At 41.2% G+C, this 61,422-nt stretch overlaps 1 protein-coding gene and 1 pseudogene across 1 annotated transcript; one reads left to right on the forward strand and one right to left on the reverse strand.

The window, feature by feature from the left end:
* Positions 1–21,513: 21,513 nt before the first annotated feature.
* On the forward strand, positions 21,514–60,513 carry LOC101842104 (annotated as a pseudogene).
* Positions 45,414–46,443, reverse strand: LOC121135156 (alpha-defensin 20-like). The gene is made up of 2 exons (XM_040733550.1): positions 46,221–46,443; positions 45,414–45,651 (listed from the first exon to the last, which is right to left on the reverse strand). The coding sequence occupies exons 1-2, from the start codon at positions 46,390–46,392 to the stop codon at positions 45,566–45,568; spliced, it is 258 nt and encodes an 85-aa protein (XP_040589484.1). The 5' UTR covers positions 46,393–46,443; the 3' UTR covers positions 45,414–45,565.
* Positions 60,514–61,422: the final 909 nt, after the last annotated feature.

Consider the following 61,422-nt stretch of genomic DNA (forward strand, 5'->3'; position numbering starts at 1 on the left):
GAATTTTTAATAACGGAGATGATCCTGAAGGACACTGACTGTGTCAATCCAGATGCACCAAGGGAAGGAAAACTCATTTTTACATATATAAGACAAATATTAGGATAACAGGGAGGAATAGACCCCCAAGAAATAATCCAATTGAGGGCTGAAATCAATAAAATAGAAACCAGGAGAATATTACAAAGAGTCAATGAAACAAAGAATAGGTTCTTTGAGAAAATCAACAAAATAGACAAACCTTTATCCAAACTAACCAGCAGGCAGAGAGAGAGAGAGAGAGAGAGAGAGAGAGAGAGAGAGAGAGAGAGAGAGAGAGAGAGAGAGAAAAGAAGAGAGGAAGAGAATGCTAATTAACAAAATCATAAATGAAAAGGGGGACATAGACATAACAAAAGACACTGAGAAAATCCAGAGATTTCAAGGCATACTTTGAAAATGTGTACTCCACAATTTTGATAATCTACAGGAAATGGATGATTTTTTGAATAGATATCACTTATCAAAATTAAATTAAGAACAGATAAGCAATTTAAATAGACCTATAACCCCTAATGAAATAGAAGCAGTCATCAAAATCTCCCAACCAAAAAAGGCCAGGGGCAGATGGCCTCAGTGCAGAATTCCACAAGAAATTAAAAAGGAGCTAATATCAGTACTCCTCAAATTGGTCCACACAATAGAAGCAGAAGGTTCATTGCCAAACTCTTTACGAGGCTAAAATTACCTTAGTACCCAAGTCACACAAAGACACAACTAAGAAAGAGAACTACAGATCAATTTCCCTCATGAACATTGATGAAAAAATAATCAACAAAAAGAATCGAGGAACACCTCAATAAAGTCATCCACCACAATCAAGCACATATATATGTTCAACTGTGTTCATAGCAGCATTGTTTGTAATAGCCAGAACCTGGAACCAACCTAGATGTCCTTCAACTGAAGAATGGATACAGAAAATGTGGTACATTTACACAATTGAGTACTACTCCGAGGGGGGGGGTAACCAATAGAATCTAGAAATTCACAGGCAAATAGATGGAACTAGAAGAAACCATCCTGAGTGAGGTAACCCAATCACAAAAAACCAAACATGGTATGCACTCACTCATGTATGGTTTTTAGGCATAGAGAAAAGGATTACCAGTCTACAATCCACACCATCAGAGGAGCTAGGAAACAAGGAGGACCCTAAGAGTAGAATGCATGGTCCTCCAAAGAAGGGGAGGGGGACAAGAACTCCTGTGCAAATTGGGAGCATGGGGGGAGAGGAGGGAGATGGGAAGGATAGAGGGGTAGTAGGGGGGAGGAGAACAGGAGGACTGAAACAGGGAAGGAATAGAGGAGGGTGGGAAGGGAGATGCCTTGATAGAGGGAGCCAGTAAGGGTTTGGAGAGGCACAGAGGAAATGGTAGGGTATCCACGGGGATCACCCCAACTAGGAATCTGGGCAGTGGTAGAGGGACTGCCTTTGATGGCCTTCCCCTAGAGTGAGATTGATGACTACCTTGGTCACCATTCCTAGAGTCTTGACCCAGTAGCTGGTCGATACAGAGACAGGCACCCACAGCTAAACACTAAGATACACTCACGGAGTCCAGTTGCAGAGAGGGAGGAGAGATACTGAAGAGACAGTTGACCTGACCTAATGAGAGCATGCAGACCCTAGTAGTAAAGTGGGGGAACCAGCATTGGAGCAAACCAAGCTCTCTGAATGTGGGTGCCACCTAGGAGGTCAAGGCAGTCTATGGAACCTCTAACAGTGGAGCCAGTGTTTATTCCTAGGTCACAAATGGACTTTGGGGCCCATTCCCTATGGAGGAATACTATTGTAGCCCAGATAAGAATGGAGGGTCTAGGCCCTCCCCCAAATGATGTGATAGACTTTGATGAGCCCTCGTGGAGGGTCTCACTATCTCTGAGGAATGGGTGGAGGGTCTGTGGAAAGCATGAGAGGATAAGAGGGCAAGGGAATGGGGGCATGGATTTGTAACTAAGAGCGTTTTTTTAAATAAAATAAAAAGTTAAGATAATGGAAAGTGAGAATAGAATACTTGGTATTGGAGACTGGCAAGGACAGAGATGCTGAGGAGACATTGATCAGTGGTTACAGAATTACATTTAGGAGCCAAGACTTCTGGTCTACTATTTATATGACTATAAACAATAACAGATTATGTATTTTGAAATACCAAGGACAGTAGAATTTTAATGTTTTACCATAAAAAATTATTAATGTTTGAAGTGACTTACATGCTAGTTCCCCAAATTAATCATTTCACAATGTGTATATACATGTGTCATCCTGCACAATGGTACAGGTTTTTATCATTACAATAGGTGAGTTTAAAAATAATGAACTCTTGCATATTTCAACCTTTTACCTTAAACTTCAAAAGTGGGAGGGAAGAATTCATGACAGTATTTCATTCTGCGTCAACAAATTGCAATAGGGAGAGGGTTTTGGAAGGAACTTCTGGAGACAAAGGTAAGAGAGGCTTTCAGCTCTGTGAGCTGGTGCAGAAGCCGTGGAGAAGGATAGTGGGGAGGTTGCTCAAAGTGATTGTGACATGTGGTTGCTGATTGACACTTAATGCAGTTATGCTAACTCTACCTGAAAACAGATGACCTACTTCCTTAGATAAGTCCATTTCAAAAAGATGACCCCATGTTTGATTAACCATTAAATTTATTTTCTTCAGGACACAGGTTAATTCCCTAAGGTGAAATGTCTTCTGGGACTTCGGTAACCGCATATTATGCTAGCAATATGCTAATGAGTATTCTGTGATACTTGAGGCTAAATGGGTTGTACTGGCTAGAGTTACAATTTCTCCACTAGTTCAGTTAATACAGTTGATGTCTCTTACTGCCCAACACAGATTGCTAGATCAACTGCAGTATGAGATGCTTCTAACATCATTTCTTCCTCAAAGGGTGATGTGGCACTCTATTTTCCCTATATGACTCCTTCCATATTGAATGCCCACAAGAACGTATCTTTGAACCCACATTATCTGTGCTACTGGAGTCTGCCATCTATGAGGTCACTACTTCTGCCTTTCTATCAAATATCACACATAACCCCCATGAGACACGTGCAATGATCTGAAGTCTGAGTCTTAGCACCATGTAGAAACACTGGAATCTCCAGGCTTAGGAAGACCTGTCTGCTGATATCTTTATTTTTCGTGGAATCACTTCCAGACTGCATTAGCCCAGCAAAGGTATAAGGTAAGTCACTCGAGTGGCACAGTACCATTTGTTATCTAGCATTTGCATATTCAGAGTGTGAGCAACAGTTAGTTTTCTGTGTAGAAAATACATCTTGTTCTGTGCAAGCATAGGTGCTGCAAATAATGTGCTCATGAGAGTGTGGGATGCCTTCATTTGCTTCATATCTATTCTGTCTCTGTACTAACTTTTTATAATATTGGCAGTTGTCTCTACGGAGCCATAAACAAACCTGGGGTTAGAAGGCAGAGGCTCAGTGAAGCATCAACAATTTTTAAGGAGACATTGGCTGTGTTAAAAGTTTAGATATTAGGACTGTATAAGCCTGAATCCAAAGTGGTAGTTTTTCTTGACATGTCGGCAATGCCTTTGAGAGGGAATTGAATCTCCATGGAGGCAGAGACACAAGGTAAGAGAGAAATGTAGCCAGATCATCAGCACTCTGTACTTTTTTACACTCTGTACCCTGGGATCAGCTTTAAAATTGGCAGTCTTTGGAGTCAGTATTTTTAAGTAAAGCATAAATATTCATTTATTTACAAAAGTGTCCTTGAAGATCCTGGTACTTGATATCCAGAGTCCTGACTGAGCCTTAGCAAATTATGAAAGTATGTAAACACATGGGGAGCCTATTGCAAGCATTTTATTGGAGATAAAGCAGAATTGCAAAAAAGTGATGATCAGAGACCTTTCTTTGGCCTCACCTCATGATCATCTTGTTTGTAAAAATAAGACAACCCTCCCTTTTTAGCTCAGTCTCAGTTCCAAATCCAAACATGGGAACAAAGGATAGTTGCAGCTTCAATAAAAATTCAGTTAATTTCTATTTAAACTGAGTCTATGGTCTCTTAGTGCTTTCTGAGTCTATGACCCTGCAGTCTCTGAAATAAGATCCTGATGCTTGAACCCAAGAGCCTTTACAAAGTCACAAACCAAATATCAATAGAATAGTAAGAAGTAAATATCAATGAAAAAGTTAGAATTTTCTAGAGGGGATTTAGAGATGAAAGTAAATGAAAACACTGTATAACAATTCCCTTATAATAACAAAGCAGATTAGGAAGATACAGTTTTTCTGCTTTCCTTACAATACATAGACCCTAGTTTCATTCTGTGACTCATACAGGTCTTTATTTTTCTGGGCACCATTTATGAAGCAGTATTCCTTCAATGAGTGATGGGTGGTGGTGTCACAGACCTTTAATCCCCACAATGTAGGGAGAAGCAGGTAGATCTGTGTTTGAGGCCAGCCCCAGGTCTACAAAACAAGTTCCAGGACCTCCTGGAATACACACACACACACACACACACACACACACACACACACACACACACACACACACACACAGAGAGAGAGAGAGAGAGAGAGAGAGAGAGAAACCTGTCGAGAAAACATTGCAATTGCAGCGTGAGACCTAAAATGTGTCTACTACACAACAGGGAAGTCACTTCTGAGCTGGTGGGTGTGTTATGCTGGTTATATCAGAGCAAGCAGCTTGATCAACTCTGCTGGTAGGAACTTAAATACAGAGGAGTTGTTGTTTGTTCTAAAATGTTAGAATTTGTCTTACTGCCTGGCATCTATGGCTAACTAGTATGGTTGCAAGGCTTACAGCTGTGTGCTACCACTTCCTGGACTTACTACTGTAGCTAAATTTGCACTCTGATCTTTAGACAAACGTTGTTAGATTGTAAACAAAATATCACGACAGTTTTGAATGCTGTGGTTTTTTTCATAGGTTGTGTGTGTGTGTGTGTGTGTGTGTGTGTGTGTGTGTGTGTTTGTATCACCCCATGCATATGAGGGTCTCATGCTTTTTCTTTTTTGATTCTTCAAATTATTCTTGCTTATTTGTTTGTTTTATTTGCCTGCTAACTTCCCAAAGAAAGAGAAGGCATATAATTGGAATGCTGGAGAAGATCCAGGAGGAGATTCAAGAGGGAACACAATGGTCAGAATATATTGTAGGAAAAGAACAATTTGAATAAAAACATCAGAAGCAAAGAGACAAATGTAGATGTTGTGTATACAAAGAACTGCAGAAGAAACAAGTACTGAAAGCTGTGGTCACCTTGGGGTGCTGCCCAGCTGTGAGCACCAGTGTGAATGTCTGTGAAGCACAGTGGAAAACCTGGCATCCTGCGGTCACAAATTGGTCAGGTCAGGAATAGAGGTAATAGTCCAGGATCAACTCTGGAACTTCAGCTAATGGCTTATGTGTTGGCTGAGGGTAGAAAGAAGGTTGTGGCACAAAAGGTCAGAGAAGAAGCAGGGATCGCCCTCAAAGTTGTCCTTGGTGTCGCCAACATCACTTTGCAGTCTCTGACTCATCAGGGCCATCTCCAGTCTCAAAGGGATAAACTAAACTTAAAGGCTTCACTTCTAAAATAAAGGGACCAGACCCTCACTCAGCCCCTGCTTTAGCATCCATGACAGGCTACAGAAAAGACACATAGGCCTCTGACACAAGGAAACTCCAGATCCTCTGGCTTCCCAGAGCCTAGGGCTAAAATTGAACACAAAGAAACTCCAGACTCCCCCCAACAAGCCTCCTAGATGCTTGGTTTCTGGGAACTGGTTGGTCACAAAAGAGACTCCAGAGGAGACCAAAACCTCCCCTGTAGTCTCCAAGATATAGTTCTGAAAACTACTGGTATTTATGTATAACAGGCCACCTGTAAATAACAAGACAATGCCATAGAAACCACAGGATGTTCCCTCTCAGTACTGACCAATGAAAATAATTGTTACATAGATATTTCATGCCAAAATATGACTTTGAGAAATGCTCCTAATTGTTCCCAAATGCCAACCAATCAGAAACCAACATGTACCTACTGATGTAATCCTGTTACTTTTGTCTATAAAACCTAGCAGTATACAGGGAACCTCACTCACTCTCTGGAGGCTGCTGTGTCAGCTTGTTAGATGGGGTCCCTGTTATGATTGGGATCACTCTTTCATATCTCCTCAATATTGTACTCAAAGTTCTTGCTAGAGCAGTAAGACAACAAAAGTAGATCAAGGCGATACAAATTGGAAAGGAAGAAGTCAAAACTTTCACTATTTGCTGATGATAAGGTAGACTACTTAAATAACCCGAAGAATTCTGTCAGAGAACTCCTACAGCTGATAAACACCTTTAGCAAAGTGGCAGGATACAAGATTAACTCAAAACAAATCAGTAGCCCTACTATATATAGACAATAAATGTACTGAGAAAGAAATCAGAGAAACATCACCTTTATAGTAGCCAGAAACAACATAAAATATCTTGGGGTAACTCTAAACAAACAGGTGAAAGTCCTGTATGACTAGAACCTTGAGTCATTAAAGAAAGAATTTAAAGAAGATACCAGAAAATGGAAAGATCTCCCAGGCTCTTGGATAGGCAGGATCAACAGAGTAAAAATGACAATCTTACCAAAGCAATCTACAGATTCAATGCAATCCCTATCAAAATCCTAGCACAATTCTTCAGAAACCTTGAAAGAACGATAATCAACTTTATATGCAAAAATGAAAGACCCAGGATAGCCAAAACTACCTTGTGCAATAAACGGATTTCTGGAGGCATCACCATCCCTGACTTCAAACTCTATTATACAGCTATATTCCTGAAAGCAGCTTGGTATTGCACAAAAATAGACAGGTACAGCAATGGAATTGAATTGAAGACCCTGATATTAACCCACACAGCTTTGAACATCTGATCTTTGCAAAGAAGCTAAAACTATACAATAGAAAAAGGAATGCATCTTCAACAAATGGTGCTGGCATAACTGGATGCTAGCATATAGAAGACTGCAGATAGATCCATATCTATCACCATGCACAAAACTTAAGTCCAAATGGAGCAAAGACCTCAACATAAATCTAGCCACATTAAACATCTTAGAAGAGAAAGGAAGTAACCTTGAACTAATTGGTACAGGAGTTTGCTTCCTGAACATAACACCAGTAACACAGACACTAAGATAGACTATTAATAAATGGAACCTCCTGAGTCTGAGAAGCTTCTCTAAGGCAAAGGGCACAGTCAAAACTACAATATGGCAGCCCACAGAATGAGAAAAGATATTCACCAGTCTCACATCTGACAGAGGGCTTATCTCCAAAATTTACAAAGCACTCAAGAAGCAAGTCTCCAAAACACCAAAGGATCTTATTAAAAACTGGGGTACAGAAATAAACAGAGAATTCTCAATGGAGGAGTCCAAGATGACTGAGAGACACTTAAGAAAGTGTTCAGCATCCTTACCTGTCAGGGAAATGCAAATCAAAACAACTTTGAGATACCATCTCACTCCTGTAGAATGGCTAAAATAAAAAACACCAATGATAGTTTAGGCTGGAGAGGATGTGGCTGGTGAGGATGTGGAGAGAGGGGAACACTCCTCCACTGATGGTGGGAGTGCCAACTTGTACAGCCACTTTGGAAATCAGTATGGAGATTCCTCAGGAAAATGGGAATCAGTCTGCTATAAGACCCAGCAATTCCACTCTTAAGCATATACCCAAAAGATGCACATTCATACAATAAGGACATCTGTTCCACTATGTTCATATCAGCATCATTTGTAATTGCTAGAACCTGAAAGCAACCCAGATGCTCCTTAACTGAAGAGTGGATAGAGAAATGTGGTACATTTACAAAAAACAAACAATGTAATGAGGATATTCAATGCTATAAGGAAAACAATATATTTATTTACCAGAGAGAGAGCAGCACAAGCTAGGAGTTAGAAGCGTGGCTGGCTTCCAAGAGGAAAAAGGGAGGTTCCATTTCCTTTTACTTCCTTTTATATCTACCTGTGTCAGTTTACATGTCCCGCCCTCATGGGCGAATAGCTTTGTGGGGTTCACTCCTACAATTCCCCTTTTAGTCTAAATAGAAGATTTAAATTTGATACAAACTCAAACATATACAACACATATACATAGAGGGTGATAATTGAGTTATAATCTATTTATCCTAAGCTAAACATTTCCATTCCACCTAAATTCTAAACTTATCTGAAAAGGATGCCTAAGTCTGAACACCTCCTTCCAATCCCAACCATAAAATAATTGCAAATTAACACTAACAGGTGTAAACTATCCTCTAATATCAATAGTAGGGAGAAGGGACATGGAATTCTCAAATTTACTTCCTGCTGAAGTGGGACGATGACAATCATGCGGACCCGTGGGAAGAAATTGTTAGTGTAACAAGAGTCTTAAGTAGGTCAATTAGTCTCTGGTTGGCAGGAGAGGCTTGACTGAAGTTCTGGATTAGAGTTCTAATTTTGATTGAAGCTCTTGTCTGAAGCTCTGATCAGATTGTAGAAGATTCACTGTATCAGTTCCTTGGTCTGGAGATGTGTCCAAGCTGGCTTTCAGGATGGTGCTTGTCAGGTGGGGTCGATGATGTGAGGCAGTTTAGATGTATCCAGTCGAATCAGGCAGAGTCGGGGAAGTGAATCCACATTCTCTTTCTGAAGTAGTTGAAGATTGCCGTCAAGAAATCCCTTTTCTCTGGAAAACTGAAATATTAATGTTAGCACAGAAAATGTTAACTTTTATTTGTATGAATACTGGGAAAGGTGACCCTAAAGAAGATAATACACATGAAGGAGATTAGAGTTTTAGAAAAGAATCAAGTATACACAGATGACAGTCCCTATTTTTTTCTGTCTTATATCAATGGCTCTTTGATATAATACAGAAAGTCTGAATTGCATTTTAACAATATGTTTGGGTTTAAAGCAGGAGAGCCAATCCAACTCCAAAGCCAGCATTAATTAGATGAATTGGGACTCAGGCATATTAAGAAGTGGAGGAAATAGAAATTGCAATAACAAAATAGAGAGATTTAGACATTGATAACACATCATATTATTGCATGTTTGGTGGTCCTCTGGGTAGCTATCCTTAATTCTTTAGGTATCCATATACCTAGTATTTTTTCACTGATAAGAACTAATTTTTCCTGTAAAGACACAAGCAGAACACTTCTCTTTCCTTTGATGAGTTTTCCTTACACATAGCAGACCTTGTAGATGAGCTGTCACCTTTCCTCCTCCTGAGACGTTTTCTGTTCTGATCGAATATTAATTAATTTAGATGGGACCCAAAGGTTTTCTTCTCCTGTGGAAACAAAAGCAAAGCCCCTTCCCCAATGTAACACATATCCTGGTTTCCAGACTGAGGTCATAACATCCTTAAAATACACTGGTTGGTTTAGTTCATAAGTCTTCTCTGTAGTCCAGTGTCTTTCTGCTGCAGTTTGTCCTTTTTCATCAGCATTAAGAAAATTTAACGTTAGTAAAGCATTATGTAACCTGTGTTTGGGGGTCTTTGTCGCCCCTGGCTGTTTATGAAGCATCTCTTTTAAGGTTCATTAGATCTTTCAATAACTGCTTGTAAGGTATACCAGTTACATGTTTTATATTATAATATTGGAAAAATTACTGGATACATATGCTGGAGTATTGTCAGTTTTTATTGTTTTAGGTATACCCATAACAGCCATCACCTCTAAAAGGTGTGTAATAACAGAATCAGCTTTTTCAGAGCTGAGGGCAGTAGCCCATTGGAAGCCTGAGAACGTGTCTATGGTATGGTGTACATATTTCAAACTGCCAAATTCTGGGAAGTGAAATACATCCATTTGCAAAAGTTCATTTCTGTGAATACCTTTAGGATTACAACCTGCTTGTAATGGAGTTTCATTGTAGAATGAGCAAGTAGGGCAATTTCTTACTATTTCTTTGGCTTGTTGCCAGGTGATAGAAAAATCCTTCTTTAAACCTTTGCTGTTAACATGGCATTTCTTATGAAATTCTGAAGCTTCCAACACATTACCTATTAAGAAATGATCAATTTCATCATTGCCTTGTGCCAGAGGACCTGGCAGACCTGTATGGTATCTGATGTGTGTTATATATATAGGATGGGTCCAGTTTCTAATGGTTTCCTGTAATTGTAAAAACAATGAGGTTAATTCTGTACTATCAGGAACAAATTCTAGGGTCTCAATGTGCAAGACAACTCTCTCTGCATACTGAGAATCTGTGACTATATTGAGAGGCTCTGTAAAGTCCTTAAGTACCATGAGAATGGTATATAATTCTGCCTTTTGTACAGAGTTGTAAGGGTATTGAACTACTTTACTTATATTTCTTGATTTATACCCTGCCTTACCTGATTTGTTTGCATCTGTGTAGAAGGTAAGAACTCCAAAAATAGGTGTTTGCCTCATGATATGCGGAAGAATCCAAATTGTTTTCTTTCTGAATTTGATTCTTTCTGTTTTGGGAAAGTTATTACTAGTAGTTCCCGAAAAGTCACTGCTATTTGCCAATACTCATTATCCTTCCATAAGAAGGAAATTTCATCATTTGTTAAAGGTACAATAATTTCAGCTGGGTCTTACCCAGTCAGTTGACGAAGCCTTAACTTACCTTTTAATATCAAATCGGAGATCTTTTCTATATATGTTTTCAATTTTTTATTCTGTTTATGTGGCAGAAATACCCATTCTAGTATGATGTCTTCCCTCTGCATTAATATTCCTGAGGGGTATTCTCTAGATGGTAAAATAACTAGAATACAGTCCAGATTTGGATCCACACGGTCCACATGTGCTTCTAATATTCTCTTTTCTACCCATTCTAATTCTTTTGCAGCCTCAGCTGAAAGTACTCGTGGGCTGTTTATGTCTTTATCTCCTTTTAAAGCCATTTTCAGGTGTTTTAAATCATGCCCTTCTACACCGATAATTGGCTGTAATTGAGAGATTTCTCCTAATAGTTTTTGAAGATCATTAAGAGTCCAGTAAGGATCTCTTCTGATCTGTACTTTCTGCGGTCTAATTTTCTGAGAGTCTATTTTATAACCTAAATAGTTAATAGAATCTCCTCTTTGTATTTTTCCTGGGGCAATTTGTAATCCCCAGTGAGGCAAAGTTTCCTTTACTGCTTCAAACACCTTTTCTAAAGTATCTTTATTTGAATCAGACAGTAATGTGTCATCCATATAATGATATATTAACGAATGTGGAATTTTTTTGTGAATTATTTCTAGAGGTTTATTCACAAAGTATTGACACAAAGTTGGGCTATTTAATATACTTTGAGGCAGTACTTTCCATTGGAATCTCTGTACCAGTTAGGAATCATTATAGGTAGGTACTGTGAAGGCAAACTTTTTCGTTTTCTTGTAACAGTATGGTGAAGAAGCAATCTTTTATGTCTATAACTATAATTAGCCAATCCTTAGGTATTAGAGAAGGTAACGGCATCCCAGGTTGTAGAGATCCCATAGGCTGAATTACCTTGTTGATAGCTCTAAGATCCGTAACCATTCTCCACTTACCAGATTTCTTCTTGACAACAAAAACAGGTGAATTCCATGCACTAGTTGATTCCTCAATATGTCCAGCATCTAGCTGTTCCTGAACTAACTTCTCCAAGGCCTCTAACTTCTCAGATGTCATAGGCCATTGACCTACCCAGACAGGTTCATCTGTTAGCCATTTTAAGGGCAGAGCTTTCAGTTGCTCTGTAGGTTTGACATTAGCATCCTGTTTTTGTACGGCCTGTATGTTTGGCATCTGCTTTCTGTAATGCCTTACAACATTTCTTCTACCATCTAGAGTTTGTCTATGATTCATATGTGATACAGGAGGAATGTTAATTTGGGTGTTCCATTGCTGTAATAAATCACGACCCCAAATATTCATAGCAATATCTGCAACATATGGTCTCAAACTTCCTCTCTGCCCTTCTGGTCCAATACATTCTATCCATCTAACACGTTGTTTCACATGAGATAAGGTCCCGATTCCAAGAAATTGAACATTTACATCTTTAGAGGGCCAACCTACCGGCCAAATTTTTTAGTTATTATTGTTGCATCTGATCCAGTGTCTAAAACCCCATAAAACACTTTGTTATTCATTTTTACAGCTAATTTGGGTCTATGATCTTGTACAGAAGTTTGCCAGAATATACATTTTGTTTTTCCTCCAGTATCAACTAGCTCCTCCTCAATAACTAATCTGTTATCCACAGTGCCATTAGTCTTTACAATAGGCTGTGAATTTTCTAATTGTCCTGAGAGAGGCTGTCCTCCACTGTTACTGGGAAAGATCGAATCACCTTTGATCTTGTGGCCTCTACAGGGAGGCCCCTGGTCATGTTTCCCAGCTGCAAAGGCTTACCTTGTCTGTCTGTGGTTGATCAACATTCTTTGGTCCAATGTCTTCCTTTCCCGCACCTCTGAGGCCTTCTGTGTGAAGTATTTCTGGTAGAAGCATTATTTCTTGTAATGCTTTGTCTACAATTCCTACTCAGACGTCCTGTTTTACCACAATTAAAACATCTAAGGTTTCGATGTCTTTTGAAACTTCTGAAGATTGCTTCCCCAACCCAATTTGATATCTCCTCTTGGGCAGGCCATTTTTCATCCTGATTCCTCCTAAATCCTTTAGAAATGGCTTCTCCTATCCAGGTTCCTGCCTCTGGATTGTCATACTCAACATTAGTTGTATATAAGACCCATTCCTCCAATTGTGCTGATCTTATCTTTAATGGCCACAGTATCTGTTTGTAATGTGGGTTTGCATTCTCATAAGCCAAAGATTCTGTAAGAAGTCGCCTAATATTAGGATCAGTTATTTGTAAATCTACTGCTCTGGATAATCTTTGTAAGAATTTAGAGATTCTTTCTCTCAGACCCTGTATCACTTTTGAATATGATTCAACTTTTTCTCCTGGTTCACGAACCTTATCCAAATCATTTACTGCTGCTGTTTTGCATAAATCAAATGTATGCTCATCATAACCAGCTTGGACTTGTAGGTCAGAAAATTACTTCTCCCCAATAATCTTACTTTCGGAAGCTTCAAAGCCATCCTTCAAACCTAGATGTTCAAGGGCCTTGGCTTCCTGTCTCCACAAAGCTTTCCACTGTATTTGGGAAGACTGGTCCAGCACTGCAGATATTAAATCATTCCAATCTGAGGGAGTTATCTTATTAGTAGTAGCTCATGTGTTTAGTAACTGTTTTACATAAGGGTTGTGGACCCCAAAAGACATTATCGCTTGCTTTATAGCTTTCATTTCTTTCATGGGAATAGGTTCCCATTTATGTGTAGTGGAACCAGTTTGGTTCCTCCGCGATGCTGGCCTTTCTACCATGGTTACTGGAAAGGCCACCTTAGGATGTCTAGTAGCCATATTTCGTTTATTTCCTGGTAGCCTAGCATCTGTTGACTCAACATCTGATGTTTCAGAGGATGTGTCTTCTAAAGATTGAAATTTTGCAACCATGTCATCCTTTAGGTCTTGGATTTCCTGCATTAAAAATTGTTCCAAGTCCTTGGACTGTTCATTGAGGTCTTGGATTTCCTGCATTAAAAATTGTTTTAAGTCTTTGGACTGTTCAGTTAAACGTGATTCCAAGCTTTTAATACCATCCTCCCTAAAAACTCCAAAGTCATCTATTTTTCCTTCCAGAAAACACATCCAGTCTGCTAGATAGTCATTATTGTCAGACATAGATTGAATTGACACTGCTAATTTTGAAAATTCCTCCTGGCTAGACTCCATCTTAATCATAAATGTAGTGGACATTGAAGTGAATGTGTTTCGAAGGTTATCCTGATCAAATTTAACTAAATCCCCTTGTTCCTGAAAATTTTTTTTGTTTTTATGAGACAAGGTTTCACTGTATTGTTTTTGAGGCTATCGGTCCAGCCTGGCCTCAAACTCACAGAGATCCGCCTGCCTCTGCCTCCCGAGTGCTGGGATTAAAGGCGTGTACCACCACTGCCCGGCGTTCCTGAATTTTTTACTCTGATTTTTGAATTGACTTTGCTAATTTGGAAAGTTCAACCTGGTTTGACTCAATCTTAGCCATAAATGCAGTAGAAATTGAATTAAATGTGCCTCGAAGATTGTTCTGATCAAATTCCAAATTATCTGTTTTGGTAACTAAATCACCTTTTTCATGAACTTTTGACTCTAATTTTCAAATCATATACCCATGTTTCTTCCATGTGATTACATGTATTAATACACTAATCACAAGCATGGCACACATATACATATGAAAAATATCATAATTGTCTTTTACTGCATAATCCATCACATTGGTAACGAAATCTCTAAAATCTTGAAGTGTTAAATTACCTGCCATGTTATAATTAGATGTTCTTACCAACAATTGATGATTCCTAAATTGGAAAAATCACCTCTTGATTTCTCTCAGATTAAAATACCTGTAGTTACCACGCTTGGCCAACAGATGGCTGAGGTGTCCTTCCAAACACTGCCTGTCCACTGAAAATCGGATGCTCCCCAGGAAACCTATGAAAACTTAGCGAACAGATTTGGGAACAAAGAGAAGTAGGAAGTTGGTGGATTCGCTGCTCTGCAGCTGAGCTCGTAGTGGCTTTAGTAGCTGCTAAGCCCGTGGAAGGGAGAAGTGGGTCAGTGATTGTGCCACAGGACGGCAAAGGAATCGGGTGGGTGGCAGGGGGGAGCGGGCAGCAGATGGCCACGGGCAGCAGACAGCTGGGGTGCCATGGCGGGGAGGGTGGTTCTCACAGCAGCCGATGGCGGGGAGCTGGTCTTGCGTGTTGGACGGCCGTTTGCAGCGTCCTGCCCCGGGATCCGGAGCGTCAGCAGAAGATGTGAGGAATGGAATTTGGGAGAAACTGGAGCAAGTGTGCAATGCAGTTGCAGCTGCAGCAAGAGGCAGTGCAGCTGGAATGCTGATTAGCACTCACCTCAGAATGCTGAGTCAGGCAGCCACTGGCCACAGAGGCATGGGCTTCCAATCCACTCAGCTGAGGATATTCAATGCTATAAGGAAAACAATATATTTATTTACCAGAGAGAGAGTCCCACAAGCTAGGAGTTAGAAATGTGGCTGGCTTCTAAGAGGAAAAAGGGAAGGTTCTTTTCCTTTCACTTCCTTTTATATCTACCTGTGTCAGTTTACATGTCCCTGCCCTCATGGGCGGATAGCTTTGTGGGGTTCACTCCTACAACAATGGAGTCTTGAAATTCTCAGGCACAAGGATGGCACTAGAAAAAAATCATCCTGAGTGAGGGAACCCTATCACAAAAAGAAAACATGGTATATACTCACTTAAATATGGATTTTAAACATGGAGCAGAGATTTACCAGCCTACACCCGCACTACCAGACAGTCTGGGAAACAGGGAGGACCATAAGGGAGATATGCATGGTACACTAGAGTAGGGGAATGGGATGAGATCTCCTGAAGGGACTGGGAACATGGAGTGAGAGGAGGGGAGAGGAAGCTTGGAGAAAGAGATGGGGAGAAGACGAGAGAAGGGAGAACATGGTGGAGTAGGAAGGTTGAGTAAAGGAGCCACTATAGGTTTGAAAAGAGAGTTGGCACTAGGGAGATTATCAAAGATCTACAAGGATGACACCTACTGGCAAACTCACCAATAGTAGAGAAGCTACCTTAAATGCCCTCCCCTGATAATGAGATTTATGACTACCTTAGATGCCATCCTGTAGCCTTCAGCCAGTGGCTGATAGAAGCAGAGGCAGACAACCATGGCTAAACACTGAACTGAACTCCTGGAAACCAGTTGCAGAGAGGGAGGAGTGATGAGCAAAGGAGTTAAGGCCTGGCTGGTGAAACCCCAAAGGCAGCTTATCTGAACAAGGGGGAGCCCTTAGACCCCAGACTGGTGACTGAGAGGCCAGCATGTGACTGATTCAGACACCCTGAACGTGGGCTTCAGTGGGGAGGCCTCATCAATCTATGGGGCCTTGGATAGTAGACCAGTATATAGGCCAGGCATACAAATGGACTTTGGAAGCCCATTCCACATGGAGGAATGCTGTCTCAGCCAGTACACATGGGGGAGGGCCAAGACCCTGCCCGGGATGATATGGCAGACTTTGAAGATTCCCCATGGAGGGCCTCACTCTCCCTGAGGAGTGGAGGGAAAGTGGGGTGGGGCGTTAGGGGGGTTGTGGGGGGCAGGTAAGGAGGGGAGGGAGAGAGAGCTGGGACTGACATGTCAAACAAGCTTGTTTCTAATTTAAATAATATAAAATGAAAAAAAACAAAACAAACATTACTAAAACTCAAATCACACATAAAATCTCACACACTAGTAGTAGGAGACTTAACCACTCTTCTCTCCCTTCTGGACAGGACCTCCAGATAGAAACTTAACAAAGAAGCAAAAGTACTAACATAAGTTATTACCGAACTGGGATTAACAGACATCTGTAGAACATTCTATCCAAACACATAAGAATATACCTTCTTCTCAGCACCACATGGAACCTTCTCTAAAATCGATCATATACTAGGCACCATAGCAAACCTCCACAGATACAAAAAAATGGTATATCCCCCTGTACTTATCAGACCACCATGCTTTAAAATTAGAATTCAACAACAACACAAACTGCAGAAACCCTACAAACCCATGGAAATTTAATAATGTGCAGTTTCACCATCCCTGGGTCAAGGAATAAATAAAAAACGATACTAAAGACTTCCTAAAATTCAATGAGAATAAAGACACAACATACCCAAACTTATGGGACACTTTGAAAGTAGTACTGAGAATAAAGTTCATAGCACTAAGTGCCCACATGAAGAAACTGGAGAATAGTCACACTAAAGAATTAACAGCACAACTTAAAGCTCTAGAACAAAAAGAAGCAAACTCACCCTGGAGGAATAGACACCAGGAAATAATCAAATTGAGGGCTGAAAGCATCAAACTAGAAACCAGGAAAACATTGCAAAGAATCAATGAAACAAAGAGTTGGTTCTTCGAGAAAATCAACAAGATAGACAAACCTTTATCCAAAATAACCAAAAGACAGAGAGAACATGGTAACTAACAAAATCAGAAATGAGAAGGGGAACAAAGCAACGAACACTAAGGAAATCCAGAGAATCATCAGGTCATACTTTGAAAACCTGTACTCCACAAAATTCAAAAATTTAAAGGAAATTGACAATTATCTGAATATATATCACCTGTCAAAATTAAATCAAGAATAGATAAACAATTTAAATAGACCTATAACCCCTAAGGAAATAAAAACAGTTATCAAAAGTCCCCCAGCCAAAAATAGCCTAGGTCCAGATGGCCTTAGTGCAGAATTCCACCAGAAATTCAAAGATCATCTTATATCAATTCCACTAAACGTATTCCATGCAATAGAAGCAGAAGGGTCTTTTCGCAACTCCTTTTATGAGGCTTCAATTACCTTGATGTCCAAGCCACACAGAGAGACAACTAACAAAGAGAACTTCAGATCAAATTCACTCATGAACAATGATGCAAAAATACTCAATAAAATACTGGCAAATCGCATCCAAGAACACATCAGAAAAATCATCCACCATGATCAAGTAGGTTTCATCCGAGAGATGCAAGGATGGTACAACATATGAAAATCCATCAATGTAATCTACCATATAAACAAGTTGAGAAACAAAAATCACAGGATCATCTCACTAGATGTTGAAAAAGCCTTTGACAAAAGCCAAACACCCCTTCATGATAAAGGTCTTGGAGAGATCTGGGATAACAGGAACATATCTAAACATAAAAAGGCTATATACAGCAAACCAACAATCAACATCAAATTAAATGGAGAAAAACTCAAAGCAATTTATCTAAAATCAGGAACAAGACAAGACTGTCCATTCTCTCCATACCTCTTCAATATTGTACTTGAAGTTCTAGCCAGAGCAGTAAGACAACAAAAGGAGATCAAGTGGATACAAAGTGGAAAGGAAGTCAAACTTTCACTATTTGGAGATGATATGATAGTTTACATAAATGACCCGAAAAACTCTACCAGGGAACTCCTGCAGATGATAAATACCTTCAGCAAAGAGGCAGGATACAAGATCAACTCAAGAAAATCAGTAGCCCTACTATATACAGACCATAAAAGGGCTAAGAAAGAAATCAGAGAAACATCGCCCTTTATAATTGCCACAAACAACATAAAATAACTTGGGGTAACCTTAACCAAACAAATGAAAGACCTGTATCGCAAGAACTTTGAGTCATTAAAGAAAGAAATTAAAGAAGGCACCTGAAAATGGAAGGATCTCCCATGCTCTTGGATAGGTAGGATCAACATAGTGAAAATGGCAATCTTGCCAAAAGCAATCTACAGATTCAATGCAATCCCCATTTAAATCCCAGCACAATTCTTCACAGACCTTGAAAGAACAATAATCAACTTTATATGGAAAAATAAAAGACCCAGGATAGCCAAAACAATCTTACAGAGATCTACAAGGATGACACCATCTGGCAAACCAAGCAATAGTGGAGAGACTACTTTAAATGTTCCTCCCTGATAATGATTTTGATGACTATCTTATATACCATCCTAGAACCTCTATCCAGTGACAGACAGAAGCAGAGGAAGACACCCACAGCTGAACATTGAACTGAACTCCTGGAACCCAGTGACAGAGAGGGAGGAGTGATGAGCAAAGGGGTCAAGACTGGACTGGCGAAACCCAGAGAAACAGCTGACCTGAACAAGTAGGAGATCTTGGACCCCAGACTGATGGCTGAGAGGCCAGCATGGGAGTGATCCAGACCCCGTGAATGTGGGTGTCAGTAAGGAGATCTATGGGGCTTTGGGTAGTAGATCAGTATTTATCCCTGATCTAGTCTTTGGGTGCCCATCCTGCAATAAGGATGCTGTCTCAATCCGGACAAGCCCTCCCCAGAAAGAAATAACAGACTCTAGAGATCCCCCACGAATAGGGCCTTACCCTTCCTGAACAATGGAATGGGGATTGGGTGGGGGTTGAGGGACTGCTGGGGGGAGCAGGCGTGTAGTGGAGAGAGAGGGAGCTGGGACTTACATGGGAAGCAAGCTTGTTTCTACTTTAAATATATAATAAAAACATGTTTAAAAAAAGAATGCCCTTTTTAATTAAGTCACTCTTAAGATCTCCTGTACTCTTGGGTGTTGGTGTGATCACTCCTGCACTTGGATTTGTCTCAAACCACTGTACAAAGTATCAACAGAACTCACAGTTTCCCTTAATAATCAACTCTATTTCTTTCGTAGTGATCATACCTATTATTTATTTTAGGCTTGTGATATCTGGCAAAAAACTTTTCTTCAGGTATTTTTAGAGAGAGTAGGTCATTCACTGGTGGATTCACATCTAATCACTGGGATGGAAATTTGCAGAGGCAGAGACCAAAGTGGAGCTGTGGAGAGAATATTTACCAACAGATGTTCTCCAAGCATGAGTCACTCTCAGGTTCTAAGCAAGGAAAACACAGAGTCCTAATAATTGACAGAACTTAGCACTCTAAAATGCGTAAATTAACATGGAACACACAGCAGTGTTTAATAACAAGGGATTTGGTCATAGCCATCTTGCCTAATCTTTAGTGTTTCTGAGCAAGGCAATTACCCTTTCAAAGTTCCTTTACAGAGCCACAAAATGTTGGTCAACAAAAGCAGCTACTTTATTGGGTTGTTGTGAAAACCTCTTATCAAAATAGTTAAAAAGACCTCAGCAATACATAAAGATAAGCAAATACAAATACACTGCATATGTTATATGCTTTTTGAATATTACCTGGTATCATAACTGAAATTATCATGATTTCTAAGAAGTCACACAATGCTGGCCTGACTTCTATAATCGATGGAAATTTAGAATTCTTACCTTATGTAAGAAGTGGTTAAGTTAACTAATATTTAAGTGTTTTATCAAATAGTTAATAATGTATATTTGTGAAACCAGCATGTTTTCTAGTTTCAAACACCTAGAACTTTATGGCATTAGCAATATCATTGTTAAAGAGAGATCACACAAATAAGCAATTTTCTAAGATAAAGTAAAAGAGGTAACTACAGAAGAGTGAGACATCATGTCTCACTTGAGGATGGATGCCTTGGATGAGCTGAGAAGTAAAGTGTATTAGAAATGATGATGATGAAGATGATGATGATGATGATGATGCGAAGAAAAAAACAGGGAAAGTCCAACAGAGGAATGTGCAGATGTTTCTAACCAGAAGACTATGATGTTAGGATGATGAGGGAAAGTAAGTGGAGCTTCACCTTAGGCTAAGGAGTTTCCTCAGATCGTAGAGACAAACCTCCCTGCTTTAAAGACATGTGTTTAGGATCCAGTGAAGTCTAGTGGATTTTATTATGATTTCTATACAGCCACCACCCACAGTTTACACACTTTTCCCTGTGTTTCCATACTCTACAAGGAGACAGTAGAATCCATACCTTGGACCTGCCACAGAGTTGGCTGCTATGAGCCAGTAAGCATGTGTTGTCCATTTGAAGTTACTATGATGAGTGGGATATTTTGAAAGATCTTGGGTGTTTTTTCACATTACATAGGTTACTTACTGAGGTTTGTTTGGAGGTTCATTATAATGGTAATTGATATTATCTTACACATTGGAGGATATGTTGACAATGCCATGTTGGTGGAGAAGATGTGATTTCAATGAGGACATGTCTTCTTATCATCACAAACTACAGTGATTCTCAATCAGTATGTGAACTGGAAGTTACTCCATGTCTGTCCAAGGCTACATGAAATTAACTGCTTGAGACTCTTTGGGATTACGCCAAACTAGGGGACCCACCTTGAGACAAAAGCATGCATTCTGTAACCGAACCTGGGAGTGTACTCACCTTTACACAGTTAAAGTAATATTCTGCAACAGACACAAATGTAATATATCTTTCCCTAGTTGAAGTAATATATCACAACATAGGGGAGTCTGTCTCATGTAGTGATTACTCATGTGCCACAATACACTTGTGGATGTCAGTGGACAGCTTATGGAAGTCTTCTTCTCCTTCACCATGTGGATCCTGAGATTGCCAGGTGTGGTGATAGCCTCTCTCCCACTAAACAATCGTGTTGGCCATCATTACTTTAGTTTCAATTGTATAGAATTTTTTGTGCACCATTTGTTTCCTTGACATTTTATCTTCGGAAAGATTTTTATATTGTTTTTCACTCCAGTTCTCACTACATAAATTCATTGATATTCCTGCTTGAGATGTCATCTTTCATTCTCTCAGGATGAGACTATTTCAGAAGAATCTGTGAGCCTATTGCATGTGAGATGCATTTGTGATTGAGTTCATGAATATAAGAAAAAATTAAGTTGCCTTTTATCTCTACACTCCTGTTCTGTGCTAACACCTGCCCACCTGGGATGGTTTAACAAAATCTCTACTCAGCTGCAGCCAGTGTTGCTGCCATTTGCAAGGGAGCTGAGCCCAGCAAGGTGGCCAACAGGGACCCTATGGGCAAGAGAATACAGCAGGAATTGATGATCCTTTTTTTTTCCTAGCTACTACTTTTTTTTCCAGTTCAAATTTAGATAAGAAACAAGGTTGCTTCACAAGTCAGTTCCAGGTCCCTCTCCCTTTCCCTCCCCTCCTCCTGTGCCCTCCCCCCTCCCCCCCCGTTATCCCCTCATTCCCCCAGGGAGGGTGAGGCCCTCCATGGGGGTGTCCATAATCTGTCATTTCATATAGGGCAGGGCCTAGACCCTTCCCCAAGAGTTCAGGGTGAGAGTGCACCTCACATTGTTCTATGGGAGTCCAAAGTCCATGTGTATACTTGGGATGGGTACTGATCTGCTGCCCAAGGCTCAATAGATTACCTAGGCCTCCTCACTGACACCCAGATTTAGGGGGTCTTGATCAGTCCCATGCTGGATTCCCAGGCTGATGCCTGGGATTCAAGAGTTAACCTTTGTCTGGTCAGCTGTTTCTGGGGGTTAAACCAGCCCAGTCTTAATCCCTTTGATCCTCAGTCCTCCCTCTCTGTTACTGGCTTTCTTGGGTTCAGCTCAGTACTTAACCAAGGGAGTCTGCCTCTTCTTCGATCAGCCACTAAATAAAGTTTCTGTTTCCCAGACTCTCTGGCCATAGGATTGTAGGCTGGCACTCCCCAGATCTATGTCTAAAATCCATATATGAGAGAGTACATGCCATGTTTCTCTTTTTGTGACTGGGTTACCTCACTCAGGATGGTTTCTTCTAGTGTCATCTATTTGCCTGCGAATCTCATGATTCCAATACTTTTTTCTGCTGAATAGTACTCCATTGTGTAGATGTACCACATTTTCTCTATCCACTCTTCAGCTGAGGGACATCTAGGTTGCTTCCAAGTTCTGGCTATTACAAATAAAGCTGCTATGAACATAGTGGAACAGACATCTTTGTTGTATGAATGGGCATCTTTTGGATATATGCCTAAGAGTGGAGTTGCTGGGTCTTGTGGTAGGTTTATTCCTATTTTTCTGAGGAATCTCCATACTGATTTCCAAAGTGGCTGAACCAGTTGGCACTCCCACCAGCACTGGAGGAGTGTCCCTCTTTCATCACATCCTCTCCAGCATAAATTGTCATTGGTGTTTTTGATTTTAGCCATTCTGACAGGAGTGAGATGGTATCTCAGAGTTGTTTTGATTTGCATTTCCTGGATGGCTAAGGATGTTGAGCACTTTCTCAAGTGCCTCTCAGCCATTTAGACTCCTCTATTGAAAACTCTCTATTTAGTTCTGCAGCCCACTTTTTAATTGGGTCCTTTGCTGTTTTGGAGACTTGCTTCTTGAGTTCTTTGTAAATTTTGGAGATCAACCCTCTGTCAGATGTGGGATTAGTGAATATTTTTCCCATTCTGTGGGCTGCCTTTTTGTCTTGCTGACTGTGTCCTTTGCCTTACAGAAGCTTCTCAGTTTCAGGAGGTCCCATTTATTAATTGTTGATCTCACTGTCTGTGCTACTGGTGTTATGTTCAGGAAGCTGTCTCCTGTACCAATTCATTCAAGGGTACCACCCACTTTCTCTTCTAAGAGGTTCAGTGTGGCTGTATTTATGTTGAGGTCTTTGATCCATTTGGACTTAACTTTTGTGCATGGCGATAAACATGGATCGATCCGCATTCTTCTACATGCCAGTCTCCAGTTATGCCAGCACCATTTGTTGAATATGCTTTCTTTATTCCATTGTATATTTTTAGCTTCTTTGTCAAAGATCAGATGTTAGTATGTGTGTGGGTTAATACCCGGGTTTTCAATTCGATTCCATTGGTCTACCTGTCTATTTTTGTGCCAATACCAAGCTGCTTTCAGGACTATAGCTCTATAATAGAGCTTGAGGTCAGGGATGGTGATGCCTCCGGACGTTGCCTTGTTGAACAGGGTTGTTTTGGCTATCCTGGGTCTTTTGTTTTTTCCATACAAAATTGATTATTGTTCTTTCAAGGTCTGTGAAGAATTGTGCTGGGATTTTAATGGGGATTGCGTTGAATCTGTAGATTGCTTTTGGCAGGATTGCCATTTTTACTACATTGATCCTACCTATCCAAGAGCATGGGAGATCTTTCCATTTTCTGAGGGATTCTTTATGTCTGGAAACAAAGGGATCTTCACCTTCACTGAATCAAATTGAGTGAATATCCATGGAGAACCCGGCACAGTATATAAAGACCTGTGGGCAGAGAAGGGATAGTCTTTGAAGACCACTAGACAGGACTACCAGACAGAAAATTAACAAAGAAACAAAGGAACTAATAGAAATTATGACCCAATTTGATTTGACAGACATCTATAGAACATTCCATCCAAATAAAAAAGAATATAGCTTCTTCTCAGTGCGACATGGAACCGTCTCTAAAATCGACTACATACTTGGCAACATAGCAAACCTCAACAGGTACAAAAAAATTGGAATAACTTCATGCACCTTATCAGACCACCATGCTTCAAAATTAGAATTCAATAAAAACACAAATTGCAGAAAACCTACAAACTCATGAAAGTTGAATAAAGCACAATTGCACCATTCCTGGGTCGATAAAGAAATAAAAAAAAATTAAAGACTTCCTAGAATTCAATGAGAATGAGAACACAACATACCAGAACTTATGGGACACTGTGAAAGCAGTGCTATGAGGGAAGTTCATAGCAGTAAGTGCCCACATGAAGGAAGTGGAGAACAGATACATTAGAGAATTAAAACAGCACAACCAAAAGCTCTAGAACAAAAAGAAGCAAGTTGACCTAGGAGGAGTAGATGCCAGAAAATAACCAAATTGAGGGCTAAAAACAGTAAAGCAGAAACTAGGAAAATAATACAAAAAAATCAATGTAACAAAGAGTTTGTTCTTTGAGAAAAACAACAAGATAGACAAACGTTTATCCAAACTTACCAAAGGACAGAGTATGAACATGCAAATTAACAAAATCAGAAATGAAAAGGGGGACATAACAACAGACACTGAGGAAATCCAGAGAATCATCAGGAAAACCTGTACTCCACACAATTTGAAAATCTAAAGGAAATGAACAATTTTCTGAATAGATATCACTTGCCAAAATTAAATCAAGAACAGATAAGTAATTTAAATAGGCTTTAGAAGGCCTATAGAAGCAGTCATCAAAAGTCTCCCAACCAAAAACATTGCAGGGCCAGATGTCCTCAGTGCAGAAATCTACCAGAAATTCAAAGACACAACTAAGAAAGAGAACTTCAGACCAATATTCCTCATGAACATTGTTGCAGAAATACTCAATAAAATACTGGCAAATCAGATCCAAGAACACATCAGAAAACTCATCCACCACAATCAAGTAAGCTTCATCCCAGGCATGCAGGGTTGGTTCAACATACAAAACTCCATCAATGTAATCCACCATATAAACAAGCTGAGAAGCAAAAATCACAGGATCATCTCACTAGATGTTGAAAAATCCTTTGACAAAATCCAACACCCCTTTATGATAAAGTTCTTGGAGAGATCTGGGATAACAGAAACTTACCTCAACATAATAAAAGCTATATACAGCAAACCAAAAACCAGCATCAAATTAAATAGACAGAAACTCAACACAATTCCTCTAAGATCAGGAACAAGACAAGGCTGTCCACTCTCTCCATACCTCTTCAATATTGTACTTGAAGTTATAGCTAGAGCAATTAGAAAACAAAAGGAAATCAGGGGGGATACAAATTGGAAAGGAAGAGGCCAAACTTTCACTATTTGCAGATGATAAGATAGTTTACATAAGTGACCCAAAAAACTTTACCAGGGAACTCCTGCAGCTGATAAATGCTTTCAGTGAAGTGGCAGGATACAAGAGCTACTCAGGAAAAATCAGTAGCCCTACTATATACAAATGATAAAAGGGCTGAGAAAGAAATCAGAGAAACATCGCCCTTTACAATTGCCACAAACAACATAAAATACTTTGGGGTAATGCTAACCAAACAAGTGAAGGACCTGTATCACAAGAACTTTGAGTCTTTAAAGAAAGAAATTAAAGACACCAGAAAGAAGGTGGAAAGATCTCCCATGCTCTTGGATAGGTAGGATCAATGTAGTAAAAATGGCAATCTTACCAAAAGCAATACACAGAATTTACGCAATCCCCATTACTATCCCAGCCAAATTCTTCACAAACTTGAAAGAACAATAACAAACTTTGTATGAAAAAACAAAAGACCCAGATAACCAAAACAACCTTACTCAACAAAACAACATCTGGAGGCATCACCATCCCTGACTTCAAGCTCTAATATAGATCTGTAGTACTGAAAACAACTTGGTATTGGCACAAAAATAGGCAGGTAGACCAATGGAATCGAATTGAACACCCTGATATCAACCCATACGTGTATGAACTTCTGATTTTTGACAAAGAAGCTAAAAATACAATGGAATAAAGAAAACGTCTTCAACAAATGGTGCTGACATAACTGGATGCTGACATGTAGAAGAATTCAGTGAGGTCCATGTCTATAGCCATGCACAAAACTTAGGTCCAAATTGATCAAAGACCTCAACATAAATCCAACCACACTGAACCTGTTAGAAGAGAAAGTGAGAGGTACCCTTGAACAAATTGGTACAGAAGACTGCTTCCTGAACATAACTCCAGTAGCACAGACATTAGGAACTACAATTAATAAGTGGCACCTCCTGAAACTGAGAAGCTTCTGTAAGGCAAAGGACACAGTCAGCAAGACAAAAAGGTAACCCACAGATTGGGAAAAGATATTCACTAACTCCACATCTGACAGTGGGATGATCTCCAAAATTTACAAAGCATTCAAGAAGCAAGTCTCCAAAACACCAAAGGATCCAATCAAAGAGTGGGGTACAGAACTAAATAAAGAACTCTCAGTAGAGGAGTCTAAAATGGCTGAGAGGCACTTGAGAAAGTGCTCAACATCCTTAGCCATCTGGGAAATGGGAATCAAAACAACTCTGAGATACCATCTCACTCTGTCAGAATGGCTAAAATCAAAAACTCCAAAGACAGTTTAGCTGGAGAGGATATGGAGAAAGGGGAATACTCCTCCCCTACTGGTGGGAGGGTCCACTCGTACAGCCAATTTGGAAATCAGTATGAAGATTCCTCAGGAAAATGGGAATCAGTCTACCACATGACCCAGCAATTTCACTCTTAGGCATATACCCAAAAGATGCACATTCATACAACAAGGATGTCTTTTCCACTATGTTAATAGCAGCATTATTTGTAATAGCCAGAACCTGGAAGCAACCTAGATGTCCCTCAGCTGAAGAGTGGATAGAGAAAATGTGGTACATTTACACAATAGAGTACTTATTCAGCAGGAAAAAATGGAATCTTGAAATTTGCAGGCAAATGGATGGCACTAGAAGAAACCATCCTGAGTGAGATAACCCAGTCACAAAAAGAAAAGCATAGTATGTACTCCCTCATTTCTGAATGTTAGACATGAATCAGGAGAGTGCCAGCATACAGTCCCAATGACAGAGAGTCTAGAAAACAGAATGTTCATCCAGCAACTGATGAAAACAGAAGCAGATACCCACAGACAAACACTGAACTGAACTCCTGGAATTCAGTGTCAGAAAGAGAGAACTGATGGGCAAAGGGGTTAAGACTGGGTTGGTTTAACTCAGAGAAACACTTGACCTAAACAAGGGAGAGCTCTTGGACCCCAGATTGATGACTGTGTGGAAAGCATGGGACTGACCCAGACCCTCTGAATGTGGGTGTCAGTGAGGAGGCCTAGGTAATCTATTGGGCCTTGGGTAGTAGATCAATATTTGTCCCAGGTATACAAATGGACTTTGGGTGCCCATATAACAGTAAGAGATGCTCTCTCACCCTGGATTCTTGGGGGAGGGCCTAGGCCCTGCCCTGGATGAAATGACAGACTATGGACACCCCCATGGAGGGTATCACCCTCCCTGGAGAAATGAGAGGCTATTGGGGGGGTTCGTGGGAGGGCATGGGAGGAGGGGAGAGAAAGGGAGAGGGACCTGTGAATGACATATGAAGCAACCTTGTTTCTAATTTAAATTTAAATTTAACAATAAAATTTTAAAAAATAATGGTGAGTCCCCCATGGAGGGCCTCACCCTCCCTGGGGAAATGAGGGGATAATGGGGGGGTTGGGGGGGTTGAGGGGAGGGAAAGGGAGAGGGACCTGGAACTGACTTGTGAAGCAACCTTGTTTCTTATCTAAATTTAAACTGAAAAATAAAATAATAATAATGGTGAGTGATGACTACAGACACATTGGAGGATATATTGACAATGCCATGTTGGTGGAGAGGATGTGATTTCAATGGGGACATGTCTTCTGATCATCACAAACTACAGTGATTCTCAATCAGTATATGAAATAGCAGTTTGTTTCCTTGACATTTTGTCTCTTGAATAGGCTTTCTCTTTGTTTTTCATTTCAGTTCTCACATATGAATTCTTTGATATGCCTTTTTGAGGTGTCTTCTTTCATTCTCTCATAATGAGATTGCTTCAGAAGAATTGGTGAACCTATTGCATGTGAGATGCCTTTGTGGTTAAGTCCAATATAAATTAAGGCAAAAGTGAGAGAAGAGGCACATAACTGGGCCAGCAGGACCATTTGGGCTCAAGTATTTTACTTTCTATTTGGAACCTGTGTTTCTCTTTGCAATTGCTACTGACTGGAGGCAGAGTTTTGTTTAAGAGAGTTTCATTTAAGTGTCAGACACTTATATTCCAAATACTCTTGACTAACCCTCACAGCATCGTGGGCAAGTAACATGAACGTTCCAGGTGTTATGGTGAGCAGTACTTTAATTATGCTCTATTCTTGGTAAACAGGATAAGAAGAATGTATCAGCCCATATATGTATCCATAAGTTTCTGATTCAGTCAAGTAATCTGAAGATGACTCCCACAGTGGTCAGAAAAGTCTTGGTTAGGCCTAGATATGCTGAGAGAGTGTAAGCCAATGATTGCAGGAACTGCCAGTGAGTCACACACAATCTTACAAGAATCTTGAAGTATCCATGATGTTTGTCATATTTGCCTAATGATGGTCATGATCAACACTCACCAGTGTACTATGGATAGGAACAGTGAACATATATGACTTTATATGTATTACTGGGGTAATATAGTATTTCAGCATCTAGATCTGGAGTCAAAACTGTCCCGCGCTACCGTTTCTCCAGCAAGAACGATGTGGCACACTTAGAATCCTTCTGCAGAACAGCTTTAATGTGTCTTGAGAGGGAGAGCATAAGCTTACAGAGTGGAGACCCGGGGAGCGAAAAGCCCAATCCTTATATAGCTCAGCAGTTCCCGCCTCGGACGTGTCATCTCCTGACTGGCTCCTGCTTGTCAGCCCATATGATGCCACGGGAGAGGCAGAGAGTAAGGGATGGAAAAGTAGCAGGCACGTGCGCACCAAGGTTGTTTACTCCAACTGACAATGGGTGTCAGTGCCATCTTGTAACGGAGAATGTGGGGGCGGCTCCCCACATCTCCCCCCTTTTTGTTTTAATAGCAAACAGGCTCTCCCAGGACATTAGAGGGTAGAGACAGTGGTTGAACTTCCCAAAGAACAAAATTAGTGAGACGTGTACGAAACCTATCCCTAGATTCATCAAAATCCGGGATGCTTCCGACCTGTCCTCTGCCTTTTTCTGGGAAAAGGGAAAAAAAATACAGCAGGTAACCCTTATGCAGGACAACATGTCTCTCAGAGGAAAATATCTCTCTGTGCGATGCCTTTGCTCAACACCCCTCTTGGGAGGCCAGACTAAACACTCTACCCTGTGCAATGAACCTAAGTTCTGGGTGTGCAGGAGCTGTTCAGTCGGCAGCCTATTGCTTAAGCATAGTCAACCAGATATCGGTTGACGCCCCTTGCTCGAGCGCAGTCAGTGCTTGTGCTATGACCACATTATCTCTTTTGTTTTGGGTTCTGAGCTTGCAGACCAGCCAGAGAATAAACACTATTCCGCAGCATAGGACTGCTCCAAACAATCCCACCCCCACCCATTCTTTGAAATATTAAACAGCTGAAGAAATCCCTCTGTGAAGGACAGGTCAACTCAAATTCATAGGTCCAATTCATTGCACGGGAATATGTCTCGCCATCCTTTTGCTCCATAACGGTTCTGGTGAGTCGTTCTGGGACCCAAAAGGGATTTTCTTCATTCTGTGGAAAAACACAAACAGCTCCCCTGGATCTTATTAGAGTAGGATCCGGGCCTTTCCATTCATTAGTTAGCACATCTTTCCATTTTACAAATTCTTTGGGTCTTTGCGGATCCGAGCAATGCCTTGTTGCTGCATTTTGACCCTTATCATCCAGATTTTAAAAAAATTCATAGTAAACAATGCCATGGCAATAGCCACTCTTGGTGTTGGGGGCAACTCCTTCATAATTCCCCCTTTTTGTTTTATTAGGTAAGACTAAAGTGTGCGATGTGCTCGCTCCATGATGCCTTGTCCCTGAGGATTGTAGGGCAGGCCTGTAGTATGTGTGACTTGCATTTGTGCAAGCTTCCAGTTCCTGAAAAGGGTATAAGCCTTCTTCCCTTTTTTGTTTATCTTCTAATGTCCCTCTTGGGGACTGTAAGGGCTCCCCCTTATCCTTAAATTTACCAGGGGGGGGGGTTATCTTTCTTAGTTACAACCGGTTTCTTTTTACATGCACCTAACCTCTCACTACGCTCTGTTTCTGACATGCTAGACGGATTGAGAGGAGCCATGATAAAAATAAACACCTGCGGCTCAAATGAAACAAAAGTAACGACCGTGCGCAGCTCTTTTATCTACAAGAGACTAAAGCACACAGTCAGGCACTGCCGCTTATCCTAACAATTGTAACGATGTAACAATTGTAACAGAGGCTCCAATCCAAAGTCCAAGAATAACATACCTCTCCGAGCGTAGTTACCTGCAGTTCTGAATCCTCCTTGAATCCAAGGGGTCTCCGATGGTGCTGACGATGATGAGGTCTGAGTTCCCGGGTTTCGGCACCAGATGTCCCGCGCTACCGTCTCGCCAGCAAGAACGATGCGGCACACTTAGGATCCTTCTGCAGAACAGCTTTAATGCGTCTTGAGAGGGAGAGCATAAGCTTACAGAGTGGAGACCCGGGGAGCGAAAAGCCCAACCCTTATATAGCTCAGCAGTTCCCCCCCCTCGGGCCTCGGACGTGTCATCTCCTGACTGGTTCCTGCTTGTCAGCCCATATGATGCCACGGGAGAGGCAGAGAGTAAGGGATGGAAAAGTAGCAGGCACGTGCGCACCAAGGTTGTTTACTCCAACTGACAATGGGTGTCAGTGCCATCTTGTAACGGAGAATGTGGGGGCGGCTCCCCACACAAAACCATTGTTTATTTTAGACTAGATGGTATATTTATATGTATTTTTATTATACATGTATCCATATGATAATATTTATTGGTATTTGCCTACTTATTATAAAAGCACAGAAGTTACTAAATTCTATAAACTGGAAGAGGTACTCAAAGTTGAAAAATGAATTCAGAGATAGTATATACCATGAAAAATTTAAGGGAAGAAAAAATTTTGTTATGAGTCTTTATTTTTTTATTTTGTACAACATGTGTATTGGGGAAAAGGTAACAGTTCAGTACAGAAAAGTGTCCTGGTGAATACTGCTGGTTTCATGGAACACAAGGAAGAGCATTTCCTCCAGTGGCAGAGGATAAGAAACAGCTTACATCACTCCTTAATGTGCATAAATCTTGTCTCCTATAAATAACATGACTACAATCTCAGACACGAACCACAGCACATCAATTGAAGGCCACCAAGGTGTGAAGAGGCACCCTTGAGATGTGTTCAGGTCACAACAGCTTCTTCACAACAAGCAACTCTTGGTTCACTCTGACCAACTCTGTCCCTCAGCTCCTCTTGAGCCAGATTCACCAGGGCCATCTTACCTTCTCTTTAATGACCTCAAAGGAGGGGATTCACAAAGTCTTCCTTCAAGAGGGTGAAAATACCCCAAATCACTCAAAGAACTGGCTGTACAATACACAGGTATTCAGGTCTGGTCCAGGATCCACACTTTCCATAAACAGCAGGCTCCCAAAGATACCTCATTGATTCATAAGCTTACAAACTTTGAAAATACCCACCTTTTTCCCTGAGCACAGAAAGGTACATAATCAAGCAGATGGAAAAGAACAGAACAGAACAGACTCCTTCATCATTGTAAGCTCTAAGGGAGGGCTGTCACTGAACACACAGACCAGCATCATGGAGGCTGCTGTGAGCATAGAGAGTCATTAGGGACTCTTGAGGGCAAAATTCTCTCCTAATGCTAGCACATTCTGTGTTAGTGGTATCCTGGCATAAACACGTGCCTTTTACATTATGTCCTGACAAGGTCTTTTTTCTCCAAACAGTGTTTCATGAACTTGTTCACTCTGAGTGAAATTTCATGTGTATTTGTCCAGCAAGTGCACAGGAAACAGAAAGGAAGATGACACAGATGAGTCAGAGACTGTAAAGTGACTTCGGGGACACCAAAGTCTTCTTCAAAGACTATCCATGCTTCTTCTCGAGCCTCCTAAGACACAACCTTCCTTCAATAATCAGCCAACACACAAATCTTTAATTGCAGTTCCAGAGTTGACCCTGGACTGTTACCTGTAATTCTGACCTGACTAATTTCTGACCTCAGGATGCCATGTTTTCCCTGTGCTTCACAAACATTCACACTGGTGCTCACAGAAGTACAGAACCCCACATTAACCACAGCTTTCAGTACTTTCATGTTTCGTCTTACAGTTCCTTGTATACACAACATCAACATTTCTTTCTTTGCTTCTGAGGTTTTTATTAAAATCATTCTTTTCCTAGAATATGTTCTGATTAATGTTTTCCCTCTTGAATCTCCTCCCAGATCCTCGCCACCACTCCTACTTGATGCCTTCTCTCTGTCTTTAGAAAAAACAGGAGGGAAATAAAACAAACAAACAAGAATAAATTGAAAAAAGAAAAACTATGAGACACTCACACACATGAGGTGACATAAACAAAATCCACATCACTGAAAAATGTGGTGATATATTTTTACTATCTAACAAAGTTTCCCTTAAGATCAGAGGGCAAATCCAGCCATGCTAGTTAGTCATGGAGGCCGCACAATGGTGGCACCCACCTTTAATTCCATCAGCCACACTAGTTTGCCATAGAGGTCAGGCAGTAAGGCAAATTCTCACAACCTGGAAAGAACAACAACTCCTCTGCATATCATTCCTAACAGCAGATTGATCAAGCTACTTGCTCCGATGTAGCCAGCATAAAAAACACACCAGCTCAGGAGTGACTTCTCTCAGATTCTACACTGTTGTGAAGTAGACTTATTATTAGTGCCTGTTCGTGTCTATGTCTCTAAGTCCAATGGTGTAATGTTTTTATCAATACAGGTGTGTGTGTGTGTGTGTGAGTGTGTGTGTGTGTGTGAGTGTGTGTGTGTGTTCATGTATGTGTATTTCCCAGGATATCCTAGAACATGTTCTGTAGACAAGGTTGACCTCAAACTCAGAGCTCTACCTGCCTATGACTCCTATAAGCTAGAATTAAAGCATGTGCCACTACCACCAGCTAAGGAACATTGCCACATAAAAAGGTGCTCAGCAGAAGAACAATGATCTGTGTCAGTGACATCATGAGACTCAGGTCTGTGTTATGTAAGGAAAGTAGAAAAACAGTAAGTTCCTTATTTGCTTCATTTAAAAGTTGTTAATTCAGGGTTGTCAATTTACTTTCCTCTCAAAGTCCCTTGTAGAAAATTCTTTTTCATTGATATATACTTCTTACTATTTGATTGATATTTGGTTTGTGTCTTTATAAAGACTCTTGGGATCAAGTATCAGAATCTTATTTCAAAGTCTTTATAGGAAACATCTTAGCTCCAGGGTAAAATATGCAGAAAACATTAAGGGACTCGGTTAAAAGGAAATTAAGTGAATTTTTATTGAGGTGGTAACTATCCTTGGTTCCCATGTTTGGATTTGGAACTGACACCCAGCTAAAAGCAGAAGGTGGCCTTTAGAGGCAAAGGTCATGAGGTACTCTTATGGAGTGACTTTACTTAGTTCTGAGAGAACTACTCAGGTCATTTCACTTGTTATGTCCCTATTTGGGGGGGGGTGTTTCGAGGCAGGATTTCTCAGTGTCTTTAGAGGCTGTCCTGGAACTAGCTCTTGTAGACCAGGCTGGCAGGCTGGTCTCGAACTAACAGAGATCAGCCTACATCTGCCTACCAAGTGCTGGGATTAAAGGAGTGGGCCACCACCACCCGGGCCTGGTTTTGTCTCATGAGCCATCAATTTTCTCTCAGAGCTGGCATCTAAATCCGGTTCATGTTACCCACTGCCTCCAGATAACATGAACAAACCATTGGTTCTTGTTGAGATACAAGTGATACTGAGCCTGTATGGTTAATATTTTAACAGAGATGATTCTTTTTATGAGATCACATAATTAGAGTTTAGTAGCCCAACCCATGCCCACTGGCAGGAGAAAAATTAGTTGAATCTTGAAAATTTGATTTAAGTGTTTATACAGGTTGTCCTTGACACTGGCAAATGAACATCAGAATGTATGTAGCAAAAAGAGAGAGCAGAGTAACATCTTCTTTATCCAGAAAAATTTGATAACCCTGGAGTAAACCATTCAATCCTGTTCCAGCCTCCATTTTAAGTAACACTTTTACAAGTTTCACTTTTATATATACTAGTGATACTGAAGGAGTCTGGAGGCCAGCATGGGACCTGGTGTGTCAATAGACATCACAGGTAGCTATTTGTCATTTTGTCAGAGAGAGAAGGGAAGTGACATTTTCCAGTAGAATGGACCTAAAATTCCAGCCCTTTTGTGAGGATAAGGGGTGATGTACTCTCATCAGGAACTGCTTCTCTCCTGAAATTAGCATGTCATTGTCCTGTACAAAGAAGATTGGAATGTCTGTCAAGGTTGGGATGGGATTAAGTAATGGGAGTATACAGCGGATCTGGGAGAACGGAACCCATTAAAGAGGCAGACTCAAGTCTCATGTCACAGCCAACTTGATTCAGAGACCCAGACAATTCATACTCTCAAAGATAAGGGAGGCCACATGAATAAAGTTTTCATGATTTCAAACTGTTCACAATCAAAGGACAAGTCACACCTGTCAAAATGTTTTTCTATAGAGCCAATTAAAGCAGAGTTTGCAAGTTTAATTCAGTATCAGCAGAAAGCAATTAAGGGCTAATCTGAAGTAAACTCAGTCTTTCCCGCTACACCTGAAAGGGGCACCAAATGCATTCCAAGGAGAGTTCCCTGTTATAAAGAAACTAGCATCACAAGATTCTTGTCTTGCTTTTGGGGACTTATCACACAGGCAATCAGAATTCTCCACACATGACTCCATTCCTCCAGTGTTGTAAAATAGGGCCTTATCCTTGTCTCCTATACTTGCTGTGTAATTAACTCCACAGTGAAGACTGATCAAGGACAAGAATTCTAGACAGAGTTTAAGTCTCTGTTGAGACCAAGCTCCAGCACCACCATTCTCAGAAGCTCTGGAGAGTAGGGCTGACCATCAATGTGTGGTTCTCTGACCCCCAAATACAGTGCTAGACCAAGAATCCACACTATTCCATTAAAAGAGGACAAGCTCCCAGAGAAAAGTAGACAGATGGCAAGGCCTTGGCCGGCAGGTGGCACAGGAATTCTTTTCCCATAGTGTTCTCAGTGGCTTCTCAGAGCTGCAGGCATCAACCCCTACCCTGCTGAACTTTTAATGTTTCCACATTAATTCCAAGCAAACATTCCAAGAGGAGGAAAGTGACTGCTCAAAGGAGTCAGAAGTCTATGAATTCAGAGGTCTTTTAAACATCACTGTGGGTGTGAGTGGACAGAAGCTACCATGACTTCTTCCTTCCACCTCAGAGTTTGGAAGGCTTGGGAATCTCTTTTTATACAGGGGAAAGAAGAATACTGGAGTATTCTCACATGTCCATGTTTAAATATGTCTGACCAATTTAGCAGATGGCTTTTAAGATTGGAAGTTGCACACTTCCAGGTCTCTCTGCAGACCACCATACTGGGTTCAGAGATCTATGCTCCTGTACAGGATGCAGGATGTGGCCAGAGACTACTCCTCTGTACCTGGCATGTCTTGTTATGTAAGTAATATCACTGACATTTTCCAGGCACAAATTGAGATGTATTGATAAAGGTATCTTAAGTACCTACACCTAGATTTCCAAAGATTCATTAAAACCTGAACATATAGATTCTGTGTTTTTAAAGCCTGACCTATGTATATCAAATCAGCTTCACCAAATGTGGGCTGGTATTAGATGATGAATTCACCTGGGTGAGACTTCCTGCTTTGCTACCTATTTTTTACCTTGGCCTCTACACTTTCTTTTTAAATTTTTTATTCATAAAATTTTGTTAGGAGCAAGCATTGTCATTTAGAACCTCTTGTAAATATTGCCAGCCTTTTAAAAGAATAGTCTATCTCCTCTCCAGCTTCCTAATGAATAGAATTTTGGCTCACAGGAAATAGCAGATGGCAAGAAGGAAACATTCCACAGTTAGATCACTAAACCACCTTTTAACCTTGCCAACACATGTTAATTGCTCACAATAAGTGGCTTGGTTTCTAGAGAATGACCTCTGTCCTTTGATTTCTCTACCCCACCTAGTTTTCCTGCTCTAAATTGCTATATAATGGGCCTGAGAATGATAAAATCTCTCAGCTGGATCAGCCTGGTTGTCTTGCTGTCCACATCTTTTGTCTCTAGTCCCATAATTCCAGGTTCCCGTGCACAAACTACTGTTGTGCCATGCTGGCAAGGGCAAATTGGCACCTGAGAATTCTAGGAATGTGGCTGCATCAAAGGGCAGGTTTGCCCACACACTTTATATCTTTAAAGCTCTTCAAATAATATAAACAGTTCAATGCATTGGAACTAATAATGACTAGGATAAAAAATTATTTGAGCAAATTTAAAATGCTATTGCCATGTTTTGTGGGTGACCTGAGAGCAAATTTAACCCTTCATCGTCAAATAGAAAAAGTCAAGGAAAACATTTTGCTTTAACTAGAGAGACTGGTCGTCAAAATTGTTAAACAATGAGTTGTGCCCACAATATTTACTGTTACTAATTTAGGAGTGAGCCCTCAAGATCTACGTCCTAATAATTTACGACAAATGGAAGGTACTCAACTGCTTCATACTCAATAAAAAATTGATCACAACATGTATTCCTTATAATCCTCAAAGAATTATGGGGCATGCTCATAGTTCCTTCTAAACTTCTATACATGTGGAAATGGAATGGCTTATTCCATGTTGTCTACAAATTGGACAGGGTTATTTGTATTAGCCACCCTTCACCCAGATGTAGAGTTTATTCCAGGAAGTGAGCCCATTCCAATACCTAGTATAGATTATCTTCTTTCTAAACATAAGAGAGCTATTGAATTCATCCCCCTGTTAGTGGGACTTGGAGTATCGGTAGCCTTAGCCATCAGAGGTGCAGCCATGGGAGTAGCTATTCAGACATACTCCACAATGGACCTTAGTCACATGTTGCCTGGAAAAATGGCTATAAAATACATTTGTCAGCTGAGAGAAACTTCACAAAGTGTGCAACATCCCTAGACATCCAGGAAATGCAAATAAAACTCTGAGATGCCATCTTACTCTTGTCGGTATGACTAAAATAAAAAACTCCAATGACAGTTTATTCTGGAGAGGATGTGGAGAAAGGGGAACACTCTTAACTGCTGGTGGAAGTGGTGACTGGTACAGTCACTTGGAAATCAGTATGGAGATTCCTCAGGAAAATGGAAATCAGTCTACCACATGACCCAGCAATTCCACTCTTAGGCATATATTGAAAAAAATGCATATTCATACAACAAGGATGTCTGTTCCACTATGTTCATAGAAGCATTATTTGTAATAGCCAGAACCTGGAAGCAACCTAGATGCCCCTCAACTGAAGAGTAGATAGAGAAAATGTGATACATTTACACAATAGAGTACTTATTCAGCAGAAAAAAACAATTGAATCTTGAAATTTGCAGGCAAATGGATGGCACTAGAGGAAATCATCCTGAGTAAGGTAACACAGGCTTAAAAAGAGAAACATGCTATGCCCCCCTTATATATTGATTTCAGACATGCATCAGGGGAGTAATATCCTACAATCCCACTGCTAGAGTGTCAGTGGGATTCGATAAAACCTGAACATATAGATTCTGTGTTTTTAAAAGCCTGACCTGTGTATATCATATAAGCCTCACCAGATGTGGGCTGGTAGTAGGTGATGAAGTCATCTGGGTGAGAGTTCCTGCTTTGATGACTATTTTTTACCTTTGCCTCTACGCTTTTTAAAAAACTTTTATTAATAAACTGTTGGGAGCAATCATTGTTATTTAGAACCTCTTGTAAATATTGCCGGCCTTTTAAAAGAATTTTAGTCAATCTCCTCCACAGCTTCCTAATGAATAGAATTTGGGCTCACAGGAAATAGCTGATGGCAAGAAGGAAACATTCCACAATTAGATCACTCAACCCCTCCCTCTGTGACCCTTTAACCTTGCCAACACCTGTCAATTGATCACCTTCATTGGCTTGGTTTCTAGACAATGACCTCTTTCCTTTGATTATTGTGCCCTGCCTAGTTTTCCTGCTCTGAATCACTATATAACAGGCCTGTGAATAATAAACATTTAGGGCAGGATCAGCCTGGTTGTCTTGGTGTCCACATCACTTGTCTCTAGTCCCATAGTTCCAGGTTCCCGTGCGCATAATCCCTGTTGTGCCATGCTGGCAAGGACAAATTGGCACCTGACAAGATTTTTGAAGACCCTGAGAATCCTAGTAATATGGCTGCATCAAGAGGCAGGCCTGCCCACACTTTTTATGTCTTTAAAGCTCTTCAAATAATAAAAACAGTTTAATGCATTGGAACTAATAATGATCAGGATAAAATATTTGAGCAAATTGAAAATGAATTAGCCATGTTTTGTGTGTGACATCGGAGCACATTTAATCCTTCATCATCAAAATAGCAAAAGTCTAGGAAAGCAATTTGTGTTAACTAGAGAAACTGCTTGTCAAAATTGTCAAACAATGAGTTGTGTCCACAATATTCACTGTAACTAATTTAGGAGTGAGCCCTAGAGATCTACTTCTCAATAATTTATGACAAATGGAAGACACTAAGCTGCTTTCTACTCAATAAAAAATGATCACTCATGTATTTCATATAATCATCAAAGAATTGTGGGGCATGCTCATAATTCCTTAAAAATACAAGTTGTAAACTTCCATACATGTGGAAATGGAATGGCTTATAACATGTTGTCTACAAATTGGACAGGGTTATGTTTATTAGCCACCCTTCTCCCTGATGTAGGGTTTATTCCAAGAAGTGAGCCCATTCCAATACTCAGCATAGATTATGTTATTCCTAGACATAAGAGAGCCATCAAATTTATCCCCGTGCTAGTGGGATTTGGAGTATCTGTGGCCTTAGCCACCGACTCCACAGGCATGGGAGTAGCTATTCAGACATACTCCACAATGGGCCTTAATCACATGTTGCCTGCAAAAGTGGCTATAAAATCACCTTGTTGGCTGAGACACACTTGACAAAGCGCTCAACATCCCTAGCCATCCAGGAAATGCAAATCTAATGACTCTGAGATAGCATCTTACTCCTGTCAGTATGACTAAATCAAAAACTCCAATAACAGTTTATTCTGGAGACAATGTGGAGAAAGGGGAAATCTCTTCACTGTGAGTCAAAATGGTGATTGGTACACCAAGTTTGGAAATCAGTATGGATATTCCTCAGGAACATGGGAATCAGGCTACCACATTACCCAGCAATTCCACTCTTAGGCATATATTTAGAAAGATGCATATTCATACCAAAAAGATGTCTTTTCCACTATGTTCATAGAAGAATTATTTGTAATAACCAGAACCTGGAAGCAACCTAGATGCCCCTCAACTGAAGAGTAGATAGAGAAAATTTGGTACATTTACACAATTGAGTACAGTTTAGTGGAAAAAATAATGGAATATTGAATTTGCAGGCAGATGGATGACACTAGAGGAAATCATCCTGACTGAGGAAACCCAGTCTTAAAAAGAGAAACATGCTATGCCCCCCTTATATATTGATTTCAGACATGCAATGGGGAGTAATATCCTACAATCCCACTGCCAGAATGTCTGGGACACAGACCTTCATCCAATGACTGGCAGAAGCAAAGGTAGACACCTACAGGTAAACACTGAGCTGATTTCAAGGAACCCCGGGACAGAGAGGAGGATGTATTAGCATAGGGGTCAGGAATTGGCTTGTTTAACACATGGAAATAGCTGGCCTGAAGAAATGGGAGGTCTTGATCCTCAGACTGATAGTAAGAATCCTGCATGCTACTGATCATTACCCCATGAAAGTGGTTGTCAGTTAGGAGGCCTAGGTAATCTATGGGGACTTGAGTTGTAATGACCCCTGAATGGTAGAAATCCTTTGATTACTCTGTCCTACCTAGTTATCCTGCCCTAAACCACTATATAACAGGCCTGAGAAAAATAGAATCACCCAGCTTGATCAGCCATGTTGACTGGCTGTCCACTTCTGTTGTCCCTTGTCAGATCATTTCAGGTTCACTTGGGCATGACCCCCATTGTGCCCTGCAGGCAAGGGCAGTATTCATTCATTTATTTACATCCTTACTTCACGTTCCCCTCCCTTCTCTCCTCCCATTCCTTCTCCTAGTATCCTCTGATCCCCCCAATCAAATCCTTCCCTGTTCTTTTCAAAAGATCAGGCCTCCAATGGTTGTCCACTAAGTATAGCATATCACATTTAGGTAGGACTAAGCACCCCTCTTATTAGGCTTGGTAATTCAACCAGTATGAGGAGAAGGCATCCCCAACCAGACAAAGCAAGGGACACATAACCTGCTCCCAATGCGAGGAGTCCCACAAATAGGTCAAGCTATATTTCAGATCCACATATGTAAAAGCCCTAGATAGTTCCTATGTTATTTCTGTAACTATTGACCCAGGGCCTGTAGGTCCTGGGAGCCCAGTTTACTTGTTTCTGTGGGTTCACATATGGTAACTTTGGCCTCTAGACGCATATACTTTTTCCTCATTCTCAGCAACACGATTTCTACAGCTTGGACAAGAGCTTGTCTGTGCATATCTGCATCTGCTCCATCAGTTACTGGACAAAGGCTGTTTGTAGTCATCAATCTGAGTACAGGAGAGGGTCAGTTCAGAGTAAAATATCCACTATTGCTAGGAGACTTAGCTGGGGTCAACATTGTAGATTTGTGGTCCTTTCCCTTTCACTAGATTTTTACTATGTGGCAAAATGACCCTCTTCTCATCAAGACATCTTATTCATTACTGGCTCTTTCTGACCTACCCTGATCCATCCTGTTACCATCCACAGCCACTCCCAGTTACCCAGGAGGTCTCTTCAAATTCCCCTTCCCAAAAAATTCATGTGTCTACCCTTTGGTCCTCTTTATTACCTGGCATCTCTGGGACTGTAGATTTTACCATGTGCTAGTCTTTCTAATGCTGTTTCACCTTGTGTATGTAGAGCTGATACAAATCTAGGCCTTCTTGGACAAATATATGATTTTGGCCTATACAGAGAATTCCTAACCTTAATAATGAGAATTTTGACATCTTTTGAAATTTAGATCACTGCTTATAGTGTGGGGCTTGCACAGCATATACCTGTGACTGAGACTTAATCACTGATGTCAGTAAGTATGGAGGAGCACAAAAGAAATGTGTGTCTCACAAATCATGCATTATGCTTGGTGAAGGTGACGAGAACAAATTTGCAATGAATGTGTAGAGAAGTATTTGAAATCTAGTTCACAGTGTGCCTCCTCAGGACCTGGTAGACAACCATTAGTGTTAATTAAGACATTCAGTAGAGAATGGATGCCGTACAAAATTGACACTGTATGTTACTTCTGATGTGTTTCTGAGGAGTTTCTGATGGTGTCTCCTGTGTGATTGATATGTGTCCACTATGAAATTTTCTGCAGGTATATGTTGAAACCTTTTTTGGCCACTAGAAGATGATCAGCAGTTATGTAGAGAAACATGGGCAAAAAACTCATGAGGGTGTCATTTGAGACATAGTGTTTTATGGTCCGACAGGCTGGGCTGATAACAGAGAAAGAGGGGCAGTAGATGGTTGGAAACTAATTTCTTCAAAGGCATTAGACCTAAACCAATACTGGTCACTCATAAGAGTTGTGTTAGTTTCAGTAGGACTAGAATAGATGGAGATGCATCTGCTTCCACCACACAGGTCCAAGGAGGGTAAACAGTGCTTTAAGAGGTCCAGAAATCCTGTGGCATGTACATCAGAATCCAGCCTTCTCCAGGTCTTCAAGAACATATTTTTATTAATTTCCTTACCTGTAACAAAATCTCACTCATGTCACCATATTGCAGGTTTGCTTCATATTTTTTTATTATTACATGTTCTTCTAGTCTGAATGCTTACATCTTATTGAAATTCATGTGTGGAAATATTATTCTTAAGATTATAAACTAATGAGTGGAGTCTCCTTTCAGAAGATGGGGTTAAAAGGTACCAAACCCCATGAATGGGATAGTTCTTTTATAATAGATGCTAGGGGAACTGACTTGTTGCTCTTATCAGGAGGGACATTGCTTTAAAATATCTTTTATCTCTCAGGACATGGGTTATCACCACAAAGTAAATCTATTGACACCTTCATCTTAGACTTCTTAGCCTCCATAACTGTGGGAAATTGGTAGCATCTGATGAATTAATAGGGGTACACATGTTGTCTCATACAAGTCAAGAGGGACTAAGGGACATGTTAACACTAGAACAAATTTGTCAAACTTTGAGGAAAACCTAGTCTTCTTGAGGAACCCACAGGAGAAGAACTGAGGCCTATCATAATGCTAGACCAGAAATACTTATAGTCAGCTCTCTTACCTAATAATGGTTTGGGTTATAGTGTTTGCAGGTACCCATCATAAAAACCCACTCAGCTTCAAGCAGTGGCAACTGTTTGATGATTCCCCCATCCAGAGCCAGGATGGATAGCTGCAGTCTGCACATCTTGTCTCAGTCCACAATCACACTGAGTGTTGTCTTATCACCATTACCACTTATTTATTACACTACAGACTTCTTTTGCAATGAACTATTCAAATGCCAAACCACTTGTCCTTCTGCCAAACAGATTGAAACATTGTGCATATGGTACAGTTGAGTTAGAATACTTGGTGTGCTGTATGGAATAATTTTGCTACTGTAATGGTTTCTTTCTTATTAGTAGAAAAGCAGAGAATGGGCATGTCCATAGTGAGAGGTCCTGTGCCCTGTACAGAATATTCTATACATCAAAGTTATGCATTTTCAGTTTATGTTTATGTGGGACTTTTCACTCAATCCGAAGCATTACACAAAACAAATAAAAAAATAAGTGGCACAAATTCCAATCCCTTCAGGATGCTTCAAAGAACAGATTTTTAATCATGTTTTTTCTAAATTTCTACAATTGGAAATGGGTAGGTATATAACCCAAGTGTGGTTCAGGCCACTTCTCTTACGGAGAAATTAATGGGAGGTGTGTGGACTTAGTGATTGCTACAACATGAGGGGAACAAGAAAATATATGTTTGTTTGCTTTAAACTAGGAAGTAAAGCTACTAAATTTTCACATCGTTTACACTGCACTCATACCAGAGGTATCAGAAAAAGAAGAAGAGAGAAAGGCCAGGACAACACTTTTATTCCTTTAAGCAACCGGTTTCTCTTGTCAGGATTCCAACATACATTTCTTAAGAATTTGAGTAGAAATTCTGCTTCAGCCTGAGGTGGTTCCTGAAACTTGAATCCAAGACTCTAATTGGGACACATGTGAATAAACATCAATCCTACTGCAGAGCCTTTCCACGAAAGAGCTGGTGACAGCTGTTCTGAGTATAGTATGCACATCTGAATTTCAGCTGATTCTACGGCCCTACTTTCTTGAGGCTAATTATCAAACAACCAGAGCCTACCATATCATGAGTCTTGAAGACAGAGGGATATGTTCTAAACTGGGAGTTTTAGGTGGATATACAAAGAGGGTGAATCCAGGCAACGTCAAATATGTGTGCATGTGGTCATTGGCTGTAGAGTTGAAGACAATGAGGCAGTAACTGTAACCAGGGATGTCAAATACTAGGAATGTCCTGGTGAACCTGTGGATCACATTAGAATAGGGAACGTTTTCCTCTAACCTGTAAATTTCTGAAATGATCTGTGGAACTTTGTGTGGCAAAGGAAAGTTCCTGAAGATGAGAACAATATATTTTCTCAAAGCCTTACATTCTCTTTCTGGATGTAGAATGAGTTCAGGAAAACAAATTTTGAAATATAAATGAAAATAATTTGGAGTGTACATAAATGTATAATACAGTATATTATTGTTAAGAGATGTCATTGACTTTCATGTACCAGAGAGGATGAATTGATAAAGAGTATGTGGTATACACATGTGTGTTTGCATATGTGCACATGGAAAACTCATCAACTGTAAAAACGTGGAATTTTTCAATACTTGAGATCATCCAAGAGGATACATAATGTGTAAAGGCCAGATGCACAAAGGTAGGACAACATGTTCTCACATGTACTAGAAAAAATCAAGACAATGAAAAGTTAGAATAGAATACTTATTACTGGAGACTGGCAAGGTCTGACGATGCTGAGGTATTGTTGGTCAGTGAATACAGAATGAAAATTAGGCAGAAGCCATGAGTTCCAGTCTACTATTACACAATAACACGATTGGAAACAATAACTGATTAGGTATTTAAAATACCTAAGGCAGTAGAATTTAAGTGTGTATTTTAACACAAAGAAGTGATAAATGTCAGAGGAGACATACATTCTGAATCCACAACCTAATAATTTCACAGTGTGTATATTCAGGTATCAATGCTACCATTGTGCATATCAACTTTTTACCATTATCCTAGGCTAGTTTAGAAACAATGAACTCTTCCATTTTAAAGGAATATTCTACCCCTAAATTCAAATGTGGCTAGAAAGTATTTTGCAGGATCATCTTGTACAGTAGTATGTCAAGGGCATTCTTGAGGCTGGACCTCACAGAGAGAAGAGAGAGTTATTTTGGGTATTGTCAGGATTGGATAATATGCAGTCCTATGAGCCTGTATGATATACATGGCCTTGTTTAGTTGGCAATATTACAGCCAGCATCACTGTCAACAGAACATTGTTGGTGGGATAGCAAAATGGTGCAGGAACTATGGAAATCAGTGTGGAGTGTTCTCAAAAGACCATAAGGAAATCTTCATGTGGCACAGCAGTCCACTCTTTGGCAAATGCCCAAAGGACCTGCATCCTACTACACAGACACTGTTCCTCAGTCATGTTCATTGCTGAGTTATTCACACTAGCTAGAAAATGGAAACAACATAAATGTCCTTCAATTGAAGAGCGGATCGTGGTAATGTGAGACATGTTTTGAAGGTTAGTCCTATCAAACGGACAGTAGAGTTGACAGACAATAGAAGTAGCTTGATCAGAATCTCTGAGATGTTACTTGGTATTTTGATCCTTTTCAACATTGGAATGACTAATAAAGTGTAACTAAAACATGGTGTATAGGGATTCATTGAAGAGTCTGTAGCATAGCTTTGAAAAATATCAAGTCACATACAAATCACCAAAGAAACATGAAAACAGATTTTTTTTCTGCTGGGAAATTTATTGGAGAAGGGAAAACAACTGAGGTTAAGTACAAGTTTAATGATTGATAATGAGGTCTCAGAGAACATGGTGTGCTTGTCTCTGGACTCAGATGCAGGAAGAATTTATACAGATCCTGGTAACACGTCGGTAAAATTTTCAGGACTTAATGCAGGTCGTCATGCACCATACTCTTTTCCAAAAGAGAAAATTTCTACAGTACTCCACGCACAAATCTTTTTTTGCTGAGGAAACAGAAAACACCAATTTTAAATAAGGCAGCCAGCACCATGCAATGGAGTACACTAATTTGAAAATGAATGAATGACGCATGGTACAGAAGCAACATGTTTGTATGGGTGACATCACACCAAGCATATTCAACGGCAAACATTGGGAAATACTACTTTTAAGAAGTGTTGATCACAGGACTGTCCCGACAGGCATCTTGGTTCCTTCTACTTTTTGTGTCTTTCTGACCCAACACTGCCAATGTGTTGGCATTTGGTTCCTAAATATATTGTTTCAAGCAAAGCAGGTTTTTCTATCTATAACAAGAGTATCAACTGGATAGACAAAGAGCTAATCAACATGTTCTATATTTTGAAACTAGTCCACAGAAAACTTAAAAGAAAGGCAATCATTTATAATTTTTGACCCTCGCAGTTACTTCTATGAATAAGACATTGAAGGTCCTAGAGGATCAAGCGACATACTTTCCTAAATCACAAGCTCCCCATAGGACTCCAAGGGACCTCATCACTCCTGTCTCAGGAGACTCTAACCTACTACCATACTGGGCGTCACCACTCACCTGATGGTGGGAGATCAGAGCCTCCTGGGACTCCATTGAAGGTGGGCACATCCTGGTCCTGTATTCCTGGCTGCTCCTCATCATTAGCCTCTTCATTTGTTTCGGGCAGAGGATCAGCAAGGGTCTGAATGGCCAGCAGGGCAAGGACAGAGAAGAGAACAAGTGTCTTCATGGCTGAGAGTCACCTGGAGGAAGATGAATAGGAGCCTAGTATGTGGGGACTGAGGGGACAGCCTGCATTTATAGGATTGTCATGAGGAGGTGCAGACCCAAGCTCTGTAGGGAGAGAGAGCATGCACTGATGGGAACTGGAGAAACTGTTGCCCTCTAGATCCCTTTGATGTTCCTCAGTTCTCACAGCTGCCGCCATGATGTTGGCTGTGTGCTCACTGACAGCCCTGCCTTCCAGCTGATGATGATTAAGGGGCCTAGTTATCTTGTCCTGCTTCCCATCTGCTTGAGTATTTACCTTTCTGTTCTCAGGGGAAAAAAGAGTTGGGTATTTTCCAAGTTCCATGGAACAAGTGTTTTTGTGTTCTGAAGTGGGAGCCGGCAGTTCTCAGAGAGTGTGGACCCTGGACCCAGCCAGAGTACCTTTAGATTGGGCAGTCAGTTCTTTGAGTCATTTGGAGTATTTTCATCCTCATGAAGGAAAATTTTGTGCCTCCCTTCTTTAGGGTCCTGTATGGAGAAAATAACATGGCCTGGTGAATCTAGCTCAGTAGGAGGTGAGGGACCAAATTTTTCTGAATGAAGCTATAGCAGGTTTTTGTGCAGAAGCCAGTGTGTCCTGAGCATATCTCATGAGTGCATTCCAGGTGCTGCTTCACACTTTGGGAGCCATCAAATATTGTGCTGTTGGTCATTCTCAGACTGCATTTTTTAACTTTCATAAAATATTAAGTTACTTCCAATAAATAACAATCAAACATTATAGAGTGTGTCTACTCCTAGAGTTACTGCCTTTCATCTATGAACATCAGCCTGTACATGTTCTTATCCACATTTCCTCATCATGTATGCTAAAAGATAGTGACTTCCTGATAATTTCAGTTACCATATGGTGTCCCAGTGTGAAAAGAGCTCATTAGTCTTACATGTTGCTAAGTATTGTTCCATTGTAAAAATGTTATTGTTTACAACTCTGTGCAATTACTAGCAAAGCCATGAGTATACTAATTCACATGCATATATGTATATGTTTATCATATTGCCTCATGGGACGATGTCCCGCGCTACCGTCTCGCCAGCAAGAACGACGCAGAACACTCGGATCCTTCTGCAGTAAAGCTTTAATGCATCTTGAGAGATAGATGATCAGCTTCTTAGAGGGAGACCCCAAGCTAAGAAACCCAGCCCCTTATATAAGCCTAGGAGCTCCGAGTGAGATGTGTAGAGCCGGGATTGGTGGTTTGCACATCACCCCAGATGACGTCACGGGAGAGGCACAGTTTAAACGGTTAACTCCAACTGACAGCGACAGTTAACTCCAACTGACAGCGACAGTTAACTCCAACTGACAGCGACAGTTAACTCCAACTGACAGCGGATGTCAGCGCCATCTTCTAACGGCAATAGCGATAGCGAGGGCGGCTCCTCACATCTCCCCCTATTCATTTATTTTTGAAGCAATAGGACACCCACAACTTTGGAGTGGAGATAGAGGTCAAATCCCCATGTGCAAATTCGGAACATGTACAAAGCTCCTCTCCAGGGTCTTATCCCCAGAGGAAGTCCTGACCAGTCCGATGTCTTTTTTCTGGGGGAAGGAGATCATGACATAGAACCTTCATGCAAGATGACTTATCTCCCAGGAGAAAGTCGTTATACCGCAGACCTCTCCTGTGCAGTGCTTAGCCTTGCAACTCCTTGGGCTGCTGAAGCCTACCCACTCTATCCCGTGCAATGAGACTAGCCTCGTGGGGTGCAAGAGCTGGGAGGCCAGCGACCTATTGCTTTAACATGGTTAACCAAATGTCAGGGGATGCTCCGTGTTCTAAGGCAGCAAGTGCTTGTGCCACCACCACTTTCTCCTTTTGTTTGGGCTCTGAGCGTACACACCATCCAAAGCATCAACACTATTCCACAGCAGAGAACTAGGCTAAATGATCCTACCCCCACCCATTCCTTAAAATAAGAAAATGCAGATGAAATCCAGGGGGAGAGGTCTTCCATCAGAGAAAGATCCAGATGCGTCGAATTCACTTGCAGGATCGCCATTCTCAACTCACGGAGTGTCTGCTCAAACTCAAAAGTCCAATTCTGTAATAAATGTTGAGACAGAGCTTTTGACAGGTTAGCTGCTCTTGTAAAATTCTCATATTGTACTAAGTGACACAAAGGCCAGGCAACTTTGTTCACATCCCAATTTGGCCATCTGCCACAATATATCCAATTGTTCCTGAACCAAATTAATCTGTTGGTTTACCAACATCAGGCCTCCTTGTATCTGAGAATTGGCAGTGGCCTGTTTATCTAGGACCATGGTCACAGTGGCCTATAGTTCATTAATGGTTTGAGTTGTCTGCACAGTGGCAGAAAGTGCAAGGGCCGAGGCGGTAACCGAAGCAGTAACCGCGGCGGTGGCTATCAGGCCCACAATAATAGCAGAGATCCCAAAAATCTCGCTTTTCCCTAAACAAACTCAAATTACTTGGCGCCTCAACAGGAGCTGGAATAAATCGAGGCATGCGCATTACCAAAGCAAAAGGGTGCTTAATAGCATCCCAGCATAATGCATAAAAACAATTCTAAGCAGAACAATTTATTTCTTTCTGATTCTTACCTAAGGTATCATTACTCACAACCCAAATAAAGGGCAGCTGAATAATTAGTTCTCTTAAAAGGGGTATACTTAACATTGGAGGAGGACCAATCAGATGATCCAGAGCTCTGTCCCTCACTCAGACTGTTGCCTAATGCCCCTTTCCAATCAAAAGTAATCTGTCCCTTCTCACTATCATAGGAGAAAGATCAGTACAGCTTCCATTAATTCAAAAGGATTAGCATTAGATCTTTCTGGATCCATATGAATAAAATTATCCTTTAATGAAGAAATCACAGTAAAGCACAAGCTTCCTACTAATGACAAGGTTCTCTCATCCTGAAAACTCTGTATCTGAGGATCTAAAGGCAAAAAGGCAAGCCCCAACTCTCTATTATTTGTGAAAAATCTAGGGAACACCTGGGCATTCTGCATCACTGGCATCGGTAGGGGAAGGTAGACATGATGGCCCACCGTAACTCTCCCATCATACTAGGAACCATCATCCCGAGTAGGAGAGTCTTCATCACCCACTTGGCCTCCATCCTTCTTATTCTGGAGTTGTGAAGGAGCTCTTCGAGTGAGTCTTTCAGGGATCCACAGGGGGTTTTCTTCCTCCTGTGGAAAAACACACACAGCTCCCCTGGATCTTATAAGAATAGGATCCGGGCCTTTCCAGAGATCAGTCAAGACATCTTTCCATTTTACCATTTCTTTTGGCCTATCAGGCTCTAAACTGTGGCGATCAGCCGCAGTGTGGCCTTGGGCATCACAGTTCAAGAAATTAAGGGTAAAAAGTGCCATGGATACAGCAACTCTTGGTACCGAGGGTAGAACATCCTCAATACTCCCCTTTTGTTTAATCAGATATGATTTGAGTGTACGATGGGCACGTTCCACAATGCCCTGTCCTTGAGGGTTATAAGGTAGGCCAGTTAGATGGGTAACATCCATTTGCCGACAAAACTGTCGGAATTTTTGAGAGGTATATGCTGGTCCATTGTCTGTTTTTAAAATTCTGGGTTTTCCCCAAGCACTCCAGGCCTCAAGGCAATGTTGAATCACATATGAGGCCTTTTCCCCTGTTAGGGGTGTGGCAAACATTACGCCAGAACAGGTGTCAACAGAAACATGAACATATTGAAGCCTTCCAAAAGAGGGAATATGAGTAACATCCATCTGCCACATCTGCAATGGTCTAATGCCACGTGGGTTTATTCCCATGTGGGGAGTAGGTAAGAATTCGCAGCAATTCTGGCATTGAGTAACAATTTCCCTAGCCTCTTTCCTGGATAGAGCAAAACGACGGCGCAAGGTCTCAGCCGTCACATGAAAGCGCTTATGGAATTCTTTTGCTGCTTGTGCATGGGTAGACAAGGCAGCGGCCACCAGCTTTGTAGCCTTGTCCGCTAAGTCATTCCCTAAGGACATGGGACCTGGGAGTCCAGAATGTGCTCGGACATGGGTAATGAAAACAGGAAATCTCCTATTTAACAAGGCAGCTTGTATCTTCTGAAAGATGTTAGCAACTCTGCTGGAGGATCTTATTATTCCAGCTATCTCAAGGAGATTAACTGCATTAACCACATAAGAGGAATCTGATACAATATTGAGGGGTCCTGGAAAAGCCTCAAGAACCTCCAGTACTATCAGACATTCTACAACTTGAGGTGAAGTTTCATTATATTGTTTAGATATAACCCTATCCTTGACCACATAAGCTCCCATACCAGTTTTTGATCCATCAGTGTACACCACAGTCCCATCTGGGAGTGGGTCTTTAGCTGTCACTTGTGGAAACACTATAGCCTGGTTTAGGGCAAACTGTAAAATTGGATGCTTTGGAAAATGATTATCAATTTGTCCTGAAAAGGAAGTAACTAAAACTGCCCAATCACTAGATGTGGCTGCCAAGGTCTGAACTTGTGCAGCAGTATAAGGCACAATCAAGGAATCAGGATCCCTGCCAAAATGTGTAACAGCTGCTTTTATTCCGCGAAGCGCGAGCTGTGCAACAGCATCAGGGTACCAGTCAATAATCTTAGCAGGGGAAGCATTTGGATGAATCCAAAGTAATGGTCCATGTTGCCACAGGACTGCAGTTGGCAATTGAGCTGTCTTAAAAACACACAGATTAAAAGGTAGTGACTCCTCAATTCGTTGTAATTGTGCTTCCTGTAAGGCCTCTTCCACCATCTGTAAGGCTCGGTGGGCGGCAGGGGTAAATTTTCTGGGTGAGGAGATATGAGGCTCACCCTCCAGGAGATCGAAGAGGGGTTTTAGATCAGCAGATGGAATTTTTAAAAAGGGCCTCAACCAATTTATATCTCCCAGAAGTTTCTGAAAATCATTTAATGTTTGTAAGTGGTCTTTGCGAATTTCTATTTTCTGAGGAACTATATTTTTGGGAGTAATCTTTGAGCCCAAAAAGAGGCCTGTATCTGCAATTTGAACCTTTTCTGAGGCAATCTCTAATCCCCACTGTTTTAATTCAGCCACCAGCATGGGAAAAGCCTTTTGTAAAACATCTAACTCTTTGTGACAAATAAGAATATCGTCCATATAATGGATAACGATTAAAGATGTAAATTGCTTCCTAATTGGCTCCAAAGCCTCCTGCACATATAGCTGACATATTGTTGGGCTATTGGCCATGCCTTGCGGCAGTACCTTCCACTGAAATCTCTTGTCTGGTTCCATATGATTAAGAGAAGGGATAGTGAAGGCAAACCTTGGTCTATCCCGTGGGTAAAGTGGAATAGAGAAGAAACAATCCTTAATATCTATAATAATAAGCTTCCAATCTTGAGGAAGTGCAGAAAGCAAAGGAAGGCCTCTTTGAACAGGGCCAAAAAGATGCATCTGATTGTTAATGGCCCGCAGGTCGTGGAGTAATCTCCACTTCCCAGATTTCTTCTTAATAACAAAAATTGGTGTATTCCATGGGGAGGTAGAAGGCTCTAGATGCCCCAGCCGTTCCTGTTCTTGCACTAATCTTGTGACAGCCTCTAATTTTTCAGAGGATAGAGGCCATTGAGAGACCCATAACGGCTCCTCTGTTTTCCATGGTATGGGTCGTGAAGCCTCAACGGCCCCTAAATAAAACCCAGTCCTTTTCTACCCCGATTTCCGTGTTGTGTAATGGGTTTTATTCTGCCTTGTTCTTGCCTACCCAAGCCTCTACCATTTGTATACCCCATCTTTGCCATAATGGCTGATGCCTGGGGGAGTATTCATTAGTTAGGGTCATGCCCATGGCTTGTAACACATCTCGTCCCCATAAATTTACAGGGAGTGGCAACACATAGGGGGTAAAACATCCCTGTTTGCCTTCAGCATCCCGCCAGGTTAAGGCTGAGGCACTGATGGCAGGAGAGGACTGGTATCCAAGACCTTGTAGAGAATGAGATGAAACAACAGTGGGCCAAGACTTCGGCCACCAATGGAGTGAAATAATGCTTTTGTCTGCTCCCGAATCCATTATCCCTTCAAATTCTTTTCCATTAATTAACAATTTTATTGTAGGTCTCTCATTTAGGGGTATAGCCAGATAGGCTGAATCACTTCCAGAAGATCCCATAGCCCTTTTTTGTAAAGTGTAGGTTTCTCCATCCCCGAGGGAGGGCAGCAACACCAGTTGTGCAATTCTATCTCCCTGCTTTATAGAAAATACACCCCGAGGGCTAGAACAGAGAACTTGAATCTCCTCTTTATGATATGGGTCAACAATCCCAGGATATATAATGAGTCCCTGTAAAGTTAAGGAGCCACGGCCCAGAATAAGCCCAATGGTGGCAGGGGGCAAAGGTCCAGGGGAATGGACTGGGACCGGTTGAACATTCATTTGGGGCATGAGTAAGAAGTCGGAGGCGGCACGCAAGTCCATTCCGGAGGTTCCTCGGAAACCTCTACTTCCTCTTGATTGCTTTTCTGAAATTGGTTCCCATATTTCTGAGGGCCCTGGGACCATGGGCCCCGTGACCCGTTTTTTGATTGGGGTACCTTGATTCTTCAATAGGGGGCAGAAGCCTCCCTTTTACATCCCGGACTGACCTGCATTCGCTAGCCCTATGATAACCTTTACCACAACGATAGCAAAGCTTCGATTCTCTTGTTCTTTCAGGGGCTTGACAATCTTTCTTAAGGTGCCCCATTCTCCCACAATTAAAACAAGCTTTTCGATTAGATAAATCTCTATACCTGTGCGTTTGTAAAATGGCGGCAGCTAGTCCTGCATTGGTTAGGGGTCCCCCCAGCTCCCTGCACACTCTGAGCCAATCTTGTAAACCTTTGCTTTTGCGAGGGCGATAGCCGCCGACATTCCTGGGTTGCTTGTTCATAGACAAGTTGCTCAATCAGGGGCATAGCTTGTTCTGAATCACCAAAGATGCGACTGGCGGCCTCTGTCATTCTGGCCACAAAGTCTGAAAATGGCTCTTGGGGTCCTTGGACAATCTTTGTAAGGTGTCCACTGGACTCTCCCCTTTTGTGAGGGCCTTCCATGCTTTAATAGCGGCGGCCGACACCTGACCATAGACGCCCCAGATGTAGTTGGTTTGATTAAGGGCATGTTGACCCTGACCTGTCAGCATTTCAAATGTCCACTGCCTCTGATTCTCATCTTCAGCCGTGGCATTAACTCTAGCTTGTGCCTGGGCTGCATCATACCAGAGAGCCTTCCATTCCATGTATTGTCCCATGTTGGGAAGCACTGCTTTCACTGTCGTTTGCCAGTCAGTGGGAGTCATGGCAAAATTAGCAAGCCTTTCCACCTGTAATGTGGTAAAGTTAGCATTGACCCCATAATTACGAACGGATTCGGCCAATTCTTTAATTTGATTGTAATCTACGGGGGTATGTACTCTTCCGCCTTCCACATTCTCGAATACTGGAAAAGCCATTTGTATTTTTCTCCGTTCCTCTAAAGGTAAAAAGGAGTCAGTACCAGTATTCAGCCGAAGCTCATATGGCGGAGGCGCTGAGGGGCGTGAGCCCGCCGGATTTATAGGCGGTGGCCTCACATTCATTTTTGTTTTCAGTGGCCGGTGTCTATCAGGGTGATATCTTTTTTCCTCATACCGTGCCACCTCCTCCTCTAGACCACCTTCTTCGCTAGAATCCAGAGTGTCAGAATCAGAATTATCTAGCTCCAAGGCTTCTAGCTCTACTGCAGGGTATAGACTAGATTCTGGCTTTTTCTTTTTCTTAGATTTGTTAAGGGGTGAATGATAACTCCCTTCTTTCTCTCCCCTTTCTTAACTTCCTGGGAGGGCCTTTTTCTTAGACATGTCTTTTCTTTTGCGAGCTCCCATTCTCTCACTCCGTTCAGTTTCTGACATGCTATCCTGAACTTCCTCTAAGGTTCCCTGACTTTCTATTATAGCAGGGTGACAGGCCTCATCCTCCAAGCAGTTTTTAACTAGCTTCCAAATGGCTTTGGTACCTAAGCAGAGATCTCCTTCTGCATGCTTCCTGTCTAGTTCTTTACCTAGCTTGTTCCATGAGGCCACAGTGAGGGACCCGGAACAAGCATACCATGGTGCCACTCTATCTACCTCCTTCACAAAATTTTGAAGTGTTCGTGGTGCAATTTTAAGATCTCTTTGTTTTAGCACAGTCTGTAAGGCTGTAACCACTGACTGTGACGACCCCATCGCGCTGACAGCTTATCTAAAAACGCGCTCAACTCCGTTACCAGACTGACAGCACCAGACTGACAGCACCAGACTGACAGCACCAGACTGACAGCGCCAGATGGACAGCGCCAGATGGACAGCGCCAGATGGACAGCGCCGTTCTGTCAGCACCAGCCACGATGAAGGAGAAGGACAAACAGGACTAGCACCAAAGCCTCCACTGACCCGTCCCACGGTGATGACAAACTAAGGCCAAAGTCGAGAAAAGGGTTGTTCAGGATAAAGCATACCTCTCTGAACCTACGTCCCTGCAGTTCTGAATCCGCCCCGTTTTCCGAGGGGTCTCCCGCGGCGCCGGCGATGTTGAAGAGTTCCCGGGTTTCGGCACCAGATGTCCCGCGCTACCGTCTCGCCAGCAAGAACGACGCAGAACACTCGGATCCTTCTGCAGTAAAGCTTTAATGCATCTTGAGAGATAGATGATCAGCTTCTTAGAGGGAGACCCCAAGCTAAGAAACCCAGCCCCTTATATAAGCCTAGGAGCTCCGAGTGAGATGTGTAGAGCCGGGATTGGTGGTTTGCACATCACCCCAGATGACGTCACGGGAGAGGCACAGTTTAAACGGTTAACTCCAACTGACAGCGACAGTTAACTCCAACTGACAGCGACAGTTAACTCCAACTGACAGCGACAGTTAACTCCAACTGACAGCGGATGTCAGCGCCATCTTCTAACGGCAATAGCGATAGCGAGGGCGGCTCCTCACAGGACATGACCTCTTCAATAGCCTTTTAGGCTTATAATTCTGAGCCAAAAAGCATATCTTATATTTCATACACCTGCGCACTATTTTGCTGATCATCAGAGCTTGTCACAGTGGCACTTAATAAAACTGTCTACACAAACATCCACCATGCTCTTTTGAATTATTTATATTATTGGTTTCACTTGCCATTTTTCCTGCCATTTGTCAGAGCAGAACTGGCCACTGAAGTCCAAGAGTGTCTTGAACCATTAAGAGGTAACCTTTAAGAAGCATGCCATTTTGCCCACAGAATGGGAAAAGATATTCACTATCCCCACATCTTACAGAGGGCTGATCTCCAAATTTACAAAGAACTCAAGAAGCAAGTCTCCAAAACACCAAAGGATCCAATTAAAAAGTGGGCTACAGAACTAAATAGAGAATTCTCAATAGAGGAGTCTAAAATGGCTGAGAGACACTTGAGAAAGTGCTCAACATCCTTAGCCATCCAGGCAATGTTAATCAAAACAACTCTGAGATACCATCTTACTCCTGTCAGAGTGGCTAAAATAAAAAACACCAACGACTGGCACTCCCCAGATCTATGTCTAAAATCCATATATGAGAGAGTACATGCCATGTTTCTCTTTTTGTGACTGGGTTACCTAACTCAGGATGGTTTCTTCTAGTATCATCCATTTGCCTGCAAATCTCAGGATTCCATTGTTTTTTTTTCTGCTGAATAGTACTCCATTGTGTAAATCTACCACATTTTCTCTATCCACTTTTCGGGTGAGGGGCATCTAGGTTGCTTCCAAGTTCTGGCTATTACAAATAATGCTACAATCCCATGGACAGAGAATCTGGGATACAGAAACTTCATTCAGTGGCTGATGGAAGACGAGGCACACTACCACGGCTAAGCACTGAACTGAACTCAAGAAAGCCAATAACAGAGAGGGAGGACTGATGACCAAAGGGATTAAGACTGTGCTGGTTTAACTCCCAGAAACAGCTGACCTGACAAAGGTTAACTCTTGAATCCCAGGCATCAGCCTGGGAATCCAACATGGGACTGATCAAGACCCCCTGAATGTGGGTGTCAGTGAGGAGGCCTAGGTAATCTATTGAGCCTTGGGCAGTAGATGAGTTTTCATCCAGAGTATACACATGGACTTTGGACTCCCATCTAACAATGTGAGATCCACTCTCACCCTGAACTCTTGGGGGAGGGTCTAGGACCTGCCCTGGATGAGATGACAGACTATGGACATCCCCATGGAGGGCCTCACTCTCCCTGGTGAAATAAGGGAATAATGAGGGTGTTGGGGGGAGGGCAGGGGAGTAGGGGAGGGAAAGGGAGAGTGACCTGGAACTGACTTTGAAGCAACCTTGTTTCTAACCTAAATTTAAACTTAAAAATAATTAATAATAATAATGAAAACACCAACAACAATTTATTCTGGAGAGGATGTGGTGAAAGGGGAACACTCCTCCACTGCTGGTGGGAGTGCCTACTTGTGCAGCCACTTTGGAAATCAGTGTGGAGATTCCTCAGTAAAATGGGAATAAACCTACCACAAGACCCAGCAACTCCACTCTTAGGCATATATCCAAAATATGCGCATTCATACAACAAGGATGCCTGTTCCACTATGTTCATAGCAGCTTTATTTGTAATAGGCAAAACTTGGAATCAACCTAGATGCCCCTCAACCGAAGAGTGGATAGAGAAAATGTGGTAGATTTACACAATGGAGTACTACTCAGCAGAAAAAAAATGGAATCCTGAAATTGGCAGGCAAATGGATGGCACTAGAAGAAACCATCCTGAGTGAGATAACCCAGTCACAAAAAGAAAAACATGCTATGTACTCTCGCATATATGATTTTTAGACATAGATCTTGTTTTCTGTCACAAACCAGTGTGTAAAATGTCAACACAACTTGTAGTTTCCCTTAATAATCAACTCTGTTTCTTTAGCAGTGATCAGATGTGTGATTTTCTTTTTTGACTTGTGATATCTGACAAAAGCCTTTTCTTCAGGTATTTCTAGGGAGTGTAGGTGATTCATTAGTGAGTTCACAACTAATCCCAGAGGAGGATATTTGCAGAGTTAGAGGCCAAGGAGAAGCTGTTGAGCGACTATCTGCTAACAGAAGTCCTCCAACCTTGAGCCACTCTCGAGTTCTAAGCAAGGAAAACAAAGAGTCCCAAAAAATGACAGAAGTTAGCACTCTAAAATGCAGAAGCTAACGTGGATCAATGGGCAGTGGTGAAGTACAAGGGATTTGGCAACAGCCCTCTTGTGTAATCCTTAGTGTCTCTGAGTAAGGCAATTAACCTCTTCAAAGGTCCTTTACAAACCCACAAAATATTGGTCAACAAAGGCAGCTACTTTGTTGGACTATTGTGAAAACCTCTTATCAGAACAGATAAAAGACATCAGCAATCTATAAGGATAAGCTAATGTCAATATACTGCATATATTATATAATTTGAGAATGCTATCTGACATCATAAGCTTCAAATTATCATGATTTCTATGAAGTCACACAAAGCTGTCGTGACTTATATAATCAGTGGAAATTTTGAATTTTTACCTTATGTAAGAAGTGATTTAAGTTCAGCCTGGGGAAGGCTACAGAGCTTCCCATTCCAGTGCCTGGGGATTGCCTGGGAACCGCACAGAACTTCCCATCCCGGCAGAAGCCAAGCACCCCAGATTCCAGGTCTTCTCTTCCACCAACAAGACCAGGAAACCCGCAGATCCAGGTAAACAAGGCCCTGCATCGCTTGGGGGAGGGTCCAGGCCCTCTCCTGGATGAAATGACAGACTATGGACACCCCCATGGAGGGCCTCACCCTCCCTGGGGAAATGAGGGGTTATTGGGGATGTTGGTGTGAGGGCACGGGAGGAGGAGAGGGAAATGGAGAGGGACCTGGAATTGACATGTGAAGCAACCTTGTTTCTAATTTAAATTTAAATTAAAAAATACATATATATAAAAAGATATTATAAAAAAGAAGTGACTTAAGTTCAATAGTATTTAAGTGTTTTATCCAATAACTAATAATGTATATTTGCTAAACAAGCAAAGATCATATTTTCTAGTGTCAAATACCTCCAGAACTTTATGCATTTAATAATATTATTGTTGAAAACAGATCTCACAAAATAAGCAGTTATCCAAGATGAAGTAAAAGAGGTTACATATACCTACAGAAGAGAGAGACATGAGGTCTCACTTGAGGATGGAAGCCTTGGATGAGCTGAGAAGTGAAGTGTATCAGAAATGATAATGATGATGGGAAGAAGAAAAACAGGGAAAGTCCAACAGAGTAATGTGCAGATGTTTCTGACAGAAGACTATGATGTTAGGATGGATGAGGGAAAGCAAATGGAGCCTCACCTTAGGCTGAGGAGTTTCCTCACATCGTGAAGTCATACCTCCCTGTTTTAAAGATGAGTGTTTACAAACCAGTGAAATCTATTGAACTTTTATTATGAATTCAATACAGGACTTCTGACCCATCCCAAGTTTACACATCTATCCCCGTGTGTCCATATTCTACAAGGAGACCAGAGTCACAGAGAGAATCCATAACTTTGGCCTGCCACAGTATTGGCTACTAAGAACCAGTAACCGTGTGTTGTCCATTTCAAGTTTCTGTGATGAGTGGGATATTTTGAAAGATCTTGGGTGTTTTTTGTGACACCATAGGTTGCTAACTGAAGTTTGTGTGGAGGTTCATTACAATGATGACTGATGACATCTCACACTTTGTAGGATGTGTTGACAAGGCCATGTTGATAGAGAAGATGTGATTTCAATGGCACATGTCTTCTGATCATCACAAACTACAGTGATTCTCAATCAGTATATGAACTAACAGTTCTTCTGTGTCTGTCCAAGGCCAAACGGAGTTAACTGTTTGAGAGTCTTTACAGTTACACCAAACTAGGCCATCCACCTTTGAGACAAAAGCATGCATTCTGTAACTGAACCTTGGCGGGTACTCACCTTTACACAGTTAAACTAATATTCTGCAACAGACACATATGTAATACATCTTTGCCTACTTAAAATGATATTTTACAACATGGGGGGTCTGTCTCATGTAAACTTCTGTAGTGAGCACATTACACCTGTGCCACAGTACACATGTGGATGTCAGAAGACAGTTAATGATGGGCTGGAGAGATGGCTCAGCCGTTAAAGGCTAGGTTCACAACCAAAAATATAAGAAGACAGTTAATGGAAGTCTGATTCTCCTTCTCTATGTGGATCCTGAGTCTGTCAGGTGCGGTGATAGCTTCTCTCCCACTAAGCCATCGTGTTGGCCATCATAAGTTTAGTTTCAGTTGTCTGGCATTCTTTGTGCATGATTTGTTTCCTTGACATTTTATCTCTTGAAAAGATTTTCTCTTTGTTTTTCACTCCAGTTCTCACCACATGAATTCATTGGTGTTCCTCCTTGAGGTGTCTTCTTTCATTCTCTCAGAATGAGATTGTTTCAGAAGAATCTGTGAGCCTATTGCATGTGAGATGCATTTGTGACTTTGTTCATGAAAATTAAGAGAAAACTGAGTTGCCCTTTCATGTCTGCTCTCCTGTTCCAGCCCCCCCACACCCTAACAAAATCTCTACAACACTGTTGCAGTCAGTGTTGCTGTCACTTGTGGGGTATCTTGTCTTGTGGTCAAGAGAATTCAGCAGGATTGATGATCCTTTTTATGTCTGATGACAAAGGGATTTTCACATTCCCTGAATCAGACAACCAGTTCAAATGGATAGGGTCATCCATGGAGCAGCCATCACAGTATATCAAGACCTGAGGGATAAGCTCTCACTAGATTCCCCCAGTGGCTACCCTTACAATGGAACCACGGATATGTATCTCACTCCCTGCTACCACCCCAGCATAGACATTCAAGACAACATTTGCCTGAATATGGTAAAGGAAAAGCGGTCCACTCTACATGATGTCAGAACCATCTAGTTCTCTATGCAGAGTCTGCAAGGAAAAGTCAAAAAAATTGTCCATTGAGCACACATGACACTGAGCTCTAGAAAACCCCACAGAGTTTAAGAGGTGCCTGAAGGAAATTAATAGGCAGAAGGTCTCCGGTAAAGAGTCCTGACACTAAATGTCGACCTTATCTTTTTGTTGTCTTTTTTCTTGATTGTTCTGTCCTCTCCTTGAATTCTATGCTATGGTGTTGTATTATTGTTTTTCTGTTAAATTAAATCTCCTTAATCCCTACAATATATATTAAACATATATATAGTCATATATATATAGAGAGAGATTTTTGTGAAAAAAAAAGTTAAACAAACTAAGAGAGAAGAGGCACATAACTGGGCCAGCAGAATAATTTGGCTTCCTTATTTCATTTTCTATCTAGAATGCATGCTCCTCTTTTCAATTGCTACTAAGGGTTTTGTTTAAAACAGTTTCACTTAAGAATCAGACACTTTCATTCCAAAGGCTCTTGACTAAGCCTCACAGCATCATGGGTAAGTAGCATAGACTTTCGAGGTGACAGAGTGAGCAGTATTTTAATTATTCTCCATTCTTGGTACACAGGATGAGCAATATATATATATATATATATATATATATATATATGATTCAGATTCAGTCAAGTAAGTTGTAGACTACTCCATAATGGCAGGACAAGTCTTACTTAGGTCTGGACATGCAGAAGATAAGGCACTGATTGAAGGAATTGCCAGTCAGTGACACATAATCTTGGGAAGACACTTGGTGTATCCATAATTTTTGTCTTATTGGCTTCATGATGGTCAGTAGCATGATCAACAGTCACCAGTGTACTATGGGATGGGAACAGTGGGCATATATGACTTCATATGCATCACTAGAATAATGTATTATTTCTGCTTCTAGATATGTAGTCAAAACCATTGGTGCTTTTTGGCTAGATGGTATATTTATATATTTTTTACTATACAAGTATCCATATGATGACATACATTGATATTTTCCTACTATGAGAAAAGCATAGAAATCTGACCCACTCTGTCCCTCG

The sequence above is a fragment of the Mesocricetus auratus genome, unplaced genomic scaffold, assembly GCF_017639785.1.
Source record: "Mesocricetus auratus isolate SY011 unplaced genomic scaffold, BCM_Maur_2.0 Super-Scaffold_100031, whole genome shotgun sequence".
Taxonomy (NCBI): Eukaryota; Metazoa; Chordata; class Mammalia; order Rodentia; family Cricetidae; genus Mesocricetus; species Mesocricetus auratus.

Bases quoted from the DNA above. Each gene is read 5' to 3' on its own strand.
- LOC121135156 (XM_040733550.1), bottom strand. From the start codon at position 46,392: ATGAAGACACTTGTTCTCTTCTCTGTCCTTGCCCTGCTGGCCATTCAG. The intron at 45,652-46,220 runs GTGAGTGGTGAC...CTGTTTCCTCAG, and splicing joins CTCTGATCTCCCACCATCAG to CAAAAAAAGATTTGTGCGTG.